General features: G+C 45.2%; 1 protein-coding gene and 3 pseudogenes across 1 annotated transcript; 3 read left to right on the top strand and 1 right to left on the bottom strand.

Annotated features, from left to right (window-relative positions):
- The first annotated feature begins 16297 nt into the window (after window positions 1–16297).
- Window positions 16298–17317, top strand: LOC127031122 (olfactory receptor 6N1-like; annotated as a pseudogene).
- An 18549-nt stretch (window positions 17318–35866) lies between these two features.
- Window positions 35867–36774, bottom strand: LOC127031267 (olfactory receptor 10A7-like; annotated as a pseudogene).
- Window positions 36775–52682: 15908 nt separating this feature from the next.
- Window positions 52683–57328, top strand: LOC127030894 (olfactory receptor 6N1-like). Its single transcript, XM_050917592.1, has 2 exons — window positions 52683–52757; window positions 56354–57328. Exons 1-2 carry the CDS (start codon window positions 52683–52685, stop codon window positions 57326–57328), a joined length of 1050 nt encoding a protein of 349 aa, XP_050773549.1.
- Window positions 57329–61725: 4397 nt separating this feature from the next.
- LOC127030893 (olfactory receptor 10A4-like) lies at window positions 61726–65030 on the top strand (annotated as a pseudogene).
- The last annotated feature ends 7059 nt before the right edge of the window (window positions 65031–72089 follow it).

Genomic DNA, 72089 nt, shown 5'->3' with positions numbered 1-72089 from the left:
GAAGGGACAGGAGACTACAGCTCTGTCTCCTCACCACAGGAAGGGAGCCTTAAGGGCCAAGAGACCCTGGAATGGATTGGAAAGGGGATAACTGTTGGGGGATAAAGGGGACTGCACAGTGGCACTGCAAAATGAAGCACAAGGGTGAACATCAGAAGAAGGCGTGAGAACTCTTACTTTACCAGCCTATGCACAGGGCACAGTGTGAGAAGGCAGAAACCTGTGTGGACCCTGTGACAGGGCCTATCATCAATCAAATGTAGCCCTGCCCCATGACCCATCAGGCCCCACCCACCTGTCACCCTAAGACACGTTCCCTAGGGTATTACTTCTGAAGTCAAGACGGACACATGACTGGAAGCAAAGCATGTCTGTGACCCCTCTAAGACCTCATCCTGCCACCTTCCACCAATCAGGATGGGTTTCACCCCCACAGGACCTCCCCAGGAGTGGATTTGACCAATTGGGGGAAGTTCTGGGGTGGGGAGTGACCTTCTCAGAAGAAGGTCATGTGACCCCCTATAAAAGCTTCCCCTTCCGCCCTCTATCAATCAGAGAGCAGCACTGCCCTGGGAAGTCCCAGTGCTGTATGAAAGAGTCCATGTTGTTCCAAGAACACATGTTTTAGAAATCGTGGAAAGAGTGAGAGGGAACATGGACTCCTTCACCACCTCCATGAGAACTTCAGATTTTGTTTTATCTCCAAGGGCCTTCAACCACCCATGGAGAAAGCACTACATCAGCAACAGTTCTGAGGAAGAGGAAGGAGCAGCTAAGGGAAACCCTTTTGCTCAGCCATTGATGGATACGTCGAACCCTACCCCGAAATCCAACAGCTTCTGAGGAAGATCGACAAGCATGACAGCCTCTAGTCATCCATCCTCCTAGTGAGGAGGGCTTTAAACTAGGTTCACCAGAGGAGAGTCCAAAGTCCTGAGGTAAGTGGGGAAATGGGCTACCGGGAGGAAGCACGAGTAGGAGTGTGCAAGAGGGGAGGACTCCTGTCTCAGACCAAGAAAGCGGGACAATCAGCGAGTTATCTTATATGCCTATACACAAATGCAAGAAGCCTGGGAAACAAGCAGGGAGAACTGGAAGTCCTGGCACAGTCAAGGAACTATGATGTGATTGGAATAACAGAGACTTGGTGGGATAACTCACATGACTGGAGTACTGTCATGGATGGATATAAACTGTTCAGGAAGGACAGGCAGGGCAGAAAAGGTGGGGGAGTTGCATTTTATGTAAGAGAGCAGTATGACTGCTCAGAGATCCAGTATGAAACTGCAGAAAAACCTGAGAGTCTCTGGATTAAGTTTAGAAGTGTGAGCAACAAGGATGATGTCGTGTTGGGAGTCTGCTATAGACCACCAGACCAGGGGGATGAGGTAGACGAGGCTTTCTTCTGGCAACTAGCAGAAGTTACTAGATCACAGGCCCTGGTTCTCATGGGAGACTTTAATCACCCTGATATCTGCTGGGAGAGCAATACAGCAGTGCACAGACAATCCAGGAAGTTTTTGCAAAGTGTAGGGGACAATGTCCTGGTGCAAGTGCTGGAGGAACCAACTAGGGGCAGAGCTCTTTTTGACCTGCTGCTCACAAACAGAGAAGAGTTAGTAGGGGAAGCAAAAGTAGATGGGAACCTGGGAGGCAGTGACCATGAGATGGTCGAGTTCAGGATCCTGACACAAGGAAGAAAGGAGATCAGCAGAATACAGAGCCTGGACTTCAGAAAAGCAGGCTTTGGCTCCCTCAGGGCGCTGATGGACAGGATCCCCTGGGAAAATAACATGAGGGGGAAAGTAGTCCAGGAGAGCTTGCTGTATTTTAAAGAATCCTTATTGAGGTTGCAGGAAAAAAACATCCCAATGTGTAGGAAGAATAATAAATATGGTAGGCGACCAGCTTGGCTTAACAGTGAAATCCTTGCTGATCTTAAATTCAAAAAAGAAGCTTACAAGATGTGGAAGACTGGACAAATGACCAAGGAGGAGTATAAAATTATTGCTCAGGCATGCAGGAGTGAAATCAGGAAGGCCAAATCACACTTGGAGTTGCAGCTAGCAAGATATGTTAAGAGTAACAAGAAGGGTTTCTTCAGGTATGTTAGCAACAAGAAGAAAGTCAAGGAAAGTGTGGACCCCTTACTGAATGAGGGAGGCAACCTAGTGACAGAGGATGTGGAAAAAGCTAATGTACTCAATGATTTTTTTGCCTCTGTCTTCACCTCTGTGATTTTTTGCCTCTGTCTTCACCTCGGTGAAAAAGCTAATGTACTCTATGATTTTTTTGCCTCTGTCTTCACAAACAAGGTCAACTCCCAGACTGCAGCACTGTATCTTCATTAATGATCTGGAGGATGGTGTGGACTGCACTCTCAGCAAGTTTGCAGATGACACTAAATTGGGAGGAGTGGTAGATACTCTGGAGGGTAGGGATAGGATTCAGAGGGACATAAACTAATTAGAGAACTGGGCCAAAAGAAACCTGATGTGGTTCAACAAAGACAAGTGCAGAGTTCTGCACTTAGGTCAGAAGAATCCCATGCAGTGCTACAGACTAGGAACCGAATGGCTAGGAAGCAGTTCTGCAGAAAAGGACCTAGGGGTTACAGTGGACGAGAAGCTGGATACGAGACAGCAGTGTGCCCTTGTTGCCAAGAAGGCTAACGGCATTTGGGCTGTATAAGTAGGGGCATTGCCAGCAGACCGAGGGACGTGATGATTCCCCTTTATTCAGCATTGGTGAGGCCTCATCTGGAGTACTGTGTCCAGTTTTGGGCTCCACACTACAAGAAGGATGTGGAAAAATTGGAAAGAATCTGGCGGAGGGCAACAAAAATGATTAGGGGGCTGGAGCACATGACTTATGAAGAGAGGCTGAGGGAACTGGGATTGTTTAGTCTGCAGAAGAGAAGAATGAGGGGAGATTTGAGAGCTGCTTTCAACTACCTGAAAGGGGGTTCCAAAGAGGATGGATCTAGACTATTCTCAGTGGTACCTGATGACAAAACAAGGAGTGAGGGTCTCAAGTTGCAGTGGGAGAGGTTTAGGCTGGATAATAGGAAAAACTTTTTCACTAGGAGGGTGGTGAAGCACTGGACTGGGTTACCTAGGAAGGTGGTAGAATCTCCTTCCTTAAGAGATTTTTAAGGTGAGGCTTGACAAAACCCTGGCTGGGATGATTTAGTTGGGGACTGGTCCTCCTTTAAGCAGGGAGTTGGGCTAGATGACCTGCTGAGGTCTCTTCCAACCCTGATATTCTATGAGAATGGAATCAGATTGCTGGCACTTAAAATAAAAAAAGTTGATGAGCAGTTTTTAAACTAAGGTCTGGGAGGAAGTTGACCTGCGGGGAGGAGCACATGGTTCAGACAGAGACATCCCTTATGGCAAGATCTACTAATGGAGATTCTCTCTGTCCTAATAAGGAGGAGAGGATGGAAGAAGAAAAAAAACAGGTAGGATCTGATGAGAAACAGTCAAATGAAAAAAAGTCCCATTCAATAACATCATGTAATGGCAGACAGCTAACTAGCGACAAGTTTTTAAAGTGCTTAAATACCAATGTTAGAAGTCTAAATAACAAGACAGGTGAACTAGAGTGCCTCGTATTAAAGGAGGATATTGATATAACAGAAACTTGGTGGAATGAGGCTAATCAATGGGACACAGTAATATCAGGGTACAAAATATATTGGAAAGACAGAACAGGTTGTGCTGATGGGAGAGTGGCACTATCTGTGAAAGAAAGTATAGAATCAAATCTTAAATGAACCAAACGGTACCATAGAATCTCTATGGATAGTAATTTCATGCTCAAAGAATAAGAATATAGTAGTAAGGATATATTACCGACCACCTGACCAGGATGATGATAGTGACTGTGAAATGCTGAGGGAGATTAGAGAGGTTATTAAAATAAAAAACTCAGTAATAATGTGGGATTTTAACTATCCCCATATTGACTGGGTACATATCACTTCAGGACTGCAAAGATAAATTTGCTTGACACTTTAAAGGCCTGTTGCTTGGAGCAGCTATTCCTGGAACCCACAAGAGGCAAGGGAATTCTTGATGTAGTCCTAAGTGAAGCACAGGGTCTGGTTCAAGAGGTGAATATAGCTGGATTGCTTGGTAATTGTGACCATAATATAATTAAATTTAACATCCCTGTGGTGGGGAAATCACCACAGCGGCCCACACTGAAGCATTTAATTTCAGAAAGGGGGAACTACACAAAAATGAGGATGTTAGTGAAATTAAAAGATACAGGGCCAAAAGTGAAATCTCTGCAAGGTGCATGGAAACTTTTTAAAGATACCATAATAGAGGCTCAAATTAAGTGTATATCCCAAATTAAATAACATAGTAAGAGAACCAAAAAAGTGCCACTGTGGCTAAAGAACAAAGTAAAAGAAGCAGTGAGAGGCAAAAAGGCATCATTTAACAAGTGGAAGTTAAATCCTAGTGAGGAAAATAGAAAGGAGCATAAACTCTGGCAAACGATGTATAAAAATATAATTAGGAAGGTCAAAAAATAATTTGAAGAACAGCTAGCCAAAGACTCAGAAAGTAATAGCAAAAATTTTTTTAAGTACATCAGAAGCAAGAAGCCTGCTAAGCAGTCAGTGGGGCCACTGGACAATCGAGATGCATTCAAATCAGCTTCTGTACCAACTGATTGGAGGATAGCTAATATGACGCCTCTTTTTTAAAAAAAGGCTCCAAAGGTGATACTGGCAATTACAGGCTGGTAAGCCTGACTTCAGTATCAGGCAAACTGGTTGAAACTGCAGTAGAGAACAAAACTGTCAGGTACATAGGTGAACATAATTTGTTGGGGAAGAGTCAACATTGTTTTTGTAAAGGAAAATCATGCCTCACCAATCTACTAGAATTCTCTGAGGGGGGTCAACAAGCATGTGGACAAGGGGGATCCAGCGGATATAGTGTACTTTAGAACAAAACTGTCAGGTACATAGATGAACATAATTTGTTGGGGAAGAGTCAACATTGTTTTTGTAAAGGAAAATCATGCCTCACCAATCTACTAGAATTCTCTGAGGGGGGTCAACAAGCATGTGGACAAGGGGGATCCAGCGGATATAGTGTACTTAGAGTTTCAGAAAACCTTTGACAAGGTCCCTCACCAAAAGCTCTTAAGCAAAGTGAGCTGTCATAGGATAAGATGGAAGGTCCTCTCATGGATTGTTAACTGGTTACAATATAGGAAACAAAGGGTAGGAATAAATGGTCAGTGTTCAGAATGGAGAGAGGTAAATAGTGGTGTCCCACAGGGGTCTGTATTGCACCCAGTCCTTATTCAACATATTAATAAATGATCTGGAAAAAGGAGTAAACAGTGAGATGACAAAATTTGCAGATGACTCAAACTGCTCAGGCTAGTTAAGTCCCAGGCAGACTGTGAGAAGCTACAAAGGAATCTCTAAAAATTAGGTGACTGGACAATAAAATGGCAGATGAAATTCAGCGTTGATAAATGCAAAGTAATGCTGTCATAGTATCTTTCCCAACTCTGGACCTTAGCATCCAGGATATGGGTACTAGCCTAAAGTCCTCTAAGCTTAATTACCAGCTTAGATTCTGTAGCGCTGTCACCAGTCAGGAATTCCAGGGCCTGATACCCTCTGGTCTCCCCAAACCATTCCCTAGGGACCCCCAAGACCCAGATTCCTTGAGTCTCAAAACAAAGGGGAATAAACCATTTCCCTTCCCCCTCCTTTCCTCCTCCCAGCTCTTTCCCGTCCTGGGTACACTAGGAGACCACTGTGATTCAATTCCTTGAATCACCACACCGAGAGGAATGTTACCTTCCCCCTCCCTTCTTCCCCGGAGAGAGATACAGAGATAAACGCAGAGAGCAGGTTTTTCTTCCCTCCTCCCTTTCCTTTCTCCCACCAATTCCCTGGTGAGTGCAGACTCCCTTCCCTGGAGTCTTACAAAAGATAACCCAAAAAAGTCAATTAGGTTCTAAAAAAGAGGAAAACTTTAATAAAGAAGGAAAAAACATAAAAATTGTCTCTGTAATCAAGATGGTAAATATACAGGGTTTTTATGGCTTATAGACAATAGAAAGAAGCTTTCTTCAGCAGAAACACAATTTAAGCTACTTCCAGCTAGTACACTCCTGCAAATAAAGAAAAACAAGTTAAAAGACTATAACTGCCTTTGTACTTACTCACTATTCTGAATAGATAAGAGACTGCAGCAGGGAGACTGGCAGAAACCTGGTTGCACCTCTAGTCCAGTCCAGGACTCAGAGAGAACCACACACAAACCCAAAACCCACAAACAAAGGATTCCCTCCACCTAGATTTGAAAGTATCTTGTTTCCTGATTGGTCCTCTGGTCAGGTGTTTGGGTCCCTGTTTGTTAACCCTTTACAGGTAAAAGAGACATTAACCCTTAACTATCTGTTTATGACAAATGCACGCTGGAGAACATAATCCCAATTATACATATGAAATGATGTGGTCTAAATTAACTGTTACCACTCAAGAAAGAAATCTTGGAGTCATTGTAGATAGTTCTCTGAAAACATCCACTCATTATGTAGTATCAGTCAAAAAGCAAACAGAATGTTGGGCATCATTAAAAAAGGGATAGATAATTAGAAAGAAAATATCATATTGCCTCTATATAAATCCATGGTATGCCCGCATCTTGAATACTACATGCAGATGTGGTTGCCCCACCAAAAAAAAGAAAAAAAGAAAAAAAAGACATATTGGAATTGGAAAAGGTACAGAAAAGGGCAAGAAAATGATTAGGGGTATGGAACAGCTTCAGTATGAGGAGAGATTAACAAAAATGTGACTTTTCAGCTTGGAAAAGAGGTGAGTAAAGCGGCGATATGATTTAGGTCTATAAAAATCATGAGCGGCATGTAGAAGATATATAAAGAAGTGTTATTCACTCCTCATAACCCAAGAACTAGGGGTCACAACATGAAATTAATAGGCAGCAGGTTTAAAACAAACAAAAGGAAGTACCCATGGCCTGAGTATGTTGTGAAGGCTAAGACTATAACAGGTTCAAAAAAGAACTAGATAAATGCATGGAGGATAGGTCCACCAATGGCTGTTAGCCAGGATGAGCAGGGATGGTGTCTCTAGCCTCTGTTTGCCAAAAGCTGGGAATGAGTGACGGGAAATGGATCACTTGATGATGACCTGTTCTGTTCTTTACCTCTGGGGCACCTGGCATTGGCCACTGTCAGATGACAGAATACTGAGCTAGGTGGACCTTTGGTCTGACCCATTATGGCCGTTCTTATGTTTGGATAATTTCAGCCATAGAGTTCCAGTGGCCACCTGTCTGTCTGGAGATCTTCTTGATGTGTCTACAAAGCAATCTGCTTAACCCAGACTCCTAATTCCCCTTTTGTACCCCACAAATTACAAAAACATGTCAATCAAGAGTATTGCATCGCTGGTCAAATGGAGCAAAAACAAAGGTGAGAAGACGTGTTGTGTATTTGGTTGTCATGGTTTTTGTTCCTATGGCAACTGAGTTAGATTATTAGGGGATAGCCCAGCCAGCTTCGGCCGGTTAGGTGAGCTCTGTGTCTGTAAATAAATGGTAGTTTTGTTAACTGTCTGTGGTCTGCTCTCAAGTGATTTCTTCCTAAACTGGCTGCCCCCAAGGATATAAGAGGTGGTGACGGAGGATGGGATTCCGGTGCTGCTCCAGTAACAGAAGGAAGTAGAAGTCAAGGTAAAGAACAAACAAACAAAAAAACTGCTTGTTTTCACTGACTGTGAAAGTGAAACTAAAAATCATGGCTACTCTGACCAGGCCACTGGAACCTTTTGGTGAGAATATAGAGCAGTGGCATGTGTATACTGAGCGTTTTGAGCTTTTTGTTATTGCAAATGACATTACAGAAGAGAAGAAGGTGCCAGTATTCTTAAGTGTTGTAGAGGCTAAAACCTACTCCCTGCTACGCAGCTTACTAGACCCTGTTAAGCCTAAGACTAAATCTTACAGTGTCATTGTGGAAATCCTGGGGTCCCATTTTTCCCCAAAACCACTGGTAATTGCTGAAAGATATCAGTTCCACAGAAGAGACCAAAAAGAAGATGAAATAGTTGTACAATTTGTAGCAATTTTTAAAAAGCTAGCAGAACACTATGAATTTAAGGAGATGTTAAATGATGCCCTGCGTGACAGGTTAGTGTGTGGCCTGTACAGTGAAGCTATATGGAAGCACCTACTGACAGAGGCTCAGCTTACATTACAGAAGGCTGTTGATATTGCTGTCTCCATGGAACTGGCTACAAGGGAGGTGCAATACATCGGTGCATCCCCTAGGGTGCAAAAAGTGTCACCAGAACCTACCCACAAAACTGTGCAGAGTCAAGAATGTTACCGCTGTGGTAAGCCAGGTCATCAGGCATCAGCATGCTGGTGTAAGAACTTGGTGTGTCGACACTGTGGCAAAAAGGGACACATTGAGTGTGCTTGTAAACAAAAGAAAAAGACGCCTGTGGTCTGGTTGACAAAAAGAGGAACCCTGCATACTCTAGAGCAGACCCAGGATGATCAAGGTGACACCTCATCGCAAGAGGAAGTGCCACTGCATGTTTTGTCTTTGGCAGTGGGCTCACATGAATACTGGGTAACCCCGTTGTTGGATGGCAAACCTATACACATGGAACTGGACACCGGTGCAGCCATCTCGCTGGTCTCCGAGACTGTGTATAAAGAAAAGCTACATCATCTTCTGCTTAAGACAACCAAAACTGTTCTGAAGATGTATACGGGAGAAGCAGTGCCCATGTTGGGCACAATTGATGTTAAGGTGGAGCTCAATGGACAGGCTGCTAAATAGCCACTGTTTGTGGTGAGAGGTAACTACCCAGCTTTAATGGGTAGGTCTTGGCTTGGGAAGATTCAGCTGAACTGGGCACCGGATGACTAAAGAAGAAACCAGTCTAACCCTTATACTAAGGAAACATGCTGCTGTTTTTGGAGATGATTTGGGAAGTATGAAGGGAATCACTGTGACACTGAACATTAAACTTGACAGTCCACCAAAATATCTGAAAGCCCGAACTGTGCCATATGCCATCAGGCCAAAAGTTGAAGCAGACCTAGAGCGCCTGGTCACCAATGGAGTTCTAATACCAGTTACCCATAGCTCATGGGCCACTCCTATCATTCCAATAGTAAAGAAAGATGGCTCTCTCCGGATTTGCGGTGATTTTAAAGTCACTGTCAACCCAGTGTTGTGTGCAGAGCAATACCCGCTTCCCCGCATCGATGACCTCTTCGCAAGCCTGGCTAGGGGACAAACGTTCAGTAAGATTGATCTGAGTCAAGCATATTTACAGATACATGTCGATGAAAAGTCCCAAGAGCTGTTGACTATTGTGATTCATAAGGGGCTTTATCGATACTGTCGCCTACCCTTCGGAATAACGTCTGCTCCTGCCCTGTTCCAGAGGCCTGTGGACCAGATCTTGTGTGGCTTTTCAGGAGTTCAGTGCTATCTGGATGATATCCTGGTCACTGGAAGGAATGAAGAGGATCACTTAAAGAATTTAGAGGCTACCCTACAAAGACTGGAAGAGTATGGCCTATGAGTTCGCAAAGACAAGTGTGAATTCTTCAAGCCCTCCGTTGAATATTTGGGACACATCATTGATTCTGCAGGTCTTCAGAAGGCCCCTGCAAAAGTTAAAGCTATTGTGGAGGCTCCCCCACCTCGAAAAATAAGCCAGCTGCGCTTGTTTCTAGGTCTACTGAACTATTATGGAAAGTTCATATCACAGTTAGCCACACTGCTAAAACCACTTCATGAGCTCCTGGGGCAGAACAAGGCCTGGAAGTGGACTGAAGCCTGTGATGTTGCATTTAACAAAGCTAAGGATGCATTGCTAAATTATGAAGTTCTAACGCACTTTGATCCGTCCTTACCCCTACAATTGGCCTGCGATGCCTCCCCTTATGGAGTGGAAGCAGTCGTGTCACACATTATGCCTTCGGGGGAAGAGAGACTTATTGCTTTTGCTTCATACACTCTAAGCAAAGCAGACATTAACTATGCCCAAATTGAACGTGAGGCATTATGAATTGTTTTTGGAATTCGGAAGTTTCATCAGTACCTGTTTGGGCAAAAGTTTACTCTTCCCACAAACCATCGATCTCTGACGTCAATTTTTGGACCCTACGCAGGCATTCCCCCATTAGCTGCTAGTCGTATGCAACGTTGGGCATTGTTACTTTCAGCACACACATATGAAATCAAATATCGGAAATCCACTCTGCACGGCAATGCAGATGGCCTCTCAAGGTTGCCTTTGCCGGTCAAACATCAAGATACTGTCCAAAAGGAAATCTTCTACTTTGAACAGGTAGAGAATACACCCATCACTGCTACTCAGATAAAGAAGGCAACTCGCGTTGACCCAGTATTGTCCCAAGTTATGGACCTGGTGATGCATGGAAAATCTCAACAAACCTCTCCAGTCTCACCCGACCTTATTATCTACATGTGCAGGAGGACAGAGTTATCGGTCCAATCTGGTTGTTTGTTGTGGGGGAGACATGTCATTATTCCACCACCACTGAGATCACAGATGTTAGAACAGCTACATTCCGGTCACTGTGGAATAGTGCGCATGAAGGAAATTGCATGAAGCTATTTTTGGTGGCCTGGATTGGACAGTCCTATTGAAGAGAAGGCAAAAGCTTGTATGTCATGTCAGGGTGTGAGGAATGCACCCCAGTGGGCACCCCTACACCCATGGGACTGGCCTGAAAACCCATGGCAACGTATTCACATTGACTTCTCTGGCCCCCTTGAAGGAAGCATGTTCTTGGTGGCAGTAGATGCCCATTCTAAATGGCCAGAAGTCTCTATAATGCAGTCCACTACTGCAGAGAGTACTATCCAAAAACTACGGGGACTCTTTAGTTGTTTTGGTCTGCCAGAACAACTTGTGAGCAACAACAGACCGCAGTTCATCTCTCAGGAGTTTCAAAATTTTATGAAGGCAAATGGGATACACCACATCATGTCAGCACCATATCATCCATCCACCAACGGATTAACTGAAAGATTTGTGCAGATAATGAAACACGCTTTGAAATCGGCAAGGGGACAACACTTCATTCAAAAGCGTCTGGATACCTTCTTACTTTCCTACAGAAACACACCTCATGCTACGACCCAGGCATCCCCGGCCTTTCTAATGAGGGGACGACAGCTGCGCACTTGCTTTGATCTGCTGAAACCTTCTGAACCCCGACAAATTGTGCAACATCAGCAGCAATATCAAGTCATCAGACGGGCACTCAGAGCAAAAGACCGAACCTTTAGCCTGGGACAGCTCAGAATTATACTTCCAGAGCTAAATGGGTCCCTGCCACTATCATCACTCAAACAGGACCTGTTTCCTACACAGTCAGGGCTGCAGAGAATCTTACCTGGCGGTGACATGTAGATCAGCTGTTGCCAGGTCATGCCAGTCCTCAGGACGCATCTGCAGTTGAGTGGTCTGACTTCACCTCTTCTAGTGAGACACCGAATCATGAATCACCTGTTCCTGACTGTTGTCCTCCATTACTGCCGGCGGCTGAGATATCTCTTTGCCCAGCACTAGCTGATACCACCTCCTCACCTGTTCGTGCTGCGGACCCTGAGCCCATGGTACTTTCGGGTGCAACAACACCAGAAGTTCGCCATAATCCACCTAGAGACTGAAGGCCTCCTCATCGGCTGGATCTTTAGCTAGGGCGAATCCACAGTTATGGAGCAAAATAATCCCCAGGGTTTAGCCGGGAATGGAGGCAGTCTACCCTCCTTCCTCTAGTCTAGTGTGTGTTTTATTTAGAGGATATTCTTATTGCGAGGGGGAGGAATATGTTGTGTATTTGGTTCTCATGGTTTTTGTTCCTATGTCAACTGAGCTAGATTATTAGGGGATAGCCCACACAGCTTTGCCAACTCTGTGTCTGTAAATAAATGGTAGTTTTGTTAGCTGTCTGCTGTCTGCTCTCAAGTGATTTCTTTCTAAACCTGCTGCCCCCAAGGATATAACAGCATATCAAAACAGGATGTGGGTTTTGTGGTTTCTGGGTCATTTGTCTGGCAGATGTACATATTTTCAGACTGCCTGTTTTTCACAGAGTTGAACCCCTCACTCCGAGAAAACAGCCCAGAAGGTTAGGTTCAGAGCACAGAGGGTCAGGTTCACCCCTCCTCTCTTCTGAATTTGCCTTAACTAACCTAATTTACTGCAAAGATCTTCTAAATAACTATTTCTAGCAATAAGGAAAGTAATTGATGGACTATCCCAATAGTTGGCAGTGGCTTAGGCACCTAGTTTTTCTTATTTTGTCCCTCTACAGTGGCTGCATTCTGAAACAAAATATTTCCATTTGAGGGCACTTGCCACAGGACTGAATCCAAGAAATTTTATTTCTCATTTCAAATGATTTATTTTCTTTTCCTTTGGGAGAGGCAGCAACATCTCCAAAATGAGAATCCAACAGAGAGAAATGGACAAGCAACCCATACAACTCACGCCAGGAACTACATGGGAACTACAAAGGTGATTGGAATAGCAATTAGCAAACTGTTCACCACATACCGTCCCATCAGAAATACAGTAGAACTTCAGAGTTAGAACACCTCAGGAACAGAGGTTCATAACACTGAACAAAATATTATTGTTGTTTCAAAAGTTTACAACTGAACATTGACTTGATACAGCTTTGAAACTTTATTATGCAGAAGAAAATTGCTACATTTAACCATCCTAATTTAAATGAAACAAGCATAGAAACAGGTTTCCTTACCTTGTCAAATCTGTTTTTCAAGTCTCCCTTTATTTTTAAGTAGTTTTTGTTTAACACGGTGCTTTACTGTAGTACTGCATTATTTATTTATTGTATCTGTGTAGCAAGGTGACCACCTGCTCCAGCCCGGAAGGGGTTGGAAAAGCCCTTCAGAGGGCCAGGGCTGGGCAAGGTAAAACCCTGGCTGATTGGGGGAAGTGGCTGCAGCTGGGGCCATGCCCCAAACAGAGCAGCAGGGCCTTATAAGAAGGCCTGGGATGCCAGAAGAATCAGTCTCTCTCTGACTGGAGAGGGAGACAAGCCTGGCTGCTGGGGAACTCACCCAGGGTTGAGAATGAGGCAGGGCTGGGAAAAGGCCTTAGGAGCTGGGAAGCCCTAGGCCACCTAGGTATTGGGCTTGCAGAGGGGCAGCCTGAGGGTGGGTAAAGGCAGCCAGTCCAGACCCCTTTGTCTATGATGAGTGGCTGATACTGCAGTCAGCCCCAGTGAATGGGGGCTAGATGGAGACTGGGCCGTAGCGAAAACTGAGGCGAAATGGGGATAGTGGGTTGGGGGTTCCCCATGGAGGGGAGACCCAGATTGGTGGGATACTGCCAGGGGGCAGCACCTCAGTTAAAGAGGCACTGGAGTCCAGGGAGGGACAGGGGGGCCAGAGGACAGGCGGATCACCAGCCTGCAGAGGGTGCTCCAGGGCTGGAATGAGCTAATTCCTGGAAGTCACCAGCAGGCGACACCACAGGGGTGAATCTGCACGTCTGAAATCTGCTTCTACCTGTTTGCTTACTTCCAATTCCAAATGATGTGTGCAATTGACTGGTCAGTCCATAACTCAGGTGTTAGTAACTCTGAGGTACTTCTGTATGTAAACATTTAGTTCAAGCAACAGCATTAGAGCTGAGCTTTAAGCTACTCCTCAAGCAGGTGCTGTGCAATCCAGAGGGGGATCGTACCCTGCCCTTGTCCAGCACTCATTGGGATGACCCAGCATTCACCCTTACGGTTCTTGGCTGAACTCATTCTGTGGGGGAAGGTCCTGCAGGCTATCCCTGCTCCTGAAGCATGAGGATGAGATTCCTTAAAGAGAGGATTCCCTGCATGGTATTTGTGACCATCTCTGCTCCAGGACTGGTGCATATAGTGTCAATAAACAAGTTACACTAAGGAATTACCACACTCCAGATCACTACATTCTCCTCCCATGGCATACCAATCTGCAAGGCCCTGATTTCTGCTGCTGCTCAGCAAAAGGGAGACAATATTGGGAAATAAATAAATAAACATTAGCAGGCGCTAATCCCATCCAAGTTCTGTGGGAGAAATATTTCCATTAGGTTTGTGTGTGTGTATCTGTGTGTGAAAGGGAAAGAGAGCGAGAGAGAAATATTTCCTGTCATGCAAATCTTTCATTTGCAAAGTAAAGTTTAAATTTACTTTACATTCAGTCTTCTGTGTGTTTGTTAAACTGCACAGCTTCAACACCCAATCTGGCACACCTGACTGATTTCAGCCATTATTATTCATGCACTTGTTCTGTTGAGAGCAATGGGACAATCTACATGAGTGAAGGTTACTGAGCAGAGGCGGTCTCTGCAGGACCATACACTTCATGGGCACTGTTATATTTCTGCCATGAACAGCAATGACCTCATAGAGCAGGGAGCAGAAAGGCAATTCCTCTGGCTGTGGGAGGTCGGTTGCATCAGGAAAGTTGTTTGTACAGTCTGCGCAGAAAACAGAGCGCTAGATCCCCAGGCTCAGCCCCTTTGGAGGTGGACTCAAGGGAAATGCAGCCTGCCATGGAGAATGATACAAATATAAGGAGACATCTGCACTTTGTAAATGAAAGGGGAAGAGCGTGTTCTAAGACAGATCATGGCAGCTGTTTGTCCATTCAGGTAGGTGCAGGTCTATTTACTGAGAAGATCCAGCCTGAGTCCTGGCGGCTGAACCCTGAGGTATCAGAGTTCATCTCTTCAAGCTTCTCCTGTAGTTACAGGCGAGGTCCATCTTCCTGACAGCATTTCTATAGCACCTTCCAGATAGGGCATGTGTGTGCTTTTTGAAAATTAGCAAGACAAGATGGGTGAGGTGATATCTTTTCTTGGACCAACTTCTGGTGGTAAGAGAGACAAGCTTTCGAGGCAAACGGAGCTCTCCTTCAGCTCCATTACTTCTTCCATCTTGCTTCTTTAATATCCTAGGACCGAACTGACAACAATAAAACTGCATACAACTTTTGAATTTTAGCATTTTTGGCTGCAGCTTCTCACAGTAGAGCCAGTTGATGTTAACCACACTATTTAACAATGGGGAAATTAAGAACATGTCTTATGAAAGGTCCTCAGCTGGGGATCTGGCCCATTGACTCCAATGGAGCTAAGGTCAATTGACTGGGATCTGGGACAGTGTGAGTCCCCAGATCACCCATTCAGCACATGCCAGATGTGCTCTGACTTCACCATCAGCATCTTTGTTCCCCAGTTCCCTTCTCATCAGCCCTCAATCATTTTGCAGCACAAGAGTCGCACCCCAGTTAGGGGTCACAGAATCACAGAAGATTAGGGTTGGAAGGGACCTCTGAAAATCATCTAGTCCAACCCCCTGCTCAAAGCAGGGCCAATCCCCAGACAGATTTTTTTTACCCCAGTTCCCTAAATGATCCCCTCAATGATTGTACTCACAACCCTAGGTTTAGTAGGCCAATGCTTAAACCACTGAGCTATCCCCTGGATAACACATCAGCCTGGCTTTGCCCTTTCCTAAAATCCACCCTGAAGAGAGCTGTATGTTGTTATTGTTTCACAGCCAACACAGGGAATGCGACTATGAAACAGAAAAGGCATTGCCAGTCCCTCATCATGTCACCACCACCACCATCATCATTACATGAAGTAAGGAAGAACTGACTCCATTTTATAATTTATGACATAAACTGGTCTGTTGTGGAGGTAAAAATAATTATTCCTTTTCCTGTAGGACACTAAAATTCTGATTTTACCAAGATTGATTATTAAACTAACTCCTGTAAATTCGAACAGAAGATCAGTGCCTAAGGACATTAGATGTTAAAGAAAATCTTGATGTAAGATTTGTGTTGACGTATTCATTGATTTTTGACTCTTTCTAAGAGATGACATGATTCTGGCCATGACCACCAGTACATTGCTGCTTTGAAGTATCATTGTTAAGCCCCAATATGACAGCAGATCAAGAAGGGGTCAGATCAGTCACATCACTAATTGGGCTACCAGAGAAATGGGCTGTTGTTATAGTAGTTATGGCTCAGGTATAGCAGAGGGTGAGTCTGCAGAGATACCACAATTCTGCTCTCAGACTGAGACTCCTGGCACTTTACTCTGAAGTCTCTATTTAGTCTTAACATTTCAGTGGGTAATTGGAAGCGGGGGAGGAGTTTTTGAAAGTTCATGGAATGAATTCCTGACAGTTGATTAACTTTCAGCTCTATGTTCTTCCAATTAGGTTGGCACGGCTTGTTTTCTGGTTCCTAAACTCAACCCATGGCAGACAGAGACCAGGGAAACCAAACGGCCATCACAGAATTCATCCTCCTGGGATTCGGGGATCTCCCTGAGCTGCAAATTCTTCTCTTCCTGCTGTTTCTAGTGATCTACATAGCAACTGTGGCCAGAAGCACCCTCATGGTTGTGCTAGTTGTGGCTGATCAGCACCTTCATACCCCCATGTACTTCTTCCTGGGGAACCTGTCCTGCTTAGAGATCTGCTATTCCTCCACCATCCTGCCCAGGATCCTGGCCAGTCTCCTGACTGGGGACAAAACTATCTCAGTCAGCGGCTGTATCACACAACTGTATTTCTTTGGTGGTCTGGCAGGTACAGAATGCTATCTGCTAGCAGCGATGTCTTATGATCGGTATTTAGCGATATGTAAACCCCTGCACTATTCAGCTCTGATGAACGCCAGGTTTTGCCTCCAGTTCACAGCTGGGTCATGGTTCAATGGTTGTTTGGCTGTTACCATCGTTGTATTACTCATGTCACAGTTAGTATTCTGTGGCCTGAATGAAATTGACCATTTGTATTGTGATCCCGTCCCACTGATTAAACTTTCCTGTGGGGACACACTCCTCATCATGTTGTTGAATTTCATCCTAGCCTGTATATTTACACTGCCTCCGTTCCTGTTAACCCTGACATCCTACGTCTGCATCATCAGCACCATCCTGAGAATCCCTTCCACCACTGGGAGGCACAAAGCCTTTTCCACTTGCTCCTCCCACCTCATTGTGGTAACAATTTTCTATGGAACCCTAATGAGTGTCTCCATGCTACCAACACTCAATACACTGAGAGTGCTAAAGAAAGTGCTCTCTCTTTTCTACACAGTCCTGACTCCCCTGGTGAACCCCCTCATCTACAGCCTGAGAAACAGAGAGGTTAGGGAAGCCTTGAGCAAAGCACTCAGTCAATATGTGGCTTTCAAAAAAACGTGCAGAGACTCCTAGATCGCTACTGAGGCTGAGGTTTTCAAAGCTGCCCGGCTGATTTAGGCAAAGAGCCCCCACTGATATCAAGTTGAAAACTCCCATTGAATATGTTAGGGCTGATGGGAGGAAAGCAATGTAGATGATCTGTGTGGAGTTACTGAGGCAGAGTGTTTATAGTCTCCTGCTGTGTCCATCTAACAAAGAGGAAAATGAGGTTCTGGAGAATTTTATCCTCCTCTCATGTCCAGCAGTGCAGCACTGACACATACAAGATGCTTTTTTTTTCTGCATGGTTTTGGCTTAACATTCACCTTATGTGAGGAGTGTTGATGACATCTGATAATGCACAGAGCTGTCTTGTCATGTAAGGCACAAACTCCACTAAATAAAAGTGCAAATCCCTGTGTATATTCCCTGTTGTTCATTGTTACTCTGTGTTTGACAATAACATCTGGTAATTAAATTCCAACAGCCTAATGCAAATAAAACGGTGTGGGTGACAGTATCAGAAAGCTTGTTGCTGTAAATCATTTCTTGTGCCCCCAAGGACAGACTGGAGGTCAGTGTTTTCCATCTAAGTGGAAGGGCCAGAGAGGGAGGTGGCCATAACCATGGTCGCATCATGGAGTTTCCAACTGGGGGTGGAGGGAGACATAATTTTCACCATTTTTTTAATTCTCAGAACAAACCCATTTTTGACGAAAATAAATGTATGAGTAATAAAAATACCAACTCCTGGTGCAGCGTGTCAGGATGTCAGCCTGGGACACCTGCCACCCCCAAAATGGTTCCTCTAGGCACCCCCACCATACCCCCTTGCACACCAATCACCTGCATTGCACTCCCACAGCCTGGATTCAAACAGCCAGACCCCAGCAGTGACCTCTGGGCGCTTCACCAGGAACAGCTTCATAGCTCTTCTCTGGGCTAAGCCTGGCTGTGTTCAGCTCTGGCAAAGCACCAGTCCCAGGCTCACTGGGCCCATGAGTGAACGGAGGTTGGGCAACCAGAGATAAGAAGACTCAAAGCCCAGGTGAAGAGGAACAGTTCTGAGACAGCTGGGGTTTGCCAGGGTGCCAGGAGAGGTGCACACGTAGAACTGAGGCTGGTCCTGGGCTTGAGCCTGTCCCACAGTCACTGAGGAGGGACTCAGTACATGGCATTGCAGGGCAGAAGCTGCTCAGCTGCTTACAGCTGCATGGAGCAGTTAAAAGGAAGGACCATATCACACTCCAGGGTGCAATCCATACTAGTGAGAGCTTGTGTCACCCTGCCCTGCAATCTGGGGTGCCTCACAATGCTTAGTTAGTTAGTTAGTTAGTTTAACTCAGTTAGTTTAACTTCTGTGCCAGGGAAGATAATGGAGCAGGTAATCAAAGAAATCATCTGCAAACACTTGGAAGGTGGTAAGGTGATAGGGAATAGCCAGCATGGATTTGTAAAGAACAAATCGTGTCAAACTAATCTGATAGCATTCTTTGATAGGATAACGAGCCTTGTGGATAAGGGAGAAGTGGTGGATGTGATATACCTAGACTTTAGTAAGGCATTTGATACGGTCTCGCATGATATTCTTATAGATAAACTAGGACAGTACAATTTAGATGGGGCTACTATAAGGTGGGTGCATAACTGGCTGGATAACCGTACTCAGAGAGTAGTTATTAATGGCTCCCAATCCTGCTGGAAAGGTATAACAAGTGGGGTTCCACAGGGGTCTGTTTTGGGACCGGTTCTGTTCAATATCTTCATCAACGATTTAGATGTTGGCATAGAAAGTACGCTTATTAAGTTTGCGGACGATACCAAACTGGGAGGGATTGCAACTGCTTTGGAGGACAGGGTCAAAATTCAAAATGATCTGGACAAATTGGAGAAATGGTCTGAGGTAAACAGAATGAAGTTCAATAAAGATAAATGCAAAGTGCTCCACTTAGGAAGGAACAATCAGTTTCACACATACAGAATGGGAAGAGACTGTCTAGGAAGGAGTATGGCAGAAAGAGATCTAGGGGTCATAGTAAACCACAAGCTTAATATGAGTCAACAGTGTGATACTGTTGCAAAAAAAGCAAACATGATTCTGGGATGCATTAACAGGTGTGTTGTAAACAAGACACGAGAAGTCATTCTTCCACTTTACTCTGCGTTGGTTAGGCCTCAACTGGAGTATTGTGTCCAGTTCTGGGCACCGCATTTCAAGAAAGATGTGGAAAAACTGGAGAGGTCCAGAGAAGAGCAACAAGAATGATTAAAGGTCTTGAGAACATGACCTATGAAGGAAGGCTGAAGGAATTGGGTTTGTTTAGTTTGGAAAAGAGAAGACTGAGAGGGGACATGATAGCAGTTTTCAGGTATCTAAAAGGGTGTCATCAGGAGGAGGGAGAAAACTTGTTCACCTTAGCCTCCAATGATAGAACAAGAAGCAATGGGCTTAAACTGCAGCAAGGGAGATTTAGGTTGGACATTAGGAAAAAGTTCCTAACTGTCAGGGTAGTTAAACACTGGAATAGATTGCCTAGGGAAGTTGTGGAATCTCCATCTCTGGAGATATTTAAGAGTAGGATAGATAAATGTCTATTAGGGATGGTCTAGACAGTATTTGGTCCTGCCATGAGGGCAGGGGACTGGACTCAATGACCTCTCGAGGTCCCTTTCAGTCCTATGAGTCTATGAGTCTATGCTTAGCTGCTGTGGGTCCCAGCCTGGGCTGTTCACAACCAGCCACCAGCATTCAGGTCACACCCCGAGTGTCTATGAATAGCCATGGCCCTGGTCCAGCAGCTCTGTCCCAGAAGCCTGTCTGCAAACATCAGCCACACTCTGTCCTCCACCAGCCCTGTTTAGCACTTGCAGAGTGACCCCAACACACTCCGAGCCCTGGATCTTCATCCAAAACTAGTGTTCTGCATTGACCAGCTGCCTCCAGGACAGTTCTCGTATTATATTGTTGGGTCTATAGAGGTTAATGTATAGCAGTTTTCTAACTTCCTTGGAGTTAGCAAACAGTTCGGTTTAAACACAAACATTGGATTAGTTTATTTAACTACAAAGAAGTAGGTTTTAAGAGAGAAGTAGAAGGCATTAAAGTCAATAATGTTTACAAGAGAAATGAAGATAAAACATTGTATAGTAATTCAACAAACTAGATTTGGTTTAAGGTGACAGTCTAACCATATGTTTCCAGCAGTGCCCTAACAAGGGCGAGGCGAGTGAGGCACTTGCCTCAGATATGCAGAGCCTAGGGGGGCAGGTGTCAGCTGCTCTCTTGGCTGCTGGTGCCTCTGTCTATGGCAACCAGAGACGCTGGCTGGCAGAGAGCTGAGCCTGAGGGCAAGCGAGCAGCTGGCTGCTGCAAGTCAGGAATGGGAGGGATAGGACAGAAAGGCACATACATGCTTCTGAGAAATAGCCTTCCCCTCCCCCGGCACTCACTTGGAGGAGACACTGAGGCGGCTTCTGGTGGGAGACAGGATCATTGGCAGTGGACCTCACTCATCACCTGAGCAGCTTCTGGGGCTTTGGTGAGTGTTTGACCCTGTGATCTGCACACCCCGCCCCCAGCCATCTCTCCTGCAAACTGAGCAAGGGGCAGCCCCATCCACCACCCCAAGTGAGGCTATGGCGAGGGACAGCAGAGGAGGAAGGAAGCCACATGTGTTGGCTGTCACATCCCCCAAGCACCCACCACCCTCAGATCCCACACCCCCCTTCCGGCCCCCAAACTCTGTCCCAGAGCCTGCACCTCAGACTCTATCCCAACCTCTCAACTGTCCTACACCCCAATCCCCTGCCCCAACCCAGGGCCTGCACCCCAGACCTCCTCCCCCACCCAGGGGGAGCTTGGCAGGGGTATGCCAGGCTCTCAACATGGTAATTATGGGTACTTGCAAGCTAGGTAAGAGATTTTTAAAATAGATGGCTATGAAAGAATCAGAGCCCATTCCAGGTATGGGGGTCAACTTGGGATGAGATTAAAAAGGAAATGGGGAAGAGGTTAGAGGACCCAGAGGGATGGGGGCTGGCTGAGGAGCCCACCCTCCTTGGTAAATGGGTAGCAGAAGGAGGTCTGTGCCCACTGGGACAGGATGCTTTCCACGGAAAGGAGGCACTTCAGTCCATTTGTAAGAGGTTTGAAGTAAAGGCAGCATTATGGAAGGCTGCCACTAATCTTTCAAGTGTGGTGCTACTCCTGGAAAGGCAACTGGAGGATTGTAAATTAGAGTTAGGGGTGGCTAAAGATAATTTGGCACTACAGGGTTTGGAGTCAGAAGCAGAGTCAAGAGCCCACCTTAAGAGACAGAGCTGTGACTTGGTCATAGTGGAGTGAAGGAAAAACGTTTCAAAGTGAAAACCAGAGAGAGAGCAGGTTAACACATGGAGTTACTCAGAAACAGTGAACTGCCACAGAGAACAGCAATCCTGTAATCCATCTGGCATGCAAACAAAAGCAGCAGACACTGGGGGAACAAATTCAGGGTTTACAAGAGCAAGTAACAACTCCCATTCCTCTCCCAGAGCCAGGATAAAAACTAGAGGTAAGTGTTCCCAACTGTTTTAACCCAGGGAGCCCTACTCTTTGCTCAGAGCTAACTATATTCTTGTCTGCTTCTTCACAGCAGTTTGCTAAATTTGCTGTTGTTAGCCTATACTTTAAAACAACCTCACTAGGTTAATTGGTTGCTTTTCACCCCACCCCCCTTTCGCACTTTGGTTTTTCTGACATTTTAATGGAGGGTACTTTGGATACTTATGTGAAATGGTTTTGCGGACAAAGCATGACAGGGGTCTGCTGTATTCCACTGAAATTTTTAGAGTAAAAGACGCATGGGCAGCCATAGAGACAAATGTTTTCCTGCCTTGTTGAACAATCCCAAGTAAAGAAAGCACAGACTAAGGCAGCTGTGTCACCAGGATTGTACTTGGTGGCTTAGCCCTGGTCTACACTGCGAGTTTAGGTCAAATTTAGCAGCATTAGATCGATTTAACCCTGCACCAGTCCACACAACAAATCTATTTTTGTCGAAATAAAGGGCTCTTAAAATTGATTTCTGTCCTCCTCCCCGATGAGGGGATTAGTGCTGAAATTGACCTTACTGGGTCAAATTTGGGGTAGAGTGGACACAATTCGATGGTATTGGCCTCTGGGAGTGGAGAGCGGCGCGGCTGCGGTTTGTCCTTCAGCAGGGCTGTGGGGTATCCCACCGCCTCGCCCTAGCTCACCAGCTGGTGGCCCTGCTGTCCTGGGAACTAATGCACACTCAGCTAGGGGGGTTCAGACCCAGGGTGGGGTTGAGTCAATAGTCTGAAACCGGCTCAGGCCCTAGGTCAGGGTGGAACAGCAGACACTGAGTCCGAATGCTCAGACCCTCAGGCAGGGCTGAGCAGTAACAGTAGTCTTAAGCCCGGCCCTAGGTCAGGGCAGGGCAACAAACAGGGCTGAGCAGTAATCATAGGCTTTGGCCTCCTCAGGCCAGGGGAAGGGGGAGTCTGCCACCCCGGAATGGGGTGGCAGGGGGGACGCAGGCCCTCCCACTCCACTAAGTCCCAGCCCGGGGCCCTAGCAGCAGCAGAAACTCGCTGCTGTCAGTGGGGATCCTGGCCGCAACACACTGACATTGGCTCTGGCAGTGTTGCAGCCAGATGGGGGTCGGTTGCCCCTGGGATACTTCCGCACTCCCCCTCATAAGGTACCTGAGCCGGTGTAGCGTCACCAGCGGTCTCGAACACCATCGGCTCCTCTGAGTAAGTAGCTGAGGATAGGCTCAGCGGCTCCTCGGGATAGCAGGCAAGAGGCAGGCTCGACTCTTCCTTGGGGTAGCTGGAGCGCGGTGGCAGGCTCGGCCAGTCTTCCTCGGGGTAGCGTGTGCGGGGCAAGCTCGGCCATCCTCCTTGGGATAGCGAGCGTGGGGCAGGCTCGGCTGGCCGGGTGTGAGGTCTGGCTGGCAGCGGCTGCAGACATCTGGCCCCTGCGGTGGCTGGGCCTTGACTGAGCTCTGCAGGAGATCATTTATACTTCCGGGTCTGCACTGTGACCTCTGAGGGGCGGGTGCAGGACCCAGTGGCTCTGCCCACGGTGGTGGTAGGGGAGGTTTGTCCCTCAGTGGGGCTGTGGGGTATCCCACTGCCTCGCTACAAGGAGGCTCTATTGTAACCACTCTGGACAGCACTCTCAACTCAGACGCACTGGCCACATAGACAGGAAAAGCCCTGCGAACGAATTTCATTTCGTGTTTGACCAGCATGATGAGCTCAGAGGTAACCATGCAGATTGCATCAGCACAGGTGACCAAGGAGTTCCAGAACTGCAAAAGAGCTCCAGCATGGATATAACGGGAGGTACTGGATCTGCTCGCTGTATGGGGAGATGCATCCATGCTATCAGAACTCCTTTCCAAAAGATGAAATTCCGTAACATTTTAAAAAATCTCCAAGGGCATGAAGGACAGAAGCTATAACAGGGACTCGCAACATGAAACTTAAGGAGCTCAGGCAAGCCTACCAAGGAGCCAGAGAGACAAACAGCCGTTCCGGGTCAGAGCCCCAGATATGCCGCTTCTATGGTGAGCTGCATGCCATTCTAGGGGGTGTCCCTACAACTACCCCACCCCTGTGCATGGACTCCATCAATGGATTCTCACACAAAAGGGATGCAGATTTTGGGGATGAGGAAGATAAGGAGAAGGTTGAAGATAGCGCATAGCAAGCAAGAGGAAAAACCATTTCCCCCACGATCCAGGAACTGTTTTTCACCCTGGATCTAGTACCCTCCCAACCCACCGAAGGCGGGCTCCCGGACCTAGAAGGCAGAGAAGGGAGCTCTGGTGAGTGTACCTTTGTAAATATAATAAATGGTTTAAAAGCAAGCGTGTTTAATAATTAATAGGCCCTGAAGACTTGAGATGCATTCATGGCCAGTACAGCTGCTGGAAAAGTCTGTTAATGTGTATGGGGACGGAGTGGAAATCCTCCAGGGACATCTCAGTGAAACTCCTGGATGTAGTCCGAAAGCCTGTTAGCCACGCGGTGGGGGAAGGGGTGACGTGATCATCCCAGGGAACTGGGTGTGTGTGTGGGGGGGGTTACTTAAGTTTGTGCTTCACATTAACCCAAAAACCGCAGCCCCTCCTTTTTAAATGGCCAACCCAATGGGTGCTTGGTATGTGAAATGAGGGTGCTACTGTTTGAAATCATTCCCACATGTTATGAAAACTGTGGCTTACCATAGCTGCCTGCAAGCTGAATTCTGTTGCCCGCCAGCCCTGTGTGTATGATCTCTCACACCAAATGGGCAGGCCCTCAATATAAGAGGCAAAATGCAACCATGAAAAGAAAGCACACATGCTATGTAATGTTAACAGCTTGGTTCACTGTGAAAGCGTCTACCCTTTGTTCTCTAAAATGTGTCTTTCTCAAGACTACTGTCCTTTTTTTTCCTCCCGCAGCTGCAAATGTTTCAACACTCCCTTTATCAGCTTTGTCCCAGAGGCTAGTGAAGATTAGAAGTTGAAAAAACCACACTCACGATGAAATGTTCTCTGAGCTCATGCAGTCCTGTCCCCAGCAGAATGCATGGAGACAGACACTGTCAGAGTGCAGGAAAGCACAAAATGGATGCAAGGACATGTGGCGGGATCAAGATGATAGGTGGCATCAGCATGATGAGAGGAGGCAGGATGCAATGCTTAGGCTGCTAGAAGATCAAACTGATATTCTCCGGCGTATTGCTGAGGTGCAGGAAAGGCAGCAGGAGCACCGACTGCTGCTGTAGCTCCTGTGTAACCAACTGCCCTCCTCCCCAAGTTCCATGTCCTCCTCACTCAGATGTCCAAGAACACATCTGGGGGCCTCCGGGCACACAACCACTCCACCCCAGAAGACTTCCCTGTCCCTGCCTGCAGGTATATGGGATCTTGAGGAGCAATTACCACACAGCTGGGGTTCCAATTAATTTCTTTATTAAAGGAAAAAAAGGAAGCGGTGGGAACTTAATAATGAAATACGATGGGATGGGGTGTATAGGGTGTTTACAATAGACAACGATGGGGGGGTTCTTTTTATTGAACAGTGTAGGGAGTTCTAATAGTGGGCTACAGCAAGTGGGGTTCAGCACAATGGGATACAGTACAGTCAATAAGCAACTCTAGATACAGTATGGAAATGCAAAGCGTACCCAAAAGAAATGCAAAATAAAATGGTAGCTTCTATATGAGTTAATAGCTAGATACACAATGTAACACAGTGGCATCAATGTAAATACAAAGTATATCAGAAAAGTGGAGGCAACCAATGGGGTGTTATAATTACAAGTAAAATGTGAGTTACAGTACAACAATACAATATCAATATAAAGGCTGGGTCAAGAAACAGGAGGGGGGGAGTGAGTGATTAGTGGTATGCAGACGAGCGGCTGGAAGCAGTGAGAGACTCTGAAGCCCTGCAGGGTAAGGACAACAGAGCAGTGTGATGGTGATCTTCGGTAGGGGAGGGGCAGCGGAGAAGTGTAAAGAAGGGCTAGAGAGAGGTTTAAGCAACATGCTGACACCAAAAACAAAGGTAAAAAAAAGCAGCAAAGGGTTTGGGAAGTTTCACAGAGGGAGAAGCAGCAAGGGGTTTGGGAAGTTAGGAGGGTGATGCAGACGCAGGGGGGGAAGCAGCAAGGAGTTGGGAAGTTCGGAGGGAGAGCAGATGCGGGGGGAAAGCAGCAAAGGGTTATAACAGGGAGACACGGAGGAGCACACAGAGGGGGAGATTGGAGCGGGGGAAAAACAGACACGGGAAAGTTCAGGGAGAGATCGGGACAGCAGGAAGGCGAATTTAAGCAACAAAAAACCTTATCTATCTTAACCAACGACTAGGCAAAACAACAAATATCACAATTCTAAGCAAAGCTATAACAAGCAACTATATGGAGCAACAAAACAGTAAACTATAACAAGGCAGTTGAAACTTACAAGCTCTACAATCTTAACAAACTATGACTTATTAAACTAAAAAAAACAAGACCTATGGTGCACCTTATGCTATGGGGAGGTTACAGAGGGCAGAGTGATATGTGTCCAGGACCCAGCTCCCAAGGAAGCCAAGGGATGGTGGCTACAGCGGTGGATACAGCTGAAAGCAGAGAGCCCCAAGGCAAAGCCCACAGGAGCAGAGCTTAGCAGCGGCACAAACTTATTTCTAGCGGCAAAGAGCCCTGGAGTTTAAGAGAGGTTTTAAGACACAGACCAAGGTTTAGCTTGAGTCTGTGTGCTGGGGAAACAGAGCCAGCAGCTAAAATAATAAAACAAAAGTATAGAAAGTTTTACAGAGAGATTCTTACCAGTCCCCAAGGCAGCAGCAAAGGCAGAAGCAGCAGCAACATCAGAAGAGGCAAGGAGGGCTCGGTACAGTCTCAATAATCAGGAGATCTCTCAGGTAGCAATTCGTTCTTCATGGGGGAGGGGGGCGTTCAAAAACCGGGGGTACGCTCAAAAATAAAATGAGAGTGGAGAAAGGACCCCCCAGAACCCCTGGCTGATCAGACCAGGCAGCAATGCAAGAACCTTTCTGAGGTGCGTTTCAAAAATGTCTAGTTTTAAAGGCAAACTTGGGCAGTTTCCCGCCAGTAATGCTGATAGGCTACCTCTGTCACAGGGGAAGGGGCACAGGGAAAAAACTGAAGGTAAGCCCAGAGACATGCCTGGACATAGTCCTGTGCAATAGGTGACTCAAGAGCACATGAGGCCTATGACTCATGCCCAGGATCTTAAAAACACATTAGGTCTTGCAGCTCTGGACATTGCCTACCCTACACCAAGCCCAGGCTCAACGAGGTGATAACAGGACTAACCCTTTGAACAGGGCAGTGGTCCCACTTAGCACGCAGCACAAGTGGCCATCCCTTTGAGAAGGGCAATGGCTCTTGTTAAACAACTTAAGGGGCCCTCCTTTTGAGAAGGGCAGTGGCCCTGGTAAACAATTTAACAGCCAGGGAAGGGCGGCCACAGGAGAACAGAAAACAAAATGGAGTCTGGGGACAACTGTAAGAAACAAAATGGAATAGGGGATAGCTGTAACAGACATTCCCAAGCAACAGAAAGCTGCCATTCAATAAATAAGTTTTGAAGTGCAGCGTGACCTTGTCCTTCCCTCCTCCCCTTCTCCACCACCCCACCCAGTGCTTCCCTCCTCCCCAGCCCTCCAGCCTACCTTTGCATTTATCCCCCCATTTGTGTGACAAATTAATAAAGAATGTATGAATTTGAAACAACAATTAATTATTGCCTCTGCAAGTGGTGATCAAAGGGGAGAGGGGAAAGTGGTTGGCTTACAGAGAAGTAGAGTGAACCAAGGGGGTGGGTTTTCATCAAGGATAAACAAACAGAACTTTCACACCATAACCTGGCCAGTCATGAAACTGGTTTTCAAAGTTTCTCTGATGCGCAGCGTGCCCTGCTGTGCTCTTCTAACCGCCCTGGTGTCAGCTGCACGTAATCAGCGGCCAGTTGATTTGCCTCAACCTCCCACTCAGCCATAAACGTATCCCCTTTAGTCTCACAGATATTGTGAGCACACAGCAAGCAGCAATAACGATGGGGATATTGGTTTCACTGAGGTCTAACCAAGTCAGTAAACTGCACCAGCGTGCTTTTAAATGTTCAAATGCACATTCTACCACCATTCTGCACTTACTCAGCCTATAGTTGAACAGCTCCTTACCACTGTCCAGGGTATCTGTGTACAGCTTCATGAGCCATGGCATTAAGGAGTAGACTGGGTTCCCCAGGATAACTATAGGCATTTCAACATCCTCAAAGGTGTTTTCTGGTCTGGAAAGAAAGTCCCTTTCTCCAGCTGTTCAAACAGACCAGAGTTCCTGAAGATGTGAGCGTCATGTATCTTTCCCGGATATCCCATGTTGATATCAGTGAAATGTCCCTTGTGATCCACCAGTGCTTGCGGCACCACTGAAAAGTACCCCTTGCAGTTTATGTACAGGCTGCCTTGGTACTCCAGTCCCAAGATAGGGATATGCGTTCCGTCTCTTGCCCCACTACAGTTAGGGAATCCCATTGCAGCAAAGCCATCCACTATGACCTGCACGTTTCCCAGAGTCACTTCCTTTGATAGCAGCTCCTCAGTGATAGCTTTGGCTACTTGGATCACAGCAGCCACACAGTAGATTTGCCCACTCCAAACTGATTCCGGATTGACCGGTAGCTGTCTGGCATTGCAAGCTTCCACAGGGCTATTGCCACTTGCTTGTGAACTGTGAGGGCTGCTCTCATCTTGGTATTCTTGTGATTCAGGGCAGGGGAAAGCAAGTCACAGAGTTCCATGAAAGTACCCGTACACATGGGAAAGTTTTGCAGCCGCTGGGGATCATCCCAGACCTGCAATACTATGTGGTCCCACCAGTCTGGGCTTGCTTCCCAGACCCAGAATTGGCGTTCCATGGCATGAACCTGCCCCATTACCACCATGATGTCCAAATTGCCTGGGCCCGTGCTTTGACATAAGTCTGTGTCCATGTCCTCATCACTCTCGTCACCGCGCTGCTGTCGCCTCCTTGCCTGAACTTGAAGTTTCTGGTTCTGCATATACTGCAAGATAATGTGTGTGGTGTTTACAGTGCTCATAACTGCCGCGGTGACCTAAGCGGGCTCCATGCTTGCTGTGATATGGCATCTGCACAGAAAAAAGGCATGAAACAATTGTCTGCCGTTGATCTGATGGAGGGAGGGGCGACTGACGACATGGCTTTCAGGGTTGGCTTACAGGGAATTAAAATCAACAAAGGGGGTGGGTTTGCATCAAGGAGAAACACACACACCTGTCACACGAAGCCTGGTCAGTCATGAAACTGGTTTCAAAGGCTCTGTGACGCGAAGCATGTCTTGCTGTATTCTTCTAATCTAATTGCAAACAGCCTAGTCAGCAAACAGCACCAGCGAGATTTTATACATCCAAATGCACATTCTACCGCCATTCTGCACTTGCTCAGCCTATAGTTGAACTGCTCCTTACTACTGTCCAGGTTTCATGAGCCATGAGAGCAAGGGGCAGGCTGGGGTAGGTGTGACCACGCCATGCTGTCAGCTGGGAGAGCAGCCTGAGGCAAAAGCCTCCAACTCACATGATATTCCAGGCAGGACTGAATCTCCATTAGACAAAACATAAAGAAAAGAATGACCTGGAGTCACTCTCATTTATGTCCAGCCGCCCTCGACCGACCTCATCGAGGTTGGCAGGAGCAACCAGCAGACAGCAGCAGACGGTGCAATATGGCTGCTAACCATCTTTGCTAACTTGCAAAGGCAAGGAGCTGCTGCTGTGTAGCAATGCAGTACCGCGTCTGTCAGCAGCACCCAGGAGATTATGGTGGCAGTGAGCTGAGAGGGATCCATGCTTGCCGTGGTATGTCATCTGCACAGGTAAGCCAGGAAAAAAGGCAAGAAACAATTTTTTGCTGTTGCTTTCATGGAGCGGGGCGAGGCTGACGACATGTACCCAGAACCACCCTCGACAATGTTTTTGCCGCATCAGGCATTAGGAGCTCAACCCAGCATTCAAATGGGTGTCAGAGACTGCAGGAACTGTGGAATAGCTACTGCAGTTCAACGGTCAGAAAAATCGATGCTAGCCTCGGTACTGTGGAAGCACTCCGCCGACTTAATGCACTTATTGGGGACGCATACAATCGACTGTATCAAATCAATTTATAGAAAATCAACTTCTATTAAATCGACCTAATTTTGTAGTGTAGACATACCCTGAGTCTTTATTGGCAGACTGCACCATTTTAAGAAAAAGTGTAAGAGTCAACTCAATGATGCTGCAGAAACAGCAGCTGATAAACACAGCACTCTGAGTGAGAGATCGGAGGGTTTAAGTTCACAAAACCATGCTGGCAGTGAAACTTTAAAAGCCATGGCAGCAAAGACTAATATAATGAAGCTCAGATATGATAAACTGAATGTGGAAGTAAGTGATTTAAAGAAAGAGAATGAAGAGTTAAAAGTAGCTTTTGCAGAAATTAGTACTGCAGAGGTTGGAGGGAAGTAAACAGTTGGGAACTGTGGAAATGTTAAAAGGTAACAGTTGTGGTAATATAAGAAGGGAATTCTTGGAGTGATCATAAAACCCGGTTATGTAAATATAACTGTATGTACAACTCGGTACATTCACATTGGGTGGAACCTGGAAGCTAAACCAATGATACAAAGGGGTCAGGTAGCCACTGCAAGCGCAACTCTGTTTTATCCCCAGAAACCTTTACAGCTATTCTGAAGGAAAATGGGCCCTTTTCCCACAGAAAGTCTGTAACTAATCAATTCCGTGAGACAATCTGATTTAAATTATTTGAAAATCAGACAATTTAATCAAAATGACTAAAAGAATATAAAGGGTTTCCATTGGAACTTGACTTGATTGCACAAAATGGAAATGTCATCTGTATACACTTGAATAAAATTAAGTGGAGTAGTGCAAGAGATATTAAGTAATTTTTTTAATTTTAAATGTGTATGTGTATATATATGTATGTGTAATTATATAATGTTCCTTTTAAAAAATCATAAACCAACACTCCAGGTAATTGACTCTGGCCAAGGAGCCACCTTCTGGTCAGACCTCATGGGGGACATCACCAAGCTCACCAGAATGATACATTTGTTCTGTATTGCCTATCACCTGCAGGCTGCGGGGCAGGTAGAGTGTATGAGACACACCGTCAAAAGTAAACTAAAGAAGGGAGTGGAAATGGAAGGGAAGAAACTGGTCACCATTATTGTCATTTATCTTAATGCCAGTAAGAGCCAGGGAATTAAAAGGTGCAGGATTCTCCCCCATTAGGCTCTTATGGAAAGGCTGAGTGACATTATGAAACGAGCCAGCCCAACAGTATATCAGGTACAATTTGGGCTGGCAAACAAAACAAGCCATAGCTAAACCGGTTCCATTCCCCACAGCTGAAATCATGGAAAGGATATTTTAAGCAATAATCTGTCTCCACCAGGGGGCTAGGAAATATTTCTTTTGTTTTTCAAACACTGTATAGAGAAGCTGGAGCCAGCAGGAGAGCAGCCCAGAACACTGGTGGTGTACTCCCACGACAAAGATTATGTTGTGTGTTTTGTGTTTGTCTTGTTATCACTGTTATTTTTGGGGATATTATACAAGGAGAGTTAACTCATGTAGACCTCTTTGTCACCTGTCAGGGCCAAACAACCTCCTTAAAGGTTCCCTCAAAGGAAAGGATCGTGCACTCTGAACAACAGCAGGAGAGAAGTGCACAAGAAGCCTGGTTTAACATATTAAATTCAAATATTTTTTTGTAATAAATAATTAGTATCATGAATGTACTATTATAGTTAATGTAAGGTAAAACTTAATTAATAATACATAATGTGCATATTATTATGAAATTATAAGTGTTGTTTAATAAAATAATCCTGGTAGGGCTCCATAAGTAATACCATTTAAAAAGGAATTAAAGACACTTACTACCCATTGTGACAGGGTCAGGCCAGATGGCTACAGGAGAGTGTTCCTGTTGGTTCGCACAAAACTATTCAGCAAATTCAGCCCAAATTCACAAATAGTTTAGGTTGACCCACACAGCATTTTTCAGTGAATAAACTAGTTATCCAAAAAATTGCACTCAGCTCTACTCTGAACTAACTGTCCACAAAAGACCCTCCACCTCCAAGGCAACATTCCATTTCACTCAGATCACTAAAACCAGGAGCCAGATTCTGGCACCAGACTGATGTGATAATTGGGCCTACAAATGTACCCTGAATGTTGATGGGAAAAGTTAAGAAGAGAGGCAGAACTACTGAATTAGTCCAGACGAAAAGGCCTACTGGTATTGCTCAAGGACTGTGTTAAGATCATGATGGGCAAACAAGAAAAATGTGGAATCAGAGATCAGTGAACTAAATTTGGTGTATCGCAAACTAGGATTAATTGGTTGATGAAATAAAGAGGACAAGGGTTATTCCGTCCACCACTCCCTTTGGGGGTCCTTACAGAAAGAGACTTTTGGGGGAAAACCTGGCAAATACAGTGAGATTCACCATCATGGCTGCCACCCCCACCATCTCCTGGGACCTCAGTCTTTCATCATCCTGATCTTGAAAGAAGTCCTGATTAGTCTAGGAAAGAGAGGGTCCCAGATGTCATTGTCACCTCTGCAGGCTTCAGCTGAATCCCAAAAGCCATTTGGGATGAAATGGGATTGGACTGTAACAAAAACAGCTCCAGCCCATCTCAGGTAACTTCTTCTCCTTTATCTCCATGGGACAGTTATTATCATCTTCAATACCATCTAAGAGACGGTCAGACAAGAGGGTTTTTACTTGTAACAAGTCTTTCAAGCTAAAGGGAACAGGGGATGTTGTTAAAATGAAAACCTTATTTCATATTTTACATTTCAAATGCTTTAACAGTTTTTCTTCTTTTCTGTATCTTTAATAAAAGGTTGAAAGAGTTGTTAATGGTGTGTTTGTCATGGCACTGAATGGGTTAGGTCTCTGTGTAGCAAACCCCAAACCTTGTTTGACACTATTTAATGTTGGACAATGACCAGGTTATGTTAACGCCTTTGACTCATGCGTCCCATCTAAATTAACACAAGACCAACAAGTCAGATGTTGCCTCTTTTACTCACAAGGAGCAGTATCTTGTAATTCCTGGAAAAAGTAATTCCTGATATATATATAGAAAATGATGGGATTTAAATGAACTGTTTTCACCCAAGAAAGGGACCTACGCGTCATTGTGGACAGTTCTCTGAAAATGTTCAGCAGCAGTCAAAAAAGCTAACAGAATATTAGGGACCATTAGGAAAGGGATAGACAATATCATAAAGCCACTATATAAATCCATGGAACACCCACACTTTGAATACTGTGTGCAATTCTGGTCATCCCAGCTCAAAACAGATATATTAGGATTAGAAAAAAAATTGGAGAAGGGCAACACAAATGATTAGGGGTATGGAACAGCTTCCGTATAAGTAGAAAGTCAAAAGACTGGGACTGTTTAGCTTGGAAAAGGGACGACTAAGGAGGGGATAAGATTGAGTCTATAAAATCATGACTGCTGTGGAGAAAGTAAATAAGGAAGTGTTACAAACACATCAGTACTTCTTCACGCAAGGCATAGTCAGTTTGTGGAACTCATTGCCAGTGGATATTGTGAAAGCCAGAAGTATAACTGGGATTTAAAAAGAATTATATAAATTCATGGAGGATAGGTCCATCAATGGCTATTAGCCAGGATAGTCAGAGACGCAACCCCATGCTCTGGGTATCCCTAGACTCTGATTGTTAGAAACTGGGAGTGGATAATGGGATAGATCACTCGATAAATTGCCCTGTTCACTCCCTCTTAAAAATCTGGCACCAGGTACTGTAGGAAGACAAGATATTGGCAGTGCTTAATTTGCAATGAAAGAGGTGCCAGAGCTCAAGCAATTAAGGTACTGAGGCTCAAGCCTTCTTTTTTTAACTATCATATCTGATACAATAGGTGCCAACTCTGTGAGGCTCCAGGGCTGGAGCACCGACAGAAAAATATGGTGGGTGCTCATCACCCACCCCCGATCAATTTCACCCCTTCCCTCCAGCACCTCTCACTCACCAGTGATCATCTCTTCAGCAGCATGCAGGAGGCGCTGGAACAGAGCGGGAAGGAGCAAGGGCAAGGTGTGTTCAGGGGACTGGGCGGAACGGGGTATGATGAGGCAGGGAGTGGCAGAGCAGGGCAGGAAGAGGCAGGGAAGGCATAGGGCCTTGAGGGAAGGGGAGGAGTGGGGGTGGGGCCTGAGGCAGGGCAGGGGACAGCATCCCTGACACAAGAGTAAGTTGGTGCCTCTGTCTGACACAGCTGGGGCTGTGAATTCTCAAGCCTAGAGATGCCAGGGCCAGGGGCAGCTCTATGTTTTTTGCAGCCCCAAACATGGCAGTCAGGCAGCCTTCAGCGGCGTTTCTGCCGGAGGTCCGCTGGTCACGCAGATTCGGCTGTGTTTCTGTGGGTGATCTGCCAGTCCCGCACCTTCGGCATACCCGCCGCCAAAGCACAGTGACCGATACGCTACCCCTTGCGGCTTGCCGCCCCAGGCACGCGCTTGCTGTGCTGGTGCCTGGAGCAAGCCCTGACACAAATTAAGCACTTGATCTGGGCTAGATGGACCATTTTTCTAACCCAGTAAGGAACCCGGGAGTATAACTGAGAGAGAGCTTCCATATATTTTAATTCATAATTGATATAATTCAAAGTAAAAATCACAGCGCAGTCTGTTCTGACTAAAAATGCAGGTAGGGAGTCAGAAAAAGTGAACAGTGACCTGTTTCCGCCCAGTTTCAAACCAGGGGCATTTTGCATATTAGGTGAACATGAGAACCAATACACTATGGGGCTTTTGTATGTTAGGTGAATGTGATAACCACTACACTGTGGGATTCTCTTTTTTTGCCACAGACTTTGTCGAATGTACTGGAATGTTTTCTCTAGCTACAGAAGCTACCTAATGAAATGTTTATATCTATGGCCTTCCTGCTCACAAAGCAGTCATGTCCCCGCCCAAGGCTGATATAGCACGGAGTGCATGTGATACAGAGACCTGGCTCGGGCAGGATTGCTAGCGAGGCATGATACTTTTGTTGTTAAGCAAACACAGCATTTTTTCCTGGCCTCTGCCACTGAATGCCTCCATGCATTAAGCTGTGCCCTACCAATACAGGAGGACTGCATAAGCTAGAAAAACATGTCATCGCAAGTGTATTTTTTTTTCCTTCTAATTTGCAATAACTTCAGGGACGGAGATGATAGGGGGAGGGTAGAAACATTCTGGGGACTGCATAGTCACCTGTGCTGCTGAGTGCTGCTGAGTTTGCCATGCTGCCCAAACAGTAAATTAAATTCAAAAGTTCCCAGGGCTTTTCCTGTGTACCTGGCTAGTGCATGTGAGTTCAAAGTGCTGTCCAGAGTGGCCACAATGGAGCAATCTGGGAAAGCTCCTGGAGGCCAATACTGTCAAATTGCATCCACACTACCCCAAATTCGACCCGGCGATGTTGATTTCCGCACTAATCCCTTCGTAGTGGAGGAGTACCGAAATCGATTTTAAGAGCCCTTTAAATTGACAAAAATGGCTTTCTCGTGTGGATGGGTGCAGGGTTAAATCGATCTAACACTGCTAAATTCAACCTCAACTCGTAGTGTAGACCAGGGCTCTTATTCAAAATTGATATGGCCTTCATTCAGGTTAGTTTTTAATTCCACTTCAAAAGTGAATTAAGCTAAACCAAAGTAAGGCCACTGTAATTCTGAATGAAAGTGTGCACAGAAGGGTTTAATGCAGTTTAGCTAATCCACTTTTAATCCACACCTTTAGAAAGAAAGAAAGCCTGGCTTTAGTTTTCAGACAGGTGCTCATTTATCAGAATCATAGAGATAAGAGGAGAGAAAAGACGCTGTAATGTGAAAACCCAGATAGAAGAAACTGTTTGGTAATTATAATTTATTTTGATAAAAAGTCCTAATTTGAACTGGACAGCCCCAAAACTTTTAAATCTTTCATGAAAACCTTTTCCTCCCCGTCAGTCTCCTCAGAGCAGCCTTCACCTCCTGGTTCCTTAGGCTGTAGATCATGGGGTTTAACATAGGGGTGATGACAGTATAAAACAGGGCTACCACTCTGTCCACGTCCGCTATGTGGCTGGACTTGGGCTGCAGGTACATAGCGCAGCTGAGCTGTAGAACAAGGTGACCACAGTGAGGTGGGAGGAGCAGGTGGAGAAAGCTTTGTGCCTTCCCTTGGATGAAGTCGTCTTCAGGATGGTGTAGAGGATGCAGGCATAGTACATCAACACCATCAGGAAGGGGATGACAGTGATTATTAGGCTGATTAGTACAATGAAGACCTGGCTCCTGGAGGTGTCCCCACAGGCCAGCTTCAGAACAAGGTAGATGTCGCAGAAGAAGAGGTTGATCTCGTTGGGCCCGCAGTAGGGCAAGGAGAAGATCCAAATCACTTTGCCCATGGGCATCAGGATTCCACAGAGCCAGCAGGCAATGGCCATCTTAGTGCAGGCTCTGGGATTCATAATGGTGGGGTAGTGCAGAGGGCAGAAGATGGCCCTGTAGCGGTCATAGGCCATCACAGCCAGCAGGTAGCACTCTGCTGTCCTAAGAGAAAGGATGAAGTGCATCTGGATGGCACATCCAGTGAAGGAGATGGTCCTCTCCTCAGAGACAAAGTTGACCAGCATCTTGGGGATGGTGACAGAGATGTAGCAGCTCTCCAGGAAGGACAGATTCCAGAGGAAGTACATAGGGGTGTTGCCCATCAAGGAGATGGTGTAGACAATGGAGAAACCTACACAAAGCATTACTCGCGTCACTGGATCCTGGGAGAAGCCAAGGAAAATGAATTGGGTCACCATGCTGTGATTCCCCTGTGCAGTTTCACTGGTATAGCTCATCTGAAGAAGGAAGAGGAAAAATATTTTGTACGTTGGCATTATGGGCCAGCTCATAGGGACACAGGAATGGAAGAGACTTCCTGGGTCATTCAGTGTAGTCCAATCCAATCCAGTCCTGGTTACTGCAGGCAGCCCTGTCATATCATCCCATTCGTAAACTGACTCAGCTCCAGTTTCTAACTGGGTAGATTGTCTGCCCCCCCACTCCTATGATGTGGAAGCTGTTCCTACCTATGTGTTCTTGCGGCAACTTTAGATTCTATAGCTCGTCTCTCTCCCCAGAGTTTACCTCTTTCATGTATTTATAAAGGGCAACCAGATCCTTCTCAGCCTGCATTCTTCTAGGCTAAAAACAACAAGCTTTGTTACTCTTTTTGGTTTCATCAGCTGGTATGAGTTGGTGGAGCCACATTGACATCTATCTATCTATCTATCTATCTATCTATCTATCTATCTATAGGAACTTTACATATAGGCAATGGAAAACAGTTCTGGGTCCCTGTGTAAACAGACTGGCTATCGCCTGAACCCCAGCTGGAAATAATCCTCAAAGAGGGGAGAATAATATAAGAATGGAGAGGAAAAAAAAAGATCATCTCTCTCCTCCACTCCTCTCTGCTGATGGCCACAACAATTCTTGAAAAAACACCAAATTGGGGAGAGGTCATGGTCTGAAGGCAGCCAGTAAAGTCTGTAAAGAGCAAATGGTGAGAAAAATTTTGACTTTTATGCTTCGTTACTTGTGATCACTTAAAATCTATCTTTCTGTAGTTAATAAATTTATTTTATTGTTTTATCTGAACCAGTGTGGTTGAACTGAAGTCTTTGGAATCCTCCACTTGAGATAACAGGATTTGTACATATCTTTTTGTCTTGATCAGCCTTTTGATCATCCTCCCTTGTGTCATTAATGAGGGGGTAAGGCTGACCTAGGAGAGAAAGGCTTAAAAGCCAGAGGCTAAGCGACCAAGGGGAGCTAGTGAAGAGCGGACTGCAAACAGGAGAGTTTGAGAGCGAGTTTGTAAGAGCGAGTTGTAATATAATCGCTATGGTTAGAAAAGGCTGCCTCACCAATGCCAACACTGCTTCTGTCTCCTCCACCAGCATCTTCACCAGACAGACAACCTGACCATGGATGCCTCTATGCAGAGCCTGGTGTGGATTTGCAGAGACTGTAGCCTGCATTTCCCACTCTCAGAAAGCCAGGCAGTGGAGACCATCCAGTATGAAAGGTGCCTGCTTCTGCAATCTCTCAGGAAACAGGTGGGAGGGCTACAGGTGGAGATGACTAGGCTGAGGAACATCCCTGCCCAAGAGGAATTCCTCAAGAGTATCCAAGTCTCAGAACGCTATCCAGCTACAGAAGAATGCTGTAACTCCACAGGGGAAGGAGGATATGTCTCTGTGACAGGGAGGACACTGGCTGCTAGTTACTTCTGGAAGCAGGCAGTAGTCCACCCCTACTCCCAACCCACCCACCTTAGTGACGAGGGACCATTATGCTGCCCTGGCAATGAGCAATGATGAGTCACCCCCAGAGGTGGAGGTGAAGCCATGTACCCTCAAGGATGGGATGATCGAAACCACAACTCCCAGGAGGAAACGTAGGATTGTAGTGGTTAGTGACTCTTTTCTGAAGGGGATGGAGGCACTCATCTGTCATCCTGACATGGTATCTCAGGAGGCATGTTGCCTTCCATGGGCCTGTATCCAAGAAGTTATGGAGGGGTTGTCAAGGATCATCTGGCCCTTTGACTACTATCCTCTGCTACTCACTCATGTGGGCACTAATGATACTATGAGGTCTGACCCTGAGCAGATCTGAAGAGTCTACAGAGTTCTGGGAGGAAGGGTGAAGGGGTTGGGAGCACAGGTTATGTTCTCTTCAATCTTTCCAGTCTAGGGTAGGGGCCCAGACAGACACAGATTCATCCTAGAGGTCAATGCCTGGCAGAGAGGATGATGTCACCAGGAGGGCTTTGGCTGACAGCCCATCAGGTGGGCAGTTGGGGAGGGAATAGCCTAGGAAGTTTACAAACTGGGGAGTGGGGCAGCTGGAAGATCTGGACAGACTGGGGTTGGGCAGCCAAGGGTGCCAGCCGCTGGCAACCTGGGGATTTCAGGGAACTTGAGAAAAAGGAACCAGAGATCTCTGGGGAGTGGGGAGCGGGCGAATTGCAGATCTTGGACAGCCCAGAGTCTAGCTAACAGGAGAACCCAGGGACTCACCAGGAAGGGAGCTGGATGAACTGAGCAGCCTACTTGCCCATCCATCAGCCAACCAGGTGGTTGGCTGGTTTCCATCAAAAGTTTTGACATGTTCGACACATTCTGGCAGGACATTTTGATTCCATTGATTAACATTTTCCAGTGGAAAACTGCCAAAGGCTCTAGAGACAGAAAGAGGCTGGTGGCTCCTACTGGAGGGGAATTAGACATAATCTCTATGCATGACTAGTGTCTGTGTGGAAAGACCGTGACTAGGCAGCACAACTACTATACAAGAATTCACTGACTTTTAAGGACATAAGGAGCCATTATGACCACCTATACACAGGCTAGAGAATTTTCTCAAGATTAAAGATGCCCATTTTGAGTTCAGTGGAGTTACTCCTGGTTTACACTGGAGTGAGTAAAAAGATAATTAGCCATATTGACTTATTTCTGTTTACATGGGATTAAAGGAGAAGAGAATCAGCTGCTCTGACTTCAGTGGAGTTACTACTGATTTGCAGTGGGGTGAGTGGAAAGGACCCATCTCCAGTGGTTCAGTGAGCAGGTGTCTGTTGGATCATTTTCTATCTCTTCATTTACTTTTTTGGGGAGGCTTAAAGTAAACTCCCTCTCTTTAAAGTTATACTCATGGAATCCTACTTTCTATATGAGGGCCCTATGGTGAGAGTCCAGGACTTGGTATCAGACAAAGAGTCAGAGGAAGGTACAAGAAAAAAATGATTAACACTAATTTATGTGAAAGGAGAATCCATCGTCCTCAGTGCAGCTCCTCCTGGTTAACACAGCGGTGAGATTATGTATGTAGGATGAGTCCCATTTACCGAAATAAAGGTTACCCCAATTTACATGGAGATGAGTGAGAGGAGAATTCATTGAGATGCCTGATTTACACAAAGGTGGGTGAGAGGAGAGTTAAAACCTTTAACTTTATTTTAACATGGTAAGTGAAAGCTAGTGTGGGAATGGAGCATCACAAGAACACTGAAGACGGGTTCTTTTTCAAACAATACTTTGTAACCAAAATGTTCAGCTTCCAACTCCACCAAACAGCTAAAGCAGAGGTCTCAAAATCCCAGCCCACGGGCCATCTGCAGCCTGAGAACCTCCCCACCGTGGATCGTCGAGGAGAGATGCACGCAGGCATGCTGCTGGCAATATCTGTTGCAGGCTCCACCCACCACAGTTCCCATTGGCTGGGGAGAGAGACAGAGATACCATCACTAGTCACCAGGCAGAGTCAGCCATGGAGGCAGCACCACTTTTTTCCACAATGAATATAAACACTGAAACACAAACTATCTGATGCACAACTTCAAAATACTGAACACAACTATCTGATGCACACCTTCCTGCAATCCTGAAGGTTTCAATTGCTCAGTCCCTGAGGTCAAACATCAACAAACTGACGGAACTGAAGCATTGTCAGGTGTATAGCAAACACTAAAAGCTCTCTGACAGGTGAAGAATTATATAAAGTTGTATGACAGTTTTATTATTTCTAAGAAATTCGAAATGAAAAATACAATATAAATGTTTTCTTTTCTGAACACCATCTTCAGTGACATTATTGGCCTGCTGGGAGATTTGAGGGCACTGGCCCTAAGGTAAATTGAGTTTGAGATATCTGAGCTAAAGCCTGTGGGAAGACCCACTACAAGAATTCTTGTATCTGTAAAATAGATTGGGTCTTTTGAGTAATTCAGGGAGGGAATTGTGATGTGTTGCCCCTTCCCCACTCTGGGCGCCACCTGATGTACTGGGGGTACCACTGAGCCTGCCTGTTCCACCAGCCTGAACTCCCTTGCCCTGTCCTGCTGAGCCAGGTCCTCAAGACTCCTCTAGCATACACAAAGGTAGGGACATGCCCAGCTGTAGAAAAACACAGACACTGAAATCAGCCCTGCTTGGGAACAATCAGCTAAGGGATTGCCCAGCAATCATGTGCACACCCCAACACAAAATCGTATTGTCCTGCATTGCACAGAGAACTATACAGTGTAAGCTAATGAAAATCACCCCTTCTCTGAATGTGGAGAAAGATATGCCCAGCTTTTTGCCCCCAATTATGAATTGTACAAATTGGTTTAGAGAAGACTAAAACAACTTTATTAACTACAAAGGATACATGGAACATAAGCTTAATACACTAAAGAAACTGGCTAAAAGCATCAGAGGGGTAGCCGTGTTAGTCTGGATCTGTAAAAGCAGCAACGAATCCTGTGGCACCTTATAGACGAACAGATGTTTTGGAGCATGAGCTTTCATGGGTGAATACAGGACAGATGCATGGCTAAAAGCACTTATTTCTCACCCTAAATGATGTTTTAAGCAGGTTGAATCGCTTCCTGAAGACAAACTGCTCTTGCTTGCCACTTAGAACTCCAGGTATTCCTTTTACAGGCCAGACACCTTCTAGCCTGGGTTCTAGCCTTCTTCCCCAGATCAGTCTTAAGTGTTTTCAGAAGTCATCTGGGGCAGGGATTCAGTGAAGAACTGACAACCCTGACACTATGTCCCATATTTTTCAGAGAGATATTGTTATGATATGAATATGGCATATCTAAAATGTATTTTATGCAAGATGGCTCACGTGAGATATCATTGGAAAAGCTGTGATTTACTGAATATGATAGTTATGATTTACTGAATGTGATTATCTAATTTGTATGCATGTATCATTTCTGTATCTAAAGTTAGGCATATCGACTATGTAATAATTACATCTGTGTGTGTACTTGGGAAAAGCCCATCAGACAGTAATAAATCAGGCTTAATGGGCCATTAGAAAAAAGATAATGAGTCTTTGAAGAAGTGGATCTCCCATCTGCCTGGATTTCCTTCCTGTGGACCTTGCAAATAAACCTGATTTCATAGTTGTTTTGACAGTGCAAAGTCAGGTGGAAAGATCATCTGATACAAAATACCACCTTGGACACTGCTGGTATGTTTCCTCTGTAGGGGGAGGGGGATGAAGCAAAGGTTTTCTGCCTCGGGTAAATCCTTTTTAAGGTTGGGGAGGGCGTTAATCTTGGCTCTCCTCCATTGCCTATCTAAGAAGAAAGATCTGAAGGGACAAAGAAACTAACTTGAGGGGAAAGGCAGGAGTGAGTCCAGGCCAGGGGTCCAGTCTGTAAGAAGAAATAACTGGAACTCTTAGCTACTGAAACTCTACAACTTGCCTAAAATAACATTTAGGGTGAGAAATTACTTCTTGAAACCAGTCTCTTTAAGATATTAAACTTAATATGCATGTTTTGTTTTATTTGCACAGTAATCTGCTTTGTTGTGTTTGCTATTCCTTATAATCACTTCAAATCTGCCTTTTATAGTTAATAAATTTGCTTTCTTTATTATAAACTCAGTTTGTGCAATTTCTAACTGGGAGGGCAAGAAGTTGTGCATATTTCTCTTCACATTGAAGGAGAGGGCACTTTTTTATGAGCTTGCGCTGTGCGGATCTTTCTAAACAGCTCAATACAGTATTATTTTAGGTTTATTCCCCAAACGGGGTGTGCATTTGAGTGCTGGGTGACTCCTCTCACACAGAGCTGACTTCAGTCTGCATCTGCAGCTGGGTGTGGTCCTACCTTTGTGTGTGTCCTGCAAGAGGCCAGAAAGCCTGATTCAACAAAACAAGGAGAAGGAATCCAGGATGGTGGATCAGGAGTGGCTCAGTGAAACTCCAGTACATCAGATGGCATCCCAGAAAGGGGATCTAACCTGTAACACTGACCCATTGTGTGGACTTGTCCTGGTCATGTCACTTTTCTGAGACTTAATTCCCTCCAAGCTTTCTTGTTTGTAAAGCATTTTGAGATCTCATACTATGGTCACGGGGACCATATAAGTATCTAATTAGATAGATAGACAGTAAAAAAGAGTAATTCTTAACTTTTTGCTCATTTCTCCCTAAATTCTAAGCTGTTGTATGTTGCAAAATTTCTGCATTTTTATTCTTTCTTTTTTTCTCAGTGCTCTCTTGCCATGTCTTTTTTGAGTGTATTGCTTGTTGTACTTTTCTTGAATTTCTTTTGTGAATGTGTGGGTCTCATTGGGTAACTTCTCCTTCCTTTTGGACTAGAATGAACAGTGACCTCATCTAGTAGTTTAATTTCTATGTCTAATATTCTTGCTAAAGAGAGACATTTCCTTTAAGGTAAGCCATTCTCCTCTCTCCATCAATTTCCCTGTTAGGTTCAAAATTTGACTCTATTTAACACCCTTATTTCTATGGTTGAAAAATAAATATGCTATTAACTTTCCTTTCTCATTGATTTACCATGCCAATCAGCAGAGGCCCCTAGGGAGATTCATGTTCTCCTTTCAGTGATGCACAATGATGCAGAAGAGACATTCACTTTGTGGGAATAGACAAATGACAAAAAAGCACCAAGCGAGGCAGTAAATCCAGTGCACTTTGCCAAGAACAACCAGATCTATTTACTAAAATCTCAGACATGCATGGAGAAAACAGAAAGAAGGACTCACCTTCAGATCCCAGAACTTCTCATGAAGAGGGCATGTCAGAGACTTAGACTTGACATATGTTCACCTCAGAGGTAAGCGAATATTTTATATTAGATTTAGAGACATCAGAAGGCATCACAAGACATGCTATCCCCAATGCCCAATGCATGGATATTTTGCCCTCAGGCTGGTGCCTAGTCTGATGACAGGGGTACAGCAATGTTATGTGCTTTTTAAGACTCTACCCTTAGCAGGGTGTGGCAGATGTATGTAGGACACTCAGGGCTTCTTCTGAATCTGTGACAGCCACACTGGAGATGGCAGGAGTTCTTGGTGAGGCAAGGGGGTGTCTATCCAATCATTGCCATTCAAATCCAAACCTGGGCTTGAATTTGGAACCATGATATTCCATGAGGAAAAGGAAATAATCCTGAGTGTTAGAGCCTGGGTCAAATCTCATGGGAGCTGATGAACTCTATAATGGTAATAACCAGTTGTGACAGGGAAAGTGGGTTTAGATTAATTTCTGAGTGTATGCAGAAAGCTGTCCATGGTCTAACTCTAGCATAATAAGAGAACTGGTGGGCCTGTGGTTCAGGATGCAAAAAAAGTGGGTTCTAGTCTTGGGTCTCTACTGACCTGCTCTGTGACCTTGCACAAGCTGATTCTCCTTTACATGTCTTCCTTCTAATTTCTGTAGTCAGAATCATAATATCCTCCCTCATGTTAAATAGCTTCATGACCAGGGCCACTGCGGCCAGTCTTGCTTTGTGAGTACAATGGTGTGATAGGGCTGCTTGGGATGGTGGGGCACAGGTCTCAGCAGCCCTGGAGCTCACTTCTGGTTTATGTCTTATGTTACTAAAAGCTCGTGCTTCAGAGTTTTACCCAGCCAGCTGCAGGGCTCAGGAAGGGTATTCCTCCCCTATATCCTGTTCAATGTTTTCTGATTTGATCTTTTAATATCCTTCCTCTAAAGTATTGGGACAGCCGTGGCTGGAGATGGGACACTGGATGGGGAGGGCTGAAGCTTGGAAGTGACTGCTTGGTTCTTGCTCACGTGGTCCGGGTCTGGATTGAATTTTTCCTCCAGGTATTTTACCTTCTTCTGCAGCATGTGGGTGCGGGTCACTTGCCAGGATTGTGTGGGTGGGTCTCACTTAATCATTTCCCTGACATTGTGGGGGCCTCAGGCACTATCTCATGTGGGCCATAGGTGCCGAATTCTGCTCCTGTCTGTGGGTGCTCGACTCCCTTCCCCCGCAACCTGTCCACGAGGCCCCACCCCTGCCCTGCCCCCATGACAACCCCTTTCCCAAAGTCTCTGCCCCAACTCTGCCCCCTCCCTGCTCCTAGTCTGACGCCTTCTCCAAATCCCTGCCCCAGACTTACCTCTTCCCCACCTCCTCCACATTCCTGCTCCTTCCCCACAACCCAAAGCAGACTAACAGCTGGGAGGTAGGTGGAGGAATGGGGACAGGGTGCACTCAAGGGAAGAGGGGTGTGGAGCTTGACTACTGGGGGGTGCAGAGCACCCACTAATTTTTCCCTGTGGATGCTCCAGCCCCAGAGCACCCACAGAGTTGGCACCTATTCTGTGGGATGCGGTTTGAGTATTGGCCTGCTAAATCCAGGGTTTTGAGTTCAATTCTTGAGAGGGCCATTTAGGGAACTGGGGTAAAAATCTGTCTGGAGATTGGTCCCCTTTGAACAGAGGCTTGGACTAGATTTCCTTTCAGCCCTGATATTCTATTCTACCTAAAGAACAAATACTGAACAGGGGAAGGAGATCCCAGGTGGGAAAGAAGAAGGTTTGGTCAGCTAGTTGTGCTATTTAACAGGGTGAGACAGTCTTGATCCTGTCTAGTTTATAAGGCTTAGATTGCATTTTTGTTTATTTCTTAGGTAATCTGCTTTGATCTGTATGCTTTTTATTTATAATAACTTAAAACCTATCTTTCTGCAGTTAATAAATTTGGTTTATATTTTTTACCTAAAACAGTGTGTTTTGCTAGAAGTGCTTGGGGAATCTGCTCAGGAACAAAAATGGGTGCATTGTCCTCTCCACTTTGATGGGTGGTGGACTGGGTAATAAATTTATACTAGTCATGTTTTTGAGCTGGCAAGATGGTACAGCTCTGGGGTCCTAGGCTGGGGAGCTGGGGAGAGGTCTTCATGTAACTGCAGGTGCGTAAAAGTTTGTGTGAGTGCAGGACCAGGGGTGGTGTGAATCTTGTCACAGCAGCACAGTGTAAGAGGAAGTCCTGGCTGGTGAGACAGAAGGCTCAGTGGCACCCCAGTTCCAGGTTGTACCCCGGGGTGGCCCATCACACCAGGAAATGCCCTGGTCAAGAGGGAGAGAGAGATAGGTGTCCACCCAAGAGGGGAAATGGTTGGGGAACTGGGGGGGGGGCATTCACTGGATCAGCTCCCTGTCTTTGAACTGCTCTGTGCAGTTGGCAGCACCTGAGCACTGTGCTAAGTGCCAAGTCCCTTCTCAGTGACCATTGGACAGGCCAGCCTCAGGACTTGTCTTGGTTCTACATGTGCACATCTCCTAGAGCCTTGAGAAATCCCCAGCTGGATATGACTATCCCCATTGACCTGGCTCTGAGTCTGCTTCTTTGAGGTTACCCAAAGTCCCTGCACCATGGGCCTGATGAGCCCAGGGCTGCTACTTTGCCAAAGATGATCACAGCTGGGTGTAGCCCACATAAGAGCTATGAAACTGTTCCTGCTGAAGTGCTCAGAGGTCACTGCTTGGATCTGGCTCTTTGCATCTCCCCTAGGGTGTGGAATGGAGGTGGATGATTTGCTGGGGATTGGTCCTGCTTTGAGCAGAGAGTTAGACTAGATGACCTCCTGAGATCCTTTCCAACCCTGAGATTCTATGATTCTATGACTCTATGATGGGAATGGCAAGAGGCACCGTTTTGGGGATGTCAGGTTTCTTGGTATGACGTCCCCACATGCTGCACCAGAAATTAGTGTTTTTATTCTCCAAACATGGATTTTTGATCGAAAATGGCATTTTGCCAGCAATAAAAAAAATTGGTGAAAGTGGTGTTTCCACTCTGACCGATACCCAGTTAAAAACTGCAAGATGGGAACATGATGATGGCCGCCTCCCTCCCTGGTTCTTCAGCTGAGATGGACCACATGGACCACGGCTCCAACTGGATTCTCCTTTGTGTCCCTGAGGGCATAAGAAGTAATTTGGAGTAACAAACCTTCTGAAACAGTCACCCACAATGTTTTATTTTTACTAGGCTGTTGGAATTTGGTTACCAGATTTTGTTGTCTAACTCAGAGAAAGGATCAACAGGGGATGTACACAAGGATTTACTTTGATATTTACTAGAGTTTGTGCCTTACACAACAAGACAGCTCTGTGCATTATCAGATGCCATCAACACTCCTCACATAAGGTGAATGTTAAGCCAACACCATACAGAAAAATACCAGCATCTTGTATGTGTCAGTGCTGCGCTGCTGGACATGAGAGGGGGATAGAACTGCCCACAACTTAACATTTCTATATGTTACATGGACACAGCAGGGGACCATAAACACTCTGCCTCAGTAACTCCATGCAGATCATCTTCATTGCTTTTCCCCATCAGCCGTGACATAGTCAATGGGAGTTTTCAACTTGATGTGTGTGGGGGTTTATTCTCTACATACCCCAGGCCACTTTGAAACCCTCATCCTCAGTAATGATCTAGGAGTCTCTGCATATTTTTTTGAAAGCCACATATTGTCTGAATGCTTTGCACAAGGCTTCCCTAACCCCTCTGTTTCTCAGATTGTAGATGAGGGGATTCACAAGGGGAGTCAGGACTGTGTACCAAAGAGAGAGCACTTACTTTAGCACGCTTAGTGTATCGTGTTTTGGTAGCATGTAGACAATCATTATGGTCTCATAGAAAATTATCACCACAATGAGGTGGGAGGAGCAGGTGGAAAAGGCTTTCTGCCTCCCGGTTGTGGAAGGGATTCTCAGGATCGTGGTGATGACACAAACATAGGACGTTAGGGTTAGTAGAAATGGAGGCAGAGTGAATACGAAGGAGAGCATGAAATCCAATTCTTTCCTGGGTGCTGGCTGGTGAGTCTTGCCCACATGCTCAGGGTTTAGCTGATAGCCATATTTGGGGTCGGGAAGGAATTTTCCTCCAGGGCAGATTGCCAGAGGTCCTGGAGGTTTTTCGCCTTCCTCTGCAGCATGGGGCACGAGTCACTTGCTGGAGGATTCCCTGCAGCCTGAGGTCTTTAAACCACAATTTGAGGACTTCAATAACTAGGTTAGGGATTTGTTACAGGAGTGGGTGGGTGAGATTCTGTGTCCTGCATTGTGCAGGAGGTCAGACTAGATGATCATAATGGTGCCTTCTGACCTTAAAGTGTGTGAGTTTATGAGTCTATAATATGATCAGGTGTGTGTGTCCCCAAAAGAGTTTTATCAATGGGATGGGATCACAGTAGAAATGGTCAATTTCATTCAGGCCACAGAATACTAACTGTGAGATGAAGAATATAAAGATAGCAACAGGCAAACAGCCATTTATCCAAGTTCCAGCAGCCACTTGGAGGCAAAACCTGGTATTCATAAATGCTGAATAGTGCAGGGGTTTACATATTGCTAAATATCTATCATAGGACATGGCTATTAGCAGGAGCGGCACCAGAGCTTCGGGAGCCCTAGGCAGAATTCTGGGGGAGGCATTTTGTGCGCTCCCCACGGGGCACACGGGAGCTTCCAGTTCCGCTCCCATTGTGCCGCCGAAGAAGGACCCTCTGCCGAAATGTTGCAGGCAACAGCGGCAGTCATTGAGCTGCTCAATTGCCTCTCGCTGTTTTCCATGGCACATTGGCAGAAGGTCCTTCTTCAGCGGTGCAACCAGAGCAGAACCAGAAGCTCCCATGCGCCCCATGGGAGCACACAAAATGCTGCCCCCCGAATCCTGGCGCCCTAGGCGACCACCTAGAGTAGCCTAATGGAAGCGCTAGCCCTGGCTATTAGATGAGAGCATTCTGCACCTACCAGACCACCAAAGAAGTACATTTGTGTCATGCAGCCACTGGCTGAGATGGTTCTACCCTCAGTCAGGAGGCTGTCCAGTATCCTGGGCAGGATTGTGGATGTGTAGAAGATCTCCAAGCAGGACAAGTTCCCTAGGAAGAAGGACATCATGGGGGGTGTGCAGGTGCTGATCAGCCACTATTAGCACCATGATGAGGCTGATTCTGGCCACAGTTGCCATGTAGATCACTAGGAACAGCAGAAAGAGAAGAATTTACAGGTCAGGGATCTCCTCAAATCCCAAGAGAATGAATTCTTTGATGGCCATTTGGTTTCCCCAGCCCGTGTCTGCCATGGGTTGAGTCTAGGAACCACAAAACAAGCTGTGCAATTGAATTGGTAGAACAGAGAGCTGAAAGCTAATCAAGTGTCAGGAATTCATTCCATAAAATTTTAAAAAACTCCCCCGCCCCCGGCTTCCTCTTACCCACTGAAATGTTACGGCTAAATAAGGTTTCAGAGCAAATTCCCAGGAGTCGCAGTGTGAGAAAAGATCTTTGGTATCTCTGCAGATTCACCTTCTGCTGTATCAGAGTACTCACTATGATTACAACAGCCCATTTCTCTGGTAGCCCAATTAGCGATGTGACTGATCAGACCCCTTCTTGATCTGCTGTCATATTTCATCTATGAACACACTGGGGCTTAACAATAATTCTTCAAAGCAGCATTGCACTGGTGGCCATGGCCAGGATCATGTTTTGTTTTAGGATGAGTCAAAATCAATGAGTCCATAAACTCAAATCTTCGACTGAGATTTTTCAATAACATCTAGTTTCCTTAGGCACCGATCATCTGTTAGAATTTATGAGAGTTAATCTAATAATAGAGCTTGGTAAATTCTGAATTTTAGGGTCCTACAGGAAAAAGAATGAACATTCTCACCCCCAGAAAAGATCAGTTTATATAATAAATTATGAAGTGGAGTCAGTTCTTCCTTACTTCATGTAATGATAATGATGGTGATGGTGGTGGTGGTGGTGGTGACATGCTGAGGGAATGGCAATGCCTTTTCTGTTTCAGATTTGCATTTCCTGTGTTAACTATGAAGCAATAATAACATACAGCTCTCTTGAGGCTGGATTTTAGGAAAGAGGAAAGCCAGGCTCATGTGCAAATCTAATTGGGGTGTGACTCTCTGCACTGCATAATGTCAGAGAGCTTATAATACAGGAATAAGAAAAGCACTGGGAAAGAAAGATGCTACTCCTGAACTCAGAAACAATCTGCCATGTGCTAAATGTGATCTAGGCTAGTAACATTTTATTACTACTTGCCCCCATGAGGACTCACACTGAGCCAGATCCCCCATTGATGTCAATTGCTCATAGCTCAATTGGAGTCAATGGGCCAGTTCCCCAGTTGAGGACCTTTTACAAGACATGTATCTAAATTTCCTCAGTGTTACATGTTGCTATTAACCCCGACTGGCTCTGCTGTGGAATGGTGAGCAGAAATGGCTAATATTAGAAACTTGTATGCAGTGCTGCTGTAGCCATGTCTGTCCCGGGATATTAGAGATGCAAGGTGGGTGAGGTAATAGACCCGAAGAAGAGCTCTCTGTGGCTCAAAAGCTTGTCTTTCATCACCAGAAGTTAGCCAACTTAAAGATATCACCTCACCCATCTTGCCTCGCTAATATTCACAAAGCACACTCATGCCTTGTCTGGAAGGTGCTATAGAAATGCAGTCAGGAAGATGGAGCTCACCTGCAACCACAGCAGAAGCTTGAAGCGATGAGCTCATATGTCTCAGGGTTTGGCTGCCAGGCCCCAGGATCCAATGCTCAATTTCTTGTCTCTCATCATTCTGCGGAAACTACATTTAATCAGTACAGAGACCTGTATCTACCTTAGTGGACGATCTTCTGCCACAATTTCTTTTGAACTCCTTTTTATTCCTCTGTTTACAAAGTGCCAACATCTCCTCATACTTGTATCCTTCTCCATGGCAGGCTGCGTCTCCCTTGATTCACCTCTGAAAAGGCTGCACCTGGGGAGTTAGCACTGTGTTTTCTGTGCAGATAGTACAAACAATTGTCCTGATTAAACCAACCTTCCACACCCAGAGGAATTGCCTTTCTGCTCTCTGCGCTATGAAGTCATTGTTCTGCATGGCTAACATGTAACACAGTGCCCTGCAGAGACTGACTCTGCTCAGTAATCTTTACTCATTGCAATTATTCCTTTGCCTTCAATGGAAAAATTCCATGAATAGCAATATCTAAGAAGAGTCAGGCTCACCAGATTAGGAGTTGAAACCGTGCAGTTTAACAAAGACGCTGGAAACTGAATTTAAAGTAAATATATTCTGTACTTTGCAATTGAAACATCTGGATGAAGTAAATTCTTCTTTGCATCTCACTCTCTCTTTCTCACCCAGAAACCCACAAACCCAATGGATATATTTATCCCAAGGAACTTGATGTGATTACTAACTGCTAATGTACACCTGTTTACTCAACAGTATCAAGGATCAATTTGAAAAACTTGTATTTAGGTTATGAACTGTAAACAGGAACTTGAGTGAATGGTGTAATAAATGCATGAAATATGTACATTTTGCAGCCATTTGCCTCACTCAGGCAGTCAGGAAGTTGACTCATATCACAGACAATCATGAGCCATCGTTTCTGGGATCTGTCACCTGTGATGACACAGACTCTGCCTGGACAGTGAAAATGAATATTCAAGGCAAGGCTATGACTTTATAAATTACTCAGGAGTTGGTGCCACAGTCACTGCAGAATGGACTTTCAACCCCTCCTAAAGATGAGGTTGTGTTGGGTTTTCACCCCTGAAGTGCAGTTAAGGAGCTGGTGGAACCGCTGTGCCCTCCAGCCATCCAGGTGGGCTGGCCACTCTTATGCTACTCTTCTGGTGACACACAAACAGCTTCTCCAGGCCCTGTTATCACCCATCACAACAGCAGATGGTGCCACAACCCAACTAAGCTACCTGAGTGCTTTACCTAAGCCACTCAAGGACAGACAGCCAATTTCACAGCTCCCCAGCCATGCACTCTCACTGGAGTGTAAACCCAGAATTATATCATTTTACACCGCACAGGGATCTGGCAGTAAGCTCATTAATATAGTTTGCTTTCCTCTTGATATGGTAAAGATATGCACAACAAGGCGAGATTTTCCCCAGCCATTCACTTGAAGCTCACTTGTCAAGAAAAAAACATAAAACAGGTTTATTGACTACAGAAAGATAGATCTTAAGTGAGTATAAGTGATAACAGATCAAAGCAGATTACCTAACAAATAAACAAAAATAGAAACTAAGCATAACATACTAGAAGGATAGGGCTTGAATCAGCAATTTTTCACCCTGACTGATGATACAAGCAGTCCTCCAAGTTTCCCTATACAGGATAGAAATCCAGGATAGATAGACCAGCATTTCCCCCAGTTCAGTCTTTGTTCCTCAGATGTTTCCAGGAGCTCTCTTGTGTGGGGAGTGAGATGAGGAGATGATGTCACAACCCACCTTCCATAGCTTTTCCATAAGACAGGAACCCTTTGTTTCAAAATCAGTTCCCAGTCCAATTTGTGGAAAAATACAGGTACCAAAATGGAGTTCAGTGTCATGTGGTTTGGTCACATGCCCTTGAATGCCTTGCTGGCTCGTAGCAGCCATTACTTACAGGCTGGCTGAAACATTTCCAGGAAGGCTAAGCTCTTCCATGGTCCATTGTCTTTAATGCTTAGCCATCAGCACTGTCTAGCTTCTTCATTGTTGTACCTGAAGGGGTAGCTATGTGTGTTACCCAGAGTAAACACATTTGAAATACAGATACCTAGTCAATACTCATAATTCCAGATATTAAAATAACACATGCACACAAATAGGATACTCATACTCGTCAAATCATGACTTTTCCATAGACATCTCACAAAACATGTCTTGTACAAGATGTCTCATAATTATGTCATAATCATATCATAACTATATGATATGAGGTCACGTGACACAGCTCTGACTAGCCCTGGAGGTATTCTGATCTTCATGGGCCATTTACCATAGAAACAACTCACAAAGACAGAAGCCTATGCATTCAGAGTGCATGTAATCAAGGATCAAGGACCAACAACCTTGTCAGCTGCAGCAAGGCAGTCATGACGGGCCTAGTGAGAAAGGTGCAAGAATTCAAGAGAGGATCTGATGATATTGGACTTTTGAAAGGTGATCCAGTACAAATCAACTTAAGAAACAATGCTTAATGAGGCACTGTACAAATATCTCTACCAGAGAGCCCTTGGAAGAAACTAACTGCACATTATGTGTACACAGGGGGAATCATTATCTGGTGATAGCGGACTATATTTCTGGCTATATGGAAAACAGAATCACAGAATTGTAGGACTGGAAGGGATCTTGAGAGATCATCTGGTCCAATCCCCTGCACTCTTGGCAGGACAAAGTATTATCTAGACCATCCCTGACAGGTATTTGTCTAACCTGCTCTTAAAAATCTAGAATGATGGAGATTCCACAACCTCCTTGGTCAATTTATTTCAGTGTTTTTCCTAATGTCCAGTCTAAACCACCCTTCCTGCAGTTTAATCCCATTGCTTCTTTTCCTGTTCTCAGAGGTTAAGGAGAACAATTTTTCTCCCTCCTCCTTGTAACAACCTTTTATTTACTTGAAAACTGTTATCATGTCCCCCCTTTGTCTTCTCTTCTCCAGACTAGTAATAATGTACTGAAAGACATAACAAGTCACAGTGTAATCGACTAACGGAAGTGCACTTTTGCTCACTTTAGTATCCCATAACAACAAGTGATGGACAATGGGCCATAATTCACTGGAAGGCCTGGAATTCCACTTCGGCTTAGCAGAAGGGAGACAATATTGTTAAATAAATAAGTATACAATAGTAATTACTAATCACATCCTACTTCCTTGGGAGAAAAATTTCAGTTGCGTTTGTGTGTCTGTCTGTGTGTGATAGAGAGAGAGAGATATTTCCTTTCGTCCAAATATTTCTATTTTAAACTACAGATTAAATTTAATTTACATTCAGTTTCCTGTGCTTTCGTTAAACTTCACAGCTTCAATACCCAGTCTGCTAGACCTGACTGATTTTAGCCATTGTTATTCATGCACTTTTTTGCCATTGAAGGTTATGGGACACCTGATGTGAGTAAAGATTACAGAGCAGAGTCAGTCTCTGCAGGGTCATGCACACCATGAGCTCTGTGTTACATTTCAGTCATTCAGAGCAATGATCTCAGACAGCAGGGAGCAGAAAGTCAGTTATTCTGGGTGTGGGAGGTTGTTTGCATCAGGACAGTTGTTTGTACTGTCTGCACAGAAAACACATCGCTAACTCCCCAGGCTCAGCCCTTCAGAGGTGGACTCAAGGGAGACGCAGCCTGCCATGGAGAAGGATACAAGTCTGAGGAGATGTCTGCACTTTGTACATTGAGGGGGAAGAGCTAAGACAGATCACGGCAGCTGTTCGTCTGTTCATATACAAGCAGGTCTGTCGACTCAGAAGATCCAGATTCTGCAGAATGATGAGACAAAAACTGCAACTGAAGAACCTGAGTTCTGGCAGCCAAATCCAGAGACATCCGAGCTCATTGCTTCATGCTTGAGCCATCCAGGTTAGCTTCCTGACTACCTTTCTACATCTCCTTCGAAACCAGGGCATGAATGTGTTTTGTGAATATTAAGAGTTTTGGCATCACCTCCCCACAGCAATGCCAGTCCGTGTTAATAGAACCATTTAACAATGGGGAATTTGAGATACATGTCTTGTGAAAGGTCCTCAGCCAGGGATCTGGCCCATTGACTCCAATGGAGCTACAGCCAATTGATTCCAGCTGGGATCTGTCTCAGTGTGAGTCCCAATGGTGGAGTGGGGGCGGCGACTGGTGATAAAATGTGAGTAGCCAAGATCCCAGGGTAGCACATGTCAGATGGTTTCTGAGTTCAGAGACAGCATCTTTCTTTCCCAGTGCCCTTCTTGTTCCGGTATCAGCCCTTAGTCATTACGCAATGTGGAGAGTCGCTCCCCAGTTAGAACTACAGATCAGCCTGGTTTTGCCCTATCCTGAAAGCCACCCTGAAGAGAGCTGTATATTATTATTGCTTCATAGGCAACACAGGAAACTCGAATAGAAAACACAAAATGCATTGCCAGTCCCTCTGCATTGCCTTCTCTTTATTATTATTATTACATGAAGTAAGGAAGAACTGACACCACTTCATAATTTATGACAAACTGATCTCTTGTGTGGGGATGAAAATAGTTATTCCTTTTCTTATAGGACACTGAAATGCTCAATATGCCAAGATCTATTATTAGATTAACTCCCATAAATTCTAACAGACTCTAGATGGTATTGAAAATCACACTCCAAGATTTGCATTGATGGAGTTTTTGATTTTGACTCCTCCAAACATGACATGTCATGGCCACAAGTGGAACACTGCTTTGAAGGATCATTGTTAAACCCCAGTATGTCAGTAGATGGGATATGACAGCAGATCAAGAACAGGACTGACCAATCACATCACTAATTGGGCTACCAGAGAAATGGGCTGTTGTTATCGTAGTTATTGCTCTGATACGGCAGAGGATGAGTCAGCAGGGAGACCAAAGTTCTATTCTTGGACTGAGACTCCAGGCACTTTCCTCTTAAGTTTCTATTTAGCCTTTACATTTCAGCGGGTAACCAGAAGCAGGGGAGGAGTTTTTGAAAATGTATTTAATGAATTCCTGACACTTGATGTTCTACTGATTCGATTGCATAGTTTGTTTTATTGTTCCTTGTCATGGTACAATTCCCCACTCTGAACCTTAGCGTCCAAAAGATGGGGTACCAGCATGAATTCCTCTAAGCTCAATTACCAGCTTAGTACCTGTAGCGCTGCCACCAACCAGGAATTCCAGTGCCTCGTACACTCTGGTCCCCCTAAAACCTTGCCTGGGGACCCCCAAGACCCAGTCCCTCTGGATCTTAACACAAGGAAAGTAAACCCTTTCCTTCACCATTGCCTCTCCCAGCCTTCCCCTCCCTGGGTTACCCTGGAAGATTACTGTGATTCAAACTCCTTGAATCCTGAAACAGAGAGGAAAATGCACCTTCCCCCCTCCTTCTCTCTTCCCCTCCCAGACTCTCCCTGAGAGAGACAGTAATCCTAACACAGAGAGAATTTAGCCTTTCTCTCCCCCTTCCCTCCTTTCTCCCCACCAATTCCCTGGTGAATCCAGACCCCGTCCCCTGGGGTCTCAGCAGAATAAAAAAAACAATCAGGTTCTTAAACAAGAAACTTTTAATTAAAGATAGAAAAACAGTAAAAATTATTTTTGTAAATTAAAATGGAATAGGTACAGGGTCTTTCAGCTGTAGACACTGGGAGTACCCTCCCAGCCTAAGTATACAAGTACAAATTAGAATCTTTTCAGCAAAATACCAATTTGAACTCCTTTCAGCCAAATACACATTTGCAAATAAAGAAAACAAACATAAGCCTAACTCGCTTTATCTATCTAGTACTCGCTATTTGGAATCTATAAGAACCTGTATCAAGGAGATTGGAGAGAAACCTGGTTGCACGTCTGGTCCCTCTGAGCCCTCAGAGTGAACAACAACCAAATTCTAACAGCACACACAGAAACTTCCCTCCCTCAAGATTTGAAAGTATCCTGTCTCCTGATTGGTCCTCTGGTCAGGTGACAGCCAGGCTTACTGAACTTGTTAACCCTTTATAGTCAAAGAGATATAAAGTACTTCTGTGCTATTAACTTTTCTGATCTGTTTATGACATTCCTAGACTCAACCCATGGCTGACACATGCTGGGGAAACCAAACGGCCATCACAAAATTCATCCTCCTGGGATTCAGGGATATCCCTGACCTGAAATTTTTTCTCTTCCTCCTGTTCCTAGTGATCTACATTGCAACGGTGGCAGGAAACATCCTTCTCACGGTGCTAATTGTGGCTGATCAGCACCTTCACACCTCCATGTACTTCTTCCTGGGGAACTTGTCTTGCTTGGAGATTTGCTACACCTCCACCATCCTGCCCAGGATGCTGGCCCATCTCCTGACTGGAGACAGAACCATCTCAGTCAGTGGCTGTATTACACAAATTTACTTCTTTGGTGTTCTGGCAGCTACAGAATGCTATCTGTTAGCAGCAATGTCTTATGATCGGTATTTAGCTATATGTAAACCCCTGCACTGTTCAGCTCTGATGAATGCCAAGTTTTGCCTCCACTTGGTGGCTGGGTCCTGGTTAAATGGTAGTTTGGCTGCAACCATCTTCATATTATTCATGTCACAGTTAATATTCTGTGGCCCGAATGAAATAGACAATTTCTACTGTGATGTCATCCCAGTGATTAAACTCGCCTGCAGTGACACACGTCTGATGGTGTTGCTGGATTTTATCCTAGCAGGTATATTCACCCTGCCTCCGTTCTTACTAACCCTGACATCCTATGTTTGTATCATCACCACCATCCTGAGAATCTCTTCCACCACCGGGAGGCAGAAAGCCTTTTCCACCTGCTCCTCTCACCTCATTGTCGTGACAATTTACTATGGGACCATAGTGAGTGTCTCCATGCTACCAACACTTGATACACTGAGTGTGCTAAAGAAAGTGCTCTCTCTTTGCTACACAGTCCTGACTCCCCTGGTGAACCCCCTCATCTACGGCCTGAGAAACAGAGAGGTCAGGGAAGCCTTGAGCAAAACATACAGTAAATATGTGGCATTCAGAAAAATCTGCAGAGATTCCTAGATCAATCACTGAGGTGGAGATGTTCAAAGCTGCCCAAGCGGTTTAGGCAAACAGCCCCCACTGCAATTAAGTTGAAAATTACCATTGAATATGTCAGCGCTGATGTGAAAAAGAAATGGACATAATCTGCATGGAGTGACTGAGGCAGAGTGTTTATGGCCCCGCACTGTGTCCATGTAACATATAGGAACATGAGATTGTGTACAGTTCTTTAACCTGTTTTAACCTACTGTTCAGCAGTGCAGCACTTATACATACAAGATGCTGGTATTTTCTTCATGGTGTTAGTTGCACATTCACCCTGGCTGAGGACGGTTTATCAAATCTGATAATACACAGAGCTGTCACATTGTGTATGGCACAAACTCCACTAAATATCAAAGCAAATCTCTGTGTAGATCCCCTGTTGTTCATTGTTTCTCTGTTTTAGACAATGAAATCTGGTAACCAAATTCTGACAGCCTAATACAAATAAAACACAGTGAGTGACAGTATCATAAGATTTGTTTTTCCAAATTATTTCTTATACCCCCTGTGGTGGGCCTGGCACCACAGCGCCCCTTTGTGGCAGGGGTAGGATGGGATGTTGGTGCCTCACCACTCTCCAGTCCTTGTGTTCACTTCTCTACTGGTGACTGGTTATGGCCCCTTGGCCTTCTTCCCCTCTACCACCTCTGTCTGGCGGGAAAGCGTGGCCTAGAGGCCAGAGTCCATACAATTCTCCTTCACAGGTGGGGAAGCACGGCCTAGTGGCCAGAGTCCATACAATCCCCCTTCACAGGTGGGGTAGCGCGGCCTAGCGGCCAAAGTCCACAGAATCCCCCTTCACAGTCCGGGGTTAAGTTGGGGAAACCTAACATCCGAGCATGCCCATTGGCGATTCAGAGCCGTAAGGTGGAAACCAGACATGTCATTTACCTGACACGCCTACCACATTGTGAAAAATTGGGATGCCTGGATATCAGGAGCAAGTGTTAAATCTCCAGAAGAGTTGCCCTTCCTAATGCAAATGGAGCAGTTCTTAGAGGGTGTTCCTGAGGAAATTGAAAGGTACATCCTAGATGGGTAGCCCAAAACTGTAATCGAGGAGGGGGGGATTGGAGCCAAATGGGTAGAGGTGGCAGAAAAGTAAAAAACCAGAAGCAGTTGGAGCGAATATCAGAAGGGGCAACTCAAAACAAAACCCTATCACAGGGGGCAACCCAAGGCCCCACCTACATCCCAAGGAAAACCCCACACACCCCTTCCAGCAGCTCCCATTGGCCCAGAGCAGTGAACTGTGGCCAGTGGGAGCCGCGATTGGCCGGACCTGAGGACGGCGAAGGCTGAGGGACATACTGGCCACTGCTTCCAACAGCTCCCATTGGCCCAGAGCAGTGATTGCTGCTCCAGGCCAAGGCCGCCTTTTCTTTGGCTTTTAGTGTTTCTTATACATCTGACCCCCTTTTCTCCTCCCAACTAGTTTCTTGACCTCTTGGGAAAGGAGTTTTACATTCGTATATCAAACTCTTACCATAACCAGTAACATTTTAACTCTATTTCTTATCTTTTCTCATTATTCTAAAAAAAACCCATCTGGCTGGGCAGAAGCAACACATAGTGTCTTTGTTCTTTGTTTCACACGTTAGTGAGGATATAAAAATACCAAAAGTCAAATGGGCAAACAAAACTCCAAATTATATCTCAGGCTCACAGATAGGGCTAAATACTATATTACCATCACTGATACAGACCCCTCACCATAAGGAATGCACTGGACTCATAGAAAATCCTGGCTAAAAGTTTGAGAACTGCTGCTCCTGTTGTATCCACTGTTGCCACCAATGTTGCAATCACAGAATCATAGAAGATTAGGGTTGGTCATCCCTCAGGAGGTCATCTAGTCCAACCCCCTGCTCTAAGCAGGTCCAACCCCAACTAAATCATCCCAGCCAGGGCTTTGTCAAGCCGGGCCTTTAAAACCTCTAAGGATGGAGATTCCACCACCTCCCTAGGTAACCCATTCCAGTGCTTCACCATCCTCCTAGTGAAATAGCGTTTCCTAGGGCATGTCTACACTTACCTCTAGAGCAATCGATCCGGCAGCACTCTCCCGTTGACTCTGGAACTCCACCGGTGCGAGAGGCGCAGGCGGAGTTGAAGGGGGAGCATCAGCAGTCAACTTACCGCAGTGAAGATACTGCAATAAGTAGATCTAAGTACATTGACTTCAGCTACGTTATTTACATAGCTGAAGTTGCATAATTTAGATTGATCCCCCTCCCCAGTGTAGATCAGGCCCTAATATCCAACCTAGACCTCCCCCACTGCAACTTGAGACCATTGCTCCTTGTTCTGATGTCTGCCACCACTGAGAACAGCCAAGCTCCATCCTCTTTGGAATCTCCCTTCAGATAGTTGAAGGCTGCTGACAAATCTCCCCTCACTCTTTTCTTCTGCAGACTAAATAACCTCAGTTCTCTCAGCCTCTCCTCGTAAGTCATGTGCCACAGCCCCCTAATCATTTTCGTTGCCCTCTGCTGGACTCTCTCCAGTTTATCCACTTCCCTTCTGTAGTGGGGGAACCAAAACTGGATGCAAAACTCCAGGTGTGGACTCACCAGTGCCAAATAGAGGGGAATAATCACTGATCTGCTGTCAATGATCCTTCTAATACAGCCCAATATGCCATTGGCCTTCTTGGCAACAAGGGCACACTGCTGACTCATAGCCAGCTTCCCGTCCACTGTAATCCCCAGATCCTTTTTGCAGAAATGTTGCTCAGCCAGTCAGTCCCTAGCCTGTAGCAGTGCATGGGATTCTTCCTTCCTAAATTCAGGACTCTGCTCTCATCCTTGTTGAAGCTCATCAGATTTCTTTTGGCTCAATTTTCCAATTTGTCTAGGTCACTCTGGACCCGATCCCTACCCTCCAGAATATCTACCTCTCCCCCCAGTTTAGTGTCATCTGCAAACTTGCTGAGGGTGCAATCCATGTCATCATCAAGATAATTAATAAACATGTTGAACAAAACCGGCCCCAGGACCAACCTGTGGGGCACTCTGCTTGACACTGGCTGCCAACTGGACATCGAGCTGTTGATCACTATTCGTTGAGCCCAACAATCTAGACAGTTTTCAATCCTACTTATAGTCCATTCATCCAATCCATACTTTTTCAACTTGCTGGCAAGAATACTGTGGGAGACAGTAGTGAAAGTTTTGCTAAAGTCAAAATATATCACATCCACCACTTTCCCCATATCCACAGAGCCAGTTATCTCAACATAGAAGGCAATGAGGTTGGTCAGGCATGAATTGACCTTGGTGAATCCACGTTGACTGTTCCTGATCACTTTCCTCTTGTCCAAGTACTTCAAAATGGATTCCTTGAGGACCAGCTCCATGATTTTGCTGTGGATTGAAGTGAGGCTGGCAAGTCTGTAGTTCCTCAGGTTCTTCTTCTTCCTTTTTTAAATATGGGCACTATATTTGCCTTTTTCCAATCGTTGAGGACCTCCCCCGATCACCACGAGTTTTCAGAGATAATGGCCAATGGCTCTGCAATGAAATCAGACAACTGCCTTAGCACACTTGGATGCATTAGATCTGGACCCATGGACTTGTGCGTGTCCAGCTTTTCTAAATAGTCCTTAATCTGTTCTTTCAACACTGAGGGCTGCTCACCTCCTCCCCATACTGTGTTGCCCAGTGCAACAGTCTGGGAGCTGACCTGTGAAGACAGAGGCAAAAAAAGCATTGAGTACTTCAGCTTTTTCCACATCATCTCTCTCTAGGTTGCCTCCCCCATTCAATAAGGGTCCCACACTTTCCCTGACCTTCTAATTGCTAACATACCTCTAGACACCCTTCTTTTTGCCCTTCACATTTCTTGCTAGCTGCAACTCCAATTGTGCCTTGGCCTTCCTGATTACACCTCTGCCTGCTCTAGCAATATTTTTATTCTCCTCCTTAGTCATCTTTCCAAATTTCCACTTCTTGTAACCTTCATTTTTTACTTTAAGCTCACCAAAGATTTCACTGTTAAGCCAAGCTGGTCACCTGCCATATTTGCTATTCTTTCTGCACATTGTGATGGTTTTTTCCTGCACCCCCAATAAGGCTTCTTTAAAATACAGCCAGCTCTCCTGGACTCCTTTTCCCCTCATATTAGCCTCCCAAAGGATCCTGCCCATCAGTTCCCTAAGGAAGTCAAAGTCTGCTTTTTTGAAGTCTGGGGGCTGTATTTTGCAATCATGCTGTTGTGTGTGATTTCATTCCCAGTGGCTATACTTTATAACAGCGCACACCTGGCAGTAGGTAAGAAGTGAGGAAAGATGAGATTGTGCTGTCTAGGGCCACTAGAGGGCAGAGGAATGGGCTAGGTGTGAGGGTGCTGCCCAGCGGATAGCGACGGAAATGGAAGTGTAAGACAGGAGGAGTTATGCTGCCTAATGACCAATGGAGGGAAGTAGAAAGGGAGGTGAAGCTGTAGAACAGTGTATGAGTGTCAAAGAAAGGGCCCTGAAGACAACAGGACCTCGATGCTAACTAATGAATGGTGCATAGTAGCAGATGTTAAGGAAGGAGAAATGGGCTGTTATACTGAATAATGGGCAGCAGGGGGCACAAGAGAGTGAAGATTTAGAAGGCGGCAGAAGAAGAAGAAGAATCCACTTGAGGAGAGCAGACGGTTAAAAGAGAGTAACAAGTTGTTGTGTTGTGAAATCAACCCTAGATGGTGGCTAAGTGTGGCAGAAATGAGAGGTCAGAAATAGTAAATAGTGACCAATGGATTTCAGTAGTCTATAAACTATCTGCAAAAAGGCTGTGATGCTGGAAAATGTTCACTAAGTGGCAGCATAGTGCAAGAATGAAATATGGGATAGAATTCTCTGAAATGCCCACTGGATGGCAGCATCTATGTTCTTTTAATAAAGGGGCAGTGCAAGTGCATTATAATAGCCCATTTCTTGGGACAAGTATCTTCCAAAAAATGTAAGCTGGCCTTTAATCATCATCTAAAATATTTTCCCCATAGGATCATTAGACTTAAAATAAGATGTAATTATACAAGAAGCATTGTCTGCAAGTCCTATTACTAAGGTCCCATTGGGCATTGTTAGCCCCAAAGCTTTGGAAAAACAAAATTAACCAAGTGGGAGAATGGCTGAAGTAGGACGATAGTAAAAAGCATAAAGACATCAGTGTAGATGCCGGTCTCTTTACTGAGAAGATCCAGTTTCTGTAGAATGATGAAAGACAAGAATCTCAGTGGAACCTGAGTCCTGTCCCCCAAACACTGAGAAACAGCAATTAATCAACTCAAGCTTGAGCTGTCCTGTGGATAGAGGTAGGCATCCACTCCCAAACTGCTGTTACATCACATTTATATATCAGCAGCCAAACAGGGATATCAAAGTGCTTTAGCAGTGGAGCATTAGCAATTGAAGCTTCTCCTTCTGTGATTGCTAAAAGGTAGCTAAGGGTAAAAACTCTAAACCAGTAGCAATAGACAGAACACTATGGCCTGTTGCTCAAAGGGAAAATTTCCGGAATCCAATATGAGGAAAGTCCCTTTGACTTCCTCTGGAGAAATGCATGAACCCAGTGAGGGTCTGGAAATGAGACACACATATTTACCAGAGAGGGTAATTAATCATTGGGACAATTTACCAAAGGGTTATGATGGATTCTCCATCCCTGGCAATTTTAAAATCAAGATTGGATGTTTTTTCCAAAAGATGTGCTGTAGTTCAAAAAGGAATTAATTCAGGGAAGTCTGGATGACCCAGGCCCTTCTGGCCTTGGAAACTGAATAAAAGGGGAGAGATTCTAACTGGAGTGTCAGACTGTCCGAAAGATCATGGCTATGGGGAAAACCCATCAGACTGCACTTGGGGGATGCTAGGATTAAGTGGAACCTGCATAAACTGGCAATGCAGGGTAATTAGAGAGACAAGGTGGGTGAGGTAATAGACCTCTGTGTGGATCGAAAGCTGGTCTCTCTCACCAGCAGAAGCTAGTCCAATAAAATATATCACTTCACTCACTTTGTTTCTCCAATATTCTGGGACCCACATGGCTTCTACTACACTGCATAAGATGAAAGGTGTTTTTTAGGTAAGACAATATGCACACAGAATATTATTGTTTTAACTCTCTTTCCCTCTGCCAGTCAACCACACTTGTTTTTTAAAGAAGCCTTCCTAAGTCGCTGTGAAATAGAAGTTATTCACTTTTTTAGAAATATGGCTTGAGATTTACAAATTGCTTTAATAGATTTAGGAGCCAACTCATCAAAGAGGATTTGAGTGCCTAACGCTTTTAGAGTGCTATGAAAGTCTTAGCCTACATAGTCTACGTCTTCATATTACCGACAGTGAATTCCCAGTACAATTTTAATAACCTTTCCAGCTTCCACAACTTGCATAATGAAAAAGGTTTTCAACACTCATTAATATTTCCTACAGGTGGTATATGTGACAATATCTGTTGGGAATTTTTTATATTCTGGAATTATGCAATTGTGTGAAAGTTCTAAAGGAATATTTATTGATTGGAAGGACACAAAGAGCCATTAGATCCTGTAACTTGGCCTCCAAGACTAGAAGTGTAGATTGATTGTTATGGATTATACACAAATATCAGGTTATTCTCAGTAATACTAGCTCACTTTTGGACAATTTTGCCTTGAGAAGAGATGAGATTACAAAACCAAATATTGGTATTTTTTCTCTTCTTGGCTTTTATTCTTCCTAGATACACCCCATGGCAAACACAGATTGGACAAAACAAATGTCCACCACAGAATTCATCCTCATGGGATTCGGGGATCTCCTTGAGCTGCAAATCTTCCTCTTCCTACTGTTTCTACTGATCTACATTGTGACTGTGTCTGGGAACGTCCTTATCATTCTGCTATCTGTCATTGATCGAAACCTTCACACTCCCATGTACTTCTTCCTGGGGAACTTATTCTGCTTGGAGACCTGCTACACTTCCACCATCCTACCCAGAGTGCTGGCCAGTCTCCTGACTAGGGACAAGACCATTTCCATCAGTGGTTGTTTAACACAATATTATTTTATTGGTTTCTTTGCAGGTGCAGAATGCTATCTGCTAGCGGTGATGTCTTATGATCGGTTCTTGATGATATGCAAACCTCTGCATTATGCAGTCCTCATGAACGGCAGATTCTGCCTGCAGCTAGCAGCAGGGTCTTGGATAAATGATTTCTGGCCATGACCATAGTAACAGTTCTTATGTTACAATTAATTTTCTGTGGCCCCAATGAAATTGATCATTTCTACTGTGAATCCACAAAAATACTTAATCTTTACTGTAGTGACACCAACCAGATAGATCTTGTCATTACCTTCCTGGCTGCTATATTCACTCTGCCCCCATTTGTATTAACCATGGCATCCTACGTATGTATCGTCATCACTGTCCTGAGAATTGCTTCCCCCATTGGCTGGCAAAAGGCCTTTTCCACCTGCTCCTCTCACCTCATCATACTAACAGTTTTCTCTGGGACCATAATGATTCTCTATATGTTACCGAAAACCAACATGCTGAGAGACCTGAACAAAGTGTTCTCTGTCTTCTACACAGTTCTGACTCCTATGGCCAATCCATTCATATACAGCCAGAGAAACACAGAAGTGAAGAAGACTATAAGAAAAATAGTTAGTAAATGTCTAGATTTTACAAGAAATTAGCAATAATGTGGTTTTTTTCTTTCTGTAGAAAGCGAAAATGGTGAGATGCATAGCTGATTCATTGTTTTATTGAGATAGATTCCATGTGGTTCCTAGTGCTAGCTAGGTCTTTGGGAATGTGCTGCTGTCATATTTTAGGATGTGCAATGATCTGAAATGGTAAGATCAGTGAATGCCAGGATCTTTATTTTATAATACCTGTTTTGAGTTAGGAAATTCCATACACTCATCGTCAATCCCTGGGAGTTTGAGGATGATTGTTTTCCAATAAAATGATAGCCGGTTATTGATGGTGGACTAATGAGGGCTATCCAGGATTAACAGAGCTTGTCAGAGTTGAGGCAGACATTTCCCAATGGAAGGGGCGGATCTGGATTGGTAAATCAGTCTGCAGCACGTTCTTTCCTCATTTCCTGGTTCTCTGTCTCCATTGGATCTCAAAATACTGGCACTCTTACCACAAAATCCTTTTCTATTTTGGTCGATCAAGGGCTTTGGTTTCTTTTGGGTTTATGTCAACATTGCACTTCTCCATGTCAACTTTGAGAGTGTTTTTAAGCATTTTTTTGACTGCCTTCTCCATACATTAAGCCCATATGAGAATATATTAGAAAAGAGCTATTTATGCTCAGATTTTCAAAGGATTCTGAGAGGATTAGGTGTCCAGTTTTCAATGGGACTTAGTTACCCAACTCCCTTAAATTCCTTGAAAATCCAGCTGAATGACAGCCCAGCAGAAGCCTAGCTTACCAGCTGGGAGAACGGACCGCACGCTGTGCCTCCAGCATGGCTCTTAAACAGTTCCCTCCCTGCTCTCCTTCCCTCCCTGCTCTCAACAGCTTCTGCCCTAGCAGTGGTCCGCCCTGCAGAGGGTGCTGGATGGTGCTGGGCTGCCTGGCCCTGGGGCCCCCTGTAGTTGGGGGGCCCCATGCCAGGGCACTGTGATTTCATTGTAAATCCAACTCTGGATCTGGTACATATCATTCCTAAAATGTTGGCCATCCTTTTCTCAGAAGATCAGACCATCTCTTTCATTGGCTGTGCTGTGCAAAACTATTTCTCTTTTTTCCTTGGTGGTCAGAATGCCTTCTCCTGGAGTCCATGGCCTACAATCACTATGTCACAATATGCAGCCTCCAGTGGGCATGAGCAGGAAGGTGTCCATGGGACTGGATACCACATCCTGGCTCAGTGGTCTCCACTTGTGCTTTGGTCTGACCAGCATGCTGTTCACCATACACTTCCGCAGATCCCATGAGATTAACAATTTCAATTGTGACATCCTCCCACCACTGAAGCTGGCCTCCCAAAAGAAATAGGTTATTTTCTGCTTCTTCTTTTCAGTTTGCTAAATTTGTCTTTGTTAGCCTATACTTTAAAACAACCTCACTGGGTTAATTGGTTGCTTTCCACCCCATCCCCCTTTCGCACTTTGGTTTTTCTGACATTTTAAAGGAGTGTACTTTGGATACTTATGTGAAATGGTTTTGTGGACAAAGCGTGACAGGTATCTGCTGTATTCCACTGAAATAGAGTAAAAGACACATGGCCGACCAAAGAGACAAATGTTTTCATGCCTTTTTGAACAATCCCAAGGTAAAGAAAGCACAGACTAAGGTAGCTATGTTGCCGGGATTGTACTTGGTGGCTTAGTCTTTATCAGCAGACTGCACCACTTTAAGCAAAAAGCATAAGAATGAACTCAGTGATGCTGCAGAAACAGCTGCTGATAAACACAGCACTGAGTGAGAGACTGGAGGGTTTAAGTTCACAAAACCATGCTGGCAGTGAAACTTTAAAAGCCACAGCAGCAAAGACTAATATAATAAAGCTCAGATGTGATAAACTGAATGTGGAAGTAAGTGATTTAAAGAAAGTGAGTGAAGAGTTAAAAGCAGCTTTTGCAGAAATTAGTATTGCAGAGGTTGGAGGGAAGTAAACAGTTGGGAGTTGTGGAAATGTTAAAAGGTAACACTTGTGGTAATATAGGAAGAGAATTCTTGGTGTGATAATAAAAGCCAGTTATGTAAATGTAACTATTTGTGCAACTCTGTACATTCACATTGGGTGGAACCTGGTAGCTAAACCAATGATACAAAGGGGTCAGGTAGCCACTGCAAGCGCAACTCTGTTTTATCCCCAGAAGACTTTACAGCTATTCTGAAGGAAAATGGGCCCTTTCCCCGCTGAAATACTCTGTAGCTAATCAATTCAGAGAGACAATCTGTTTTAAATTATTTGACAATTGGACAATTTAATCAAAATGACTTAAAGAATATAAGGGGTTTCCATTGGAACTTGACTTGATTGCACAAAATGGAAATGTCATCTGTGTAAACCTAATAATAAAATAAAAATATAAAAATAAAATTAATTGGAGTAGTGCAAGGGATATTAAGTAATTTTTTTATTTTAAATGTATATGTGTATATATGTGTGTGTAATTATATAATGTTTCTTTTAAAAAATCATAAACCAACACTCCTGGTTTGTAAAACCCTAATTGGAAAATGAGGTTATCACTCACTGGGGGGTCCCACAGGTAATTGACTCTGACCAAGGAGCCACCTTCTGGTCAATCCTGATGGGGGACATCACCGAGCTCAACAGAATGATACATTTGTTCCATATTGCCTATCACCTGCAGGCTGTGGGGCAGGTAGAGTGCATGAGACACACCATCAAAAGTAAACTAAAGAAGGGGGTGGAAATGGCAGGGAGGAAACTAGTCTCCATTATTGCCATTTGTCTTAATGCCAATAAGAGCCGGGGAATTAAAAGGTGCAGGATTCTCCCCCATTAGGGTCTTACGGAAAGGCTGAGTGACATTATGAAACGAGCCAGCCCAACAGTATATCAGGTACAATTTGGGCTGGCAAACAAAACAAGCCATAGCTAAACCGGTTCCATTCCCCACAGCTGAAATCATGGAAAGGATGTTTTAAGCAATAATCTGTCTCCACCAGGGGGCTAGGAAATATTTCTTTTGTTTTTCAAACACTGTATAGAGAAGCTGGCGCCAGCGGGAGAACAACCCAGAACACTGGCGGTGCACTCCCACGACAAAGATTTTGTTGTGTGTTCTGTGTTTGTCTTGATATCACTGTTATTTTGGGGGATATTATACAAGGAGAGTTAGCACATGCAGACCTCTTTGTCACCTGTATTACCACCAGGGCCAAACAACCTCCCTAAAGGTTTCCTCAAAGGAAAGGATCGTGCACCCTGAAGCAACATCAGGAGAGAAGTGCACAAGAAGCCTGGTTTAAAATATTAAATTCAAATATTTTTTTTGTAATAAATCATTAGTATAATGAATGTACTATTATAGTTAATGTAAGGTAAAAGTTAAGTAATAATACACAAGGTACATTTTATTATGAAATTATATGTGTTGTTTAATAAAATAATCCTGGTAGGACTCCATAAGTAATACCATTTAAAAAGGAATTAAAGACACTACCTACCCATGCATGGCAAGTACAGCAGGCAGTGGCTTGGTGAAATAAATAAGGAGCAGCAAAGATCAAAGCAAGATATGACCTCCCTGGGGAGCATGATCTACTCAAAGTGGGAGATTACGTAATGTACCTGATTCCAAGAGAACACCATCCATTTCCAGCTCCTAAATGAAGGGGCTTTTATCTAGTCCTTGATTGATTAGAGCCCAGCCTGCTGCTGGGAACAGAAAATGGAGGGAGGGACTGGGTTCATTGCACACAAATAAAAAGGCACAAAATGGGAGTTAAGACAAAGGACATATATATTGTATTGCATACATCTTACAGGTGCTACCACAAAGGAAACCAAAGACCCTTGACCTGGAAGGGAACAATTATTGATGCTAATCACAGTTATTGCTATTGTAAGCTGTAGCAGGGCAGTCACCCTGCTCCCCTTGGAGTTGAAAGGATTTAGCTGTCTGAGAGCACATGGCACCTGAAGCAGAGCAGTACTGGGGAAAGGCAAGAGGAGCTGGGGAGCTCCAACCTGGCATCTCCCCAGGCTGAAGCCTTGTTAAGTGCCTAAGGAGGCACTGGGACTGCAGAGGTGCAGCCCGGGGATAGGCAGAGGCAGCTGGTCCAACCTCCTTGCCAATGATGAGTGGTCATTACAGACTGCAGCTTGCCCCAGAGAAAGGGGCCAGATGGTCACTGGCAGTAGCCACTGAGGCAAGGGGGGTAATGGAAGGTTGGGGGTTTCCCTGGGAGGGGAGATCCAGAGTGTGGGGTTACTGCTGGGGCAGAACCCCAAGGGAAAGGGCACCAGGCTCTGGGAGGAACATGGAGGCCTGAGGCAGGTGAGACACTGGCCTGCAGAGGGTGCTCTGGGGCTGAAAGTGCTAATTCCTGAGGAGGCCAGCAGGAGGTGCCATGGCCGGTGAGTGCTCGATCTGCTACATAAGCCCTACCCAGATCCTGCAAGGTGAGGTGGCAAAAGGAGGAAACATGAACTATTAAACCCACGAGTTGTGGTAATGAGGCAAATGAGGACTTACAGGATTTACTCATAGAAAACTGTGCCACTGATCCTACCCTGGGAATCTGGCAGTATCGGTATAAGTGGTGCATGAATTGGAAGCGAGGGTTCCAGCTTGGTGGAGAATATAACATTTATCAGGAAATATTGTGTGGTATTCCCTAGGCTATGCCATGGTCAATGACAGTGGAAATACAGTCATCCAGACATGTGGTTTGTTGCGGATGGCCTAAAAACATAACCGTTTGGTCTCCTAGGGTGTATGAACCTCCTTTGGGTTATGAGGTCCCACAAGTAGGGTGTGATCTTACCGTGTGTAATGATAATGGTACCTACATAGAGGAAAATCCCTGAGTGTGCAGTTATGTACCTATCATGTTGGACATAACATCTCACCTGGGACACTGGGTATATGATAATTTAACCACTTTGCAGAATGTAACCCTACAGGTGACAAGGATGCCAAGCTGGGAAAATCTGAATTTGAGTTGGCTGCAGCCTGGAGCTGGAAATACTCCCCAAAAGGTGAACATGTGGGATCCATTGTGGGAGCAGGTGCAACCAGCACTCTTCAATGTGTGCTTTCAGTCTATTACAAGAGTGGTACACCCCAAAGAATGGTGGGTGGACTGAGTACATCCCAACTACAGTTCATACATAGAAGGGTTGAAGCACAGGGCCGCCCAGAGGGGGGCAAGTGGGGCAATTTGCCCCAGGCCCCAGCCTCACAGGGGCCCCCACGAGAGTTTTTCGGGGCCCCTGGAGCAGGGTTCTTCACTCAGTCTGGGGGCCCCGGAAAACTCTTGCTTCTTCAGCTCCTGGTCTTTTCCAGTAGGGGGTCCTTACCTCTGAAGCGGAACCTGCCGCCGAAGTGCCCTGAGGACCCGCGGCGGGGGCCTCCCACCATCGAATTACTGCCGAAGACCCGGCTGCACTTCGATGGCGGGTCCCGGAGCGCAAGGATCCCCTGCCGCCGACGACCCCAGGCCCCTGGAATCCTCTGGGCGGCCCTGTTAAAGCAACAATTTAATTGGTGGGTGAGGGCACACACATGGAATCGTCACCTGAAAAGGGATCTATGGGCAGCAGGAAACACAGGGTTGGGTGCATGGAACCTGGGGAACAGTTGGGTAACTAAGGAATTGATAAGCCAAAATGTGAAACTTCAACAACAAGTTAATAAACTACTGACACAGCAGCTGTCTGCAATCACGAGAGGGTGGAAAAGGGCATCAGAGGTGAACCTGAGGCTAACTCAATGGACAGGAAACCTCGTGATGTGGGTGGGAGATGGCTTCAGAAGGCTAACCTGGGAGGAGGTGTGTATGGGAATACAAAGTGAGCAACTAGCCATGTTAATGAATGTTATGGGTGGCTTTAAATAGTGAAGCAAAAACATATCCATTCGCATGAAAAATAACATCCCTGACCTGTGGGGCTAGCACCTGTGCAATGGTTACCGTGGTGCTTTGGAATGGGATGGTAACTAAGATGGTCCCCATGAGTCCAAAGGGAATAATGAGAAAGGGAGGGGTTTGCTGGGAACCATTGAGGGATAAATGGGGAGAGTGGAATGAGGTTGTCATAAACAGATAGTTAAGGGTTAATAGAACAGGAGTACTTCATGTCTCTTTTGCCTGTAAAGGGTTAACAAGTCCAGTGAGCCTGGCTGTCACCTGACCAGAGGACCAATCAGGGGACAGGATACTTTCAAATCTTGAGGGAGGGAAGTTTGTGTGTGTGCTGTTAGTTTTTGGTTGTTGTTCACTCTGGGGACTCAGAGGGACCAGACGTGCAATCAGGTTTCTCTCCAATCTCTCCGATATAGGCTCTTATAAGTTCAGAAGAGTGAGTACTAGGTAGATAAAGCAAGTTAGGCTTATGTTTGTTTTCTTTATTTGCAAATTTGTATTTGGCTGCGAGGAGTTCAAATTTGTATTTTGCTGAAAGGATTTTAATTTGTACTTGTATACTTAGGCTGGGAGGGTATTCCCAGTGTCTATAGCTGAAAGACCCTGTACCTATTCCATTTTAAATTTACAAAGATAAATTTTATTGTTTTTTCTTACTTTAATTAAAAGCTTTTCTTGTTTAAGAACCTGATTGGTATTTTTATTCTGGTGTGAGACCCCAGGGGATGGGGTCTGGATTCACCAGAGAATTGGAGGGGAGAAAGGAGGGAAGGGGGAGATAGAGGCTAATTTCTCTCTGTGTTAGGATTACTGTCTCTCTCAGGGAGAATCTGGGAGGGGAAGAGAGAAGGAGGGGGGAAGGTGGATTTTCCTCTCTGTTTTAAGATTCAAGGAGTTTGAATCACAGTGATCTTCCAGGGTAACCCAGGGAGGGGAAGCCTGGGAGAGGCAACGTTGAGGGAAAGGGTTTACTATCCTTGTGTTAAGATCCAGAGGGTCTGGGTCTTGGGGGTCCCCAGGCAAGGTTTTGAGGGGACCAGAGTGTACCAGGCACTGGAATTCCTGGTTGGTGGCAGCACTACAGGTTCTAAGTTGGTAATTGAGCTTAGAGGAATCCATGCTGGTACCCCATCTTTTGGACGCTAAGGTTCAGAGTGGGGAATTATAC

The sequence above is a fragment of the Gopherus flavomarginatus genome, chromosome 11 (genome assembly GCF_025201925.1).
Source record: "Gopherus flavomarginatus isolate rGopFla2 chromosome 11, rGopFla2.mat.asm, whole genome shotgun sequence".
Taxonomy (NCBI): domain Eukaryota; kingdom Metazoa; phylum Chordata; order Testudines; family Testudinidae; genus Gopherus; species Gopherus flavomarginatus.
Note: the sequence above shows the minus strand (reverse complement) of the source record. Positions and strands in the feature narration are given on the sequence as shown.

Bases quoted from the DNA above. Each gene is read 5' to 3' on its own strand.
- LOC127030894 (XM_050917592.1), top strand. From the start codon at position 52,683: ATGACGGGCCTAGTGAGAAAGGTGCAAGAATTCAAGAGAGGATCTGAT. The intron at 52,758-56,353 runs GTACAAATCAAC...TGACATTCCTAG, and splicing joins GACTTTTGAAAGGTGATCCA to ACTCAACCCATGGCTGACAC.